The sequence below is a fragment of the Spea bombifrons genome, chromosome 1 (genome assembly GCF_027358695.1).
Source record: "Spea bombifrons isolate aSpeBom1 chromosome 1, aSpeBom1.2.pri, whole genome shotgun sequence".
NCBI classification, from domain to species: Eukaryota; Metazoa; Chordata; class Amphibia; order Anura; family Pelobatidae; genus Spea; species Spea bombifrons.
In genome coordinates, this window is record NC_071087.1 from 127622677 (window position 1) to 127688932 (window position 66256).

A 66256-nucleotide genomic window follows, 5' to 3' on the forward strand; every position below is an offset into this window, starting at 1 on the left:
CGTTGCTGGTTTGTACAGAGGTAAAGAGGTTCAGAAATAAAATCATCTATGCAAACAGGGAAAAGAAAAAATGTTGGTGCGCTAAGCTAGTCACAGGCTCAAATAATACAAATGTATAATACGAGGCCTACCAAACTCCACCTGCTTGTACTGCGGACAAAGGAAAGAAGGTGGTATATATTTTTTATAAAATCATCTATGTTTGTTTTTTTGTCAGTACAAGAAATGCGTATTTTAACCTAGCCTCAAGAGCAAAACTCTTTTAATCCTTGAAGACTGGTAAGATTCTTATTGTGTTCATAACAATTTAGTGTTTACACCTTATTCCAGGGTAGTTCTTCTAGAAGAAAGTCGTGCTCAACATGCTGAAGGAAATAATTGCTTATTTTGAAAAAAAAAATGGTGAATTTCTTTCTGTATCTTTTTATGTAATACAGTGGCATCTTGTGGATTTAGTCAGCATCACATCCCGGCATAAAATACATTCATTAGATAAGTAGGTTTAAAATGCAAACAAGACAACTAAGGTCCGTTCTTCAGGCATGTTACAAAATTAATGCTAAAGTGTGTCTTAAATATATTTACACAATTATATTACTTGAACAGTGAGACCGATGACATCAGATCATTAAAGTCCAGTCTTTTGATCAAATATTAGTGTTATGTACAAACAGCCCAGTTGATGTCAAAGATCAATGTAGGACTCTATATTTACCTTTGGGGTTGCCCTAGGCCTAAGCTAGAGCAACACTCCCAGTTCCATCCTCCTCCATGGTCAGTGACTGGGTGCCTTTAAGAAACAGAGAGCAGGGGTATGACCTCATATCCAAGCACGATGTATCTTAAAGGTGCGCAGCGCCTTTTATTGAATTCTATGGAGGCTGCTTTGAGCTGGCACATAGTACATAGCATAAACAGACTGCTTGGGTAGATCAAAGATCTCCCTTGTAGCCACCCCCTGGACCTGCCACCCAAGATACGCCGGGATAAGTCGCTGCCTCCAGTATTGACACGGGTATGTATGCAAGAACAAGTAGTCATGGTGCCTGTATCTACCAGGCATGACATATTCAGGTGGTATCTGATGCTGCTCTGTATCCAGAAGGCTGCATCTCTGACATGCATAGGCAAGAGACACTGTGTATGACCCAAAGACTATCTTAGAGCAAAAACTGAGACATCCATTCTCCAACATTTCGTGCCTTCCTGAATTCCGTTCCTGCATTCTTCTGTATTGAATCCCTCGTCTCTGCATGAACTTGACTATCCCTTTCTGCAGCCTGCCCTGACTTTGCTTTTCTTTTATCTTTTGAAATTGACCTTGTTTGGCTTTGTTTTTGGAGTGTTTAATTCTGATACCTAGACTGTCTTTTGGGTCTTGTTCTGGTGTGATTAGGATCAGGAGTGGCTTGACAATGGAGCAAAGGTGATGACAAAAAACCCTGGACCTAGGCCAGAATAGGTCACTGGTTGACAATGCAATGTTATCCATTTTGGGAAAGGAAATAAATGTGGAAAGTATACCTTAAGAGGGATTGTGTTAGTGATATCATTGAATGAAAAGAGCTTATGAATAATTGTACACAATAAACATAGCAACAGTGTTCAATGTCACTCAGCTGCTGCAATGGTCTGTAAGGTGCTGTCATGTACAAAAAGGGGTATTGACTTATGAAAATATAATTATAGTATTAACAAACCCAATCTGTTTTTATCTAATGTCATAAAAACATTTCTAGTCCATGTTGAACACATTATTCAAACATTCACCCTTGTGAACCACTAGACTAATCACTTCAACAAAAGCTAATTGGATTTAGGACTTAGCAAACTGGAAGTCCAAACCATGAAACATGATTGTAGGTGTGTTTTAGAGCTTTTTTTACATAAACAAAACACGCAAACATTTTGCTATTCTTAAGAAGCATCTGCTGATGTGAACCATAATAATAATTTTTTTCTACAATCAAGAATAGATGATTTAGATAAAGCTGGAAAGGATTACAGAGTAATCTTGTTTATGTAGAGAGACAATTTAGTATTGTGGCTACTCTACCTAGAAGTGGGTGCCCAGCCAAGATGACCACAAGGGCACAATGTGGAATGTTCAATGAGGTAAGAAAGGAACCCTAGAGTAACAGCTAAAGGAGGTTCAACTAGTTATTAAATCTTACCACTGTAGGTGTTTTCTTGAACAGTATTTGCTGGGTATACTTTTGCCCATAGATTGTGTGTATATATATATATATATACACACACACACACACAAAACATTCTACTAGATTGTAAGCCCATTTGATGAGGAATTTTGTGGAGCCCTAAAGTTGTTGCATGTATGATATGTGTGCATGCCTGTAGTTATTGTCTCTGTGTTATTGGTGCTGGTATTTCCCTAAAATGAGACTAGTGCCTCCTGTTGGCAACATGGGTAAGTACAAAACCTCCCACACCTAAGATCACTGGTTTGAATCCTGGGGTCCCTAGAATGTATTCTCAAGGGGACATAGTCCAAAACTAGGGGGTATAGTGTATACTTTATAACAAGAGTATACAGTATATAATGCTAGGCTTGTAGTAACAGCATTAAATGCATATAAACAATGGCTGCAAATAAATGTGATGCTATAATGTTTATGTAGCATATATGTGTGATCCGAACAGAACTAAGCACATATAATCAGCATTTCCCATGCCTGCACTAAACAATCACTATAGTGGAACTGAGAACATATCACTGCCATCGGGTTATTTCAGTACAAGGAAAAAAGGTAGTTTAATAATCTTGTCTTGGGAAATTGCCTTCATCACCCCAAGGTATAGTCTTAGGCATGACAAGTGTAGCATTATTGATTTTAATAGGCTAGAGAAATATTTCCTTTTTTGGTTGTATTTATAGTTGGAAGTACAAGCTACAATAACCTTTAAAAATACCAGACGATAATATCTCTCCAGAACAAAACACTGTCTTTTTTATTACTATTTATTTACAGCTAATTTGTTAAATCTTTAAAGATTAATAAATGTGAGTGTATTAGTTTAATTCTATTAAAAATATTTTATTTATAATTTACATTTTAAAAAAATTGTAAAAATACGGGGTGGCCATTAGATGGCAGTGTTAATGTTTTTAATTCTATAATATTAAAAATTAAAATAAACATGAGGAGCGAAACATAACCTAGTGAGTATTAAAGGGGATCCACCAAATAAAAAATAAAAAAAATGTCAAAAAATACTGTGCTGTTTTCTTTTTTACAACAGTTTAGTATTTAGAAAGCATAATGTTTTCAGACAGCTGTATATTAGCGGTTTGCATGGATTCTAGCTCTGTTACCTTAGCCAAATGCCATAGAGCCACAGTGGAGACTAAATCGTTCTATTTTGGGATTGTACGCCTACATATGGTAGATATGCAGCCTCTTCCTTCCCTGCCTGAAGAAAGCCAAAGGACTAAAGAATTTTCAGTGTGTGCAAACAAGTGCGCACAAATATATTTTAGAAAAACAAAAAGTGCAATGAAGTGTACCAGCATCTATCTATTTATTATCAATCAAATTATACAAATTGTTCATTAAAAAATGTGTGGATTCTAAATGTTAAGCATATTCATATACACAAAGTACACAAAGTCTTGTGTTGAAGTAAATATATATATATATATATATATATATATATATATAATTTTTCTTAGACATATTATCCAATCTTGTGTTAAGGTGGAATCCCTAGGTCCCACAAAATCACTTTCCCCGGAGTGCACGTTAGCGTAACTAAGTGTTCCAGACCATGCTGATATATGCATGAGGTGTGCGCATTGAAGGCAAAGCTGTGTGCAAGCTGATGGAGTCAGTTGACAGAACAATGTTTTCGTTTCTTTCAGATTTATGCCTTTTCGGTTCCTTTGTGGGCTTTTTTCCAGACCACAAGATGATTGAAATACAAAACCTCAGAGTGTATACAGAACAAACCACAATGAAATGAACATGCACTTAATTGCATTGTTAATTAAGTTAGATAAAATACTCTCTACAGTACTTGCTACAGTGCAATAAAGAAATATGATAAATGGGCCATATGCATTGTCAAATAATTGTAAATACATTGTAAAATTGTACTAATAGTGAAACTTCAATATAATAAGTCAGTTATACCTAAATCAAAGCTAAAATATGGATTAAGCGAAGGAACATCTCAATAAAAGTTAAAAGCCTCAATAACAAGAGAAGTGAAAAGAGAAGTATCTACTTGTCTTGTTTGGTGGCAAAAACGACACACATGCAGGCTGTTTAGGGCAAAGATGGCACATGCAGGCTGTTTGGGGGACAAGATGGAACAGGCAGGGTTATTTGGTGGCACTGATAAACTTTATGGTGGCAAAGACAGCACTGACAAGCTGTTTGAGGACAAAGGTGGCACAAACAGGCTGTTTGGGGGCACTGGTGAACTGTTTGGGGACAAAGATGGCACAGGCAAGTAGTTTGGGGCACTGACAAGCAGTTTGTGACAACAATGGCACAGACAAGCTGTTTGTGGGCACAGATAAGCTGTTTGTGGACAAACACAGAGCAGGCAAGCTGTTCTGCGGTACATGCAAACTGTTTGTCGACAATGATGGTACAGGCAAGTTGTTTGGGGGCACAGACAAGCTGTTTGCGGGCAAAGGTGACACAGACAAGCCTAATGTTTCTGAACAAATGTTCTTCAAATACTGGATTGTAGTACCATAGGCTATGTAATATTTAATAATATTTAAATATAAAGGTTTCAAGTTGTAGCAAAGTGTCTGACATTGTTCATGTTTGACTATTAACAGCAGGGAATTGAAAATGTGTTGCTTTGAAAGGGTCATACTTTTGTAAAAACTAATGTTGAAAGAACTGTGAATAACACAGATTCTTTTTTAAAAGAGTTAAACTTTCAATTGTTTTGTAACAAGTAATGTCAGGATGAGGACACATGGGGGCAGGTTTGAGTTTGGGAGGGGGTCATGATGGATTCATGGGGAGGCTCCTGCCCGGCCTGCCCTCTCCCCTCTTATGTCTAAGTCACTCTGTGCTCAGTGGGGAGCATATGATGACCTGAAAACCCAGTCTGGTCTCCCCTAATCAGACGTTCGTGGTCTAGTCGGCTATGGGGGTTCTACATGGCTGGAAACGCTCCATGCACCTGACTGGGAACTATGTGGGACTAGGAACCGCGGCGCTGCCCGGAGACATTTGGAACTGAGTTGCTACGGACGTCTGTTGTCTAACCACATCCCTCTTTTGGGTTTATGGTGGACCATAATCCGAGGATAAGAAGCTAGTTATTACTTATCCTTAGAACTGGGGTTTATCCAGCCATGGCTCTGGAACTTTGGCCCGGCCATCGTATGGACTATTCCCAGAGACGTTCCCTGCGCTGACGCTCGGGGTCCTGAGTATAATTACTTTCTGGCCCATTTCTTCTTTCCTTGCCATCAACATGGTTTCCTGAATAACATATTTTTGGGTGTAGCTTGCAGCAGTATCGCCACTGTGTACGAACGCAGGATATCAGATATAGTAAAAAAAAACTTGCCTTACAAAGGTTAGCACGACACACCAGCTACTTTTACACTTCACTTGATACCTGCAGTACTGTATGTGGGATGTATCAACTAACAAAGGAATCCACAGAATAATGATTTAAGGGATGGATATAATGGCCAGTGTGGCCACCCCAATCTAAGGTTGTTGAAAAGTGACAGAAAATCTAAAATATTCTTTAGCCCAATTACCTATGTAAAATTCTTTATGTTTAAACAATTTCTGGAAACTTCAGTCAATTTGCTTTCTGTATATACAGGTGAGAACCCCATTTGGAAGAGGCAACGAAAGAATTGACAATTACTTAACATAATTAACCAGAACAGCCGGGATGCTTCAGAGTTGTATTACTCTGTTATCATTAAACTGTATAACAAATCCACCAGCAGCACAAATATATAGTCATTCTTGTAATGAATATAATGTAAAATGGCTACTACATTTTAATATGAATCATAATCTAATTTTAATGGAGGCCAACATGTTAGCCTGTCTAATATCAGGGATCATCAGATGGATTGCAGATGGACATTCTTTAAGATGACATGCTCATCTTCTTCCATCTGTCTGATGGCCCAAGAGCGCCAAAGGCACTGCCAAGTTAGCATAACAGAACATTATCATTATCCGGGGAAGATTGCATTAAAAGCGGTGACAAGCAGGCATTGGAAAATGCAAGGAGGATGAACCTGAAAATCTGTCCCTGTCATTAATCAACGTACTGAAATGTGGCAATGAAAGGACAGGAAGAGTGAAGCTATTGTGTTAAATAGAAGAGTAATCAGCCTTTAAGAGGAGGGAGATCTAAGTTATTGCACCATGTGTGCACATTTAACAGAAAAAATGATCAAACCACTTGAAATGCCATCAATTTAGGGATCTCATTATGTACTCTGAATGCTCAGGAGACGCTTAATGAATTTAACAATGATTTAATTGATGCAATTCTCATAGTGTCATTACTGCTGTAATAAGAAAATTCTGGAAATGTGTGCTAGTATGTATTCAGACTACTTTTATTAGATCTTTCCACCAACAGAGCCATTATTACAAGCCCCATTGCTTAAAAGAAAGCAGTTCTCAACTGACAATGCCTGTTGGTGTCAAGTAAACAAGGGGAACCCATAGAGCGGTAGGTGCCAAAGCACAGTTCTCAATTATGGGGCTTTCATTTATATATAACTTTCCTGCAAAAGTTTACATACACCACGGCTAAAGACATTCAAACTCAAGTTTTCAAAACTCCACACATTTGTTTTGGTGTGTCAATTAGGGCATCTATTCTGTTCACATCAGGTGATAGTATAAACAATAAATTACATATTATTTTAATTTGAATTCACTATATGAAAATTCTAGTGGGCCAAAGACTGGCATAAAAATCGAGAATGACGTTTGCAGGTGATCACAGGACAAATTTTGAGGAGTGTTCTTTGATCAGATGAAACAAAAATTGAACTGTTTGGCCAGGATGGATTTGATTTAAATCACTGGTCAGTAAAATTTAAATGTGAAAACTCATTATTGCTGGTAGTTATAATATTTAATATTTCCAACCCAGATGAAGATCTCATTTTTAGAATAACCTGTCAGATTAGCACAACAGCTATATCAGAACTGATTTTAGTTTAATAGGTTAATCACTCATATTTGACTAAATTCACTGAAATTTGACTAAAAAACTAAAACAATATATATAGCATTTCTAGCATATAGCAATACATAACATGTATGATATAGAGCACATACAGCATACATATTCTTGCATTTGCCTAAACGTCAATGTTTATTAACTGAAGTGGTTAAACAAAATGTCTTAAAAGAAATTTCAGCCGGGTCCACATGAAAACTTAATACACCATCTTCTGCAGCTTTCTCATCTTCATCCTCTTGTTGGTTCATAATCAGGATGCTTTCTCATCTTGGATAACTTAGATTAATTGATTTTGTTTACCAAAAAATGTAAATGTTGCATGAACATATAGCCTTATACTACATAACTAAGCTCTTTTTTATGCTGAAATAGAAAACATATTTACATATAAATCCAATTTTTATTTATTTTTTAATCATCAATTTTAATCCACTGTGTGTTTAGCCATAATTGTAAGCATACATGGAGCATTAAGCCTTTTTAGCCAGAAAAACACTTCGCAACTGTAAAGCATGACAGTGACACTATCATGATGCGGGGGTTTTGCTGGAAAAAGGTGCACTTCAGAAAATGGATGTCTTCATCACAGTTATCTATACATACTGAAGTAACACCTTAAGACATCAGCTAGAAAGTTTAAACTTTATCCACAAATGGGTATTCCAGCAGGACAACGATCCTAAGCATACCCCCAAAATTGTAACACAATGGCTTATAGACAACAATGTGGAATTACTAGAGCGGCCATCAGAAAGCCTCGATGAATCCCATAGAAAATGTGTGGACTGGGCTGAAAAGGCATGTCTGACCAAAGAGGCCCACAAATCTGACCAAATTACACTAGTTCTTCCCAGGAGGAATGGGCAAAAATTGTGAGAAGTTTGTGGAGGACAACCCCTCAAGTGTTTGAGTCAAGTTAAGCAATTAAAAGGCAATGGCACCAAATAACAACAACGTGTGTGGGAACTTTTGGAATCCTGATATAGTGAATTAAAGCAAAAAAAATTAAATCCTGCCTGTAATCAAGTTTTTTTTAAATCACATCTGTTGTAAATAAAGTAGATGCCTTAATGAACTCTCCAAAACAACATAGAGTAACATGAAATGTGTGGAGTTGCGAAAACTTGTGTTTGCTTGTCTTTAGCCGAGGTGTGTGTAAACTTTAAGCCTCAACTGTAATTCATTTGAATATGAATTTTGAAAAAGCAATACTAGGTGCAATATTAGGATACCATCATATATGATTTGTTTTATTTACAAAACCTGAAGCAAGGCAAAAAATAAGACCTTGAGTCCTCAATCACTACTACAATGAAGCTTGCAAGTAGGGCCTGATGTTTCAATAAGACAAGAACGTTTCATTTCACAAATTAAGTATTACGCATGTCCCCACTGTAAGACACCAGTTTAGGTTCTGAAGAAAAACATCTGCAGTAGAACACTACTGCATGCTTTATTACGTAATCACAGTGACAACGTGACAAAGGACCATCACTTACTGGAGTTACCAGTGACTATGCAGTCTATGCAAGAAAAAACACAACACATGGTAAATTCCCTTCCTTCTTATGTGTTCTATTAAAACACACCAAAAGTGGTAACATTCTTAGACAAAAATGGGCTCTTGGCTCAGTTTTGTTGTGACACTGGCTTTCAATGCCCTAGTATAATTTATCTTTGTCATCTTTGAATTTGTAATCCATATAACCCTTTATAGTATCTATATTTCTGTCTGAATCTGTTTTAATTTTAGACATTATTAAGGAACATCTTATGTTTAATAAATACATTTGTGACACAGCAAATAAATGACAGATGAAGCCTACAAAAAAAAACATTTGATCACAAAAAATTCATTTTAAAATATTTACAAAATAAACTACAGTAACCCTGCTCATTAGTGGAATTTCATTAGGAACGCCATAACCGTACACATGTTGTATGTGGTATCTAATGGAAAATATATACTCTGCGTCTAGATATCAAATAGTACAGCATGTCTTTATCATAAAAGTTCACTTATCAGATTATCACAGCTCTGCACCTAATAGTGTCTTCTGAGCCATAAGATTGGAGTGTTCTTTTATGAAATGTCCATTGAAAGCACTAAAAATGCACCCCATGGCAGCAGCAAAACGTGCGTAAATTATTTGAATCCTATGATAAACCTCACAGCTGTGTTTAATATAAAATATACTATCTGCGTCATGTTGCCAGTCAGTGGAACATTTCTTTTAAGAGTAAAGTTCCAATGACTTATGATAAAGTTTACCATCATTAGGCTTCTGTTGATTGCCATATCGGCTACATACAACTTAAACCAGCTTAAACACGATGCTGAAAGCACCAGATACAGGAACTGATGTCTGAACACTACTCCAACATTTCCATTTTCCTTAGCAGCTCAAATCGGAAGAAGTTCAGGCGGGCTTTCTCCATAACAGTACTTGGCAACAGGATTTCGGTAGGTGTTCTCATGTTGCACACTCTGTACATTGACAAGAAAATCACATGTTATCTTTGCAATGTTTTTCAGATTTGAAATGCAATATAATGTTATGGAGATGAATCATTCTTTTGGCTGTCCTGTGAATATTTCCTGCTAGGGAATCCAGTGTTTGCAGGCAGAAAATGGGTTAATAATACCAGAAACGATATAGTTGAATATTTTCTGCTCGGAAATCCAGTGTTTGCAGGCAGAAAATGGGTTAATAATATCATAAACAATATAGTTTGTAAAAAAAAAAAAATGTGAAATTGCCTCTAATCATGCTATCAAATAAGAAACACATTATCTTAGATTTAATTGAGGGCTGCTTCCACTAATTGTAAGCATTTGGCAAGAAATGTGTGAACAGAATAAATCATGTCATAGTACGAAGAGCTTTTATTCCATCACCATCTGTGTGCCTAAAAATGTGAACAATGGGTATCGGTCCATGTTTACCAAGCGGTACTGTCCACAAACACTTCATTGCCTACACTTGGCGTACTTTAATGGAAGTTTTCACGTAGTTATAAGTGCCCTGTAATACAGCCACTATACCTATGGATAATTTAAAAACAAACATTCCAACTACAGAATCACCCAAATTTAACCCCTTCGGGACAAAGGCTGATTTTACTTTTTGTACCCTTCGTGACATTTCTGCGCTGCTCGTGTTTAGCTGTAATTTTCTTCTTTCCCGTTTACTGAACCCACACACATTAGATATTGTTTTTTTTAGATGACATTGTTTTGATTGTATCATATTATTTACTATTAAAAAAAGTATAAAATATGGTGAAAAATTTAGAAAAAAATTACTTTCTAACATTTAGTTGAAAAATCTTTTACTCATTTATAAAAGGTAATGAAAAAACCTGCTAAATAGATTCTACTATTTGTCCTGAGTTTAGAAATACCCAAGGTTTTTATGCTTTTTTGCTTTTTTTTTTCTACACATTACAGGTAGCGTTTTGCTATTTCAAAGCCATTTTTTCCAAATCTGGTAATTCTTCCCCCCATGTGCCATTTCGGGTATATTTGAAGCCGGCCAATGCAATTTACCCCATCAAGTCATATATTTTTGAAAACTAGACAGCCCAGGGTATTCCAAATGCTAGTATTTTAACCCTTTCCAAGCACTAATTCTACCATCAGCCTTTGTCAAACTTTATGGTAGTATTTTTTTTTGCATTTGTTTTTTCACACACATTTTACTTCAGGTATGAATAAACAGGTTCTGGTATATGTCACTATCATAAAACACCCCAATATGTGTTTAGCAACATCTCCCGAGTACAGCGATACCTCACATGAATGATTTTGCCTGGCTGTTTGGGGGCAAAAGGGCCACATTTGGGGCATGCACATTTTTCAATGTTGAACTTTGGCATTTGGGGATCCGCTGCCCATGCCCTATTTGGTACATCTTTGAGCCGGGCCATTTCAGTGTGCCCAACAAAACCATATATTTTTGAAAACTACACACCACAGTGTATTTTAAATGCTGGTATTTTAACTCTTTGCATGCACACATTTTACCACCAGCATTGTTTCAAAGTTTGCAGTAGTATTTTTGTGTGTGTATTTTTCCCACACACACACCTACTTTATGTATGAATTTTCAGCTCCTGGTATATGCCACTGTCACACGACACCCCAATATGTGTTCAGCAACATCTCCTGAGTACAGTGATACCCCACATGCATGGGTTTGTCATTTTCTGGGGGAACTAGAAGGCCACATTTGGTACGTGTGCATTTTTGTAATTGGAAATTAGATGTGTGGCCATCCTTCCCCCCGTGTTAATTGGGACATTGTTGAACCCGGCCAATTCAATTTACCCCATCAAATCATACATTTTTTAAAAGTAGACACCCCATGGGCATTTAACATGCCAGTATTTTAACTCTTTCCATGCGAGAATTGTTTTAAGCTAATGTGCTAATTTTAGGACTTGCTCACAAAAATATATTTTTTATATATATATTTTATTTTTTTGCCTTTTTTACATTTTTTTTTCAACTTGAAGGTTCCCCTGATAGTGACATCAGTGGGAAATTATTTTTACATTTTACTGTTTTTTTTTTACCATTCTTTTCTAATTATTATTAATTTTATTTTTTAATTTATTTTTACTAATCACACTGTGATTAGAAAGCTGGGCTCCACTGACTTGCTCTCCGGAGCGGTCACAGTCCATCCAGGGGTAAGTGTTTGGTGTCGCTGGATGCCTCCTGATCGAGGCATTCCAGCGACACCATTTAAGTTTAGGAGGTGATCGCTGATCGCCTCCTAAACACTTTTAAAACGGGCGTCCGCCGCCATACAATGTATGGCGGATGTTGACGCCCCGGGGAGGGGCCAGACATGGCCCCTGGTTCCTCTGATGATGGGTGACTGTTTACCCCCTGTAAATTCTACAACCTGTTGAGATTAGGCAATACGCAACTAAACACCACAATATTTTGCACGGTATTGTGAATATTGTAAGTGTATATCTGCCATATGATCTCTCATTAATCATGTTAACCAACACATAGAGACAATGTTTATTTGGCTAAGCAAGCCCTTTTTTCATTTTAATGAATGTTACTTCCTTTCGCTAGAAATTAGAGTGTTTCAATCTGTCTTAAGTACACACACATATATATATATATATATATATATATATATATATATATATATATATATATATATTCATATATATATTCATATATATATATATATATATATTCATATATATATATATATATATATATATATATATATATATATATATATTGAATTATTATATAAATTGTATTACATTTTATTAATATATATTGCATTATTTATATAATTATATAATATTATAATATGAGTATATGTTATAATAATATCCTAAAATCAGATTTTAACAGATTTCACATCCTTGATCACCTCGACTCCTTAATCTTCCGCATCAGAAAGGAGAATATTGCCTGATTAACCCTAGAGAGAATTGAGTCTCCTGAAGAAGAGACTTCGGCTGTCTTGAAAGTTTAAATAATCAGATATTTTTCTACGTTTGCCGAATAAGACTTTACCTGATGAAGACCCCATTGTTTTCCTGAGCGAACTAACTTGTTCCTGCTTCTGTGGAGCTTTAACACAGACATCGCTGGAGAGATGTTTAGCACTTAAACCCTGGATTTCTATTATTCATCGTATACTAAGCCACACATTATGTTACGACCAGGAGGGCATGCTTATCTTGAAACAGAATATTACTAAAGAATTTTTTTTAAAAAAATGTATTTTTCTGTGAACCGGTATTTGCTGTCTCTGGGTTACAGGAGGAGGTGGCTCTCCTTATCGGAGCAAATCATAAAGCAGATCAGTCTGAGTCCACAGGTCTTCTTGCTCTATCAGCTGAATGACGGGCTGCAGCAGGAGGCCTTCCTGTAACGGTTCCTGTACCAGCGGGATGCCAGGGTACAGCGGTTAGTCTTGTACCAGTGAGATGCCAGGGTACAGCGGTTTGTCTTGTACCGGCAGGATGCCAGGGTACAGCGGTTTGTCTTGTACCGGCAGGATGCCAGGGTACAGCGATTAGTCTTGTACCGGTGCAATGCCAGGGTACAGCAGTTAGTCTTGTACCGCCGCGATGCCAGGGTACAGCGGTTAGTCTTGTACCGGCGCGAAGCCAGGGTACAGCGGTTAGTCTTGTACCGGCGCGATGCCAGGGTACAGCGGTTAGTCTTGTACCGGCGCGATGCCAGGGTACAGCGGTTAGTCTTGTACCGGCGCGATGCCAGGGTACAGCGGTTAGTCTTGTACCGGCGCGATGCCAGGGTACAGCGGTTAGTCTTGTACCGGCGCGATGCCGGGGTACAGCGGTTAGTCTTGTACCGGCGCGATGCCAGGATACAGCGGTTAGTCTTGTACCGGCGCGATGCCGGGGTACAGCGGTTAGTCTTGTACCGGCGCGATGCCAGGGTACAGCAGGAGCTGCAGCAGGAGGCCTTCCTGTAACGGTTCCTGTACCAGCGGGATGCCAGGGTACAGCGGTTAGTCTTGTACCAGTGAGATGCCAGGGTACAGCGGTTTGTCTTGTACCGGCAGGATGCCAGGGTACAGCGGTTTGTCTTGTACCGGCAGGATGCCAGGGTACAGCGATTAGTCTTGTACCGGTGCAATGCCAGGGTACAGCAGTTAGTCTTGTACCGCCGCGATGCCAGGGTACAGCGGTTTGTCTTGTACCGGCAGGATGCCAGGGTACAGCGATTAGTCTTGTACCGGTGCAATGCCAGGGTACAGCAGTTAGTCTTGTACCGCCGCGATGCCAGGGTACAGCGGTTAGTCTTGTACCGGCGCGAAGCCAGGGTACAGCGGTTAGTCTTGTACCGGCGCGATGCCAGGGTACAGCGGTTAGTCTTGTACCGGCGCGATGCCAGGGTACAGCGGTTAGTCTTGTACCGGCGCGATGCCAGGGTACAGCGGTTAGTCTTGTACCGGCGCGATGCCAGGGTACAGCGGTTAGTCTTGTACCGGCGCGATGCCGGGGTACAGCGGTTAGTCTTGTACCGGCGCGATGCCAGGATACAGCGGTTAGTCTTGTACCGGCGCGATGCCGGGGTACAGCGGTTAGTCTTGTACCGGCGCGATGCCAGGGTACAGCGGTTAGTCTTGTACCGGCACGATGCCGGGGTACAGCGGTTAGTCTTGTACTGGCGCGATGCCGGGGTACAGCGGTTAGTCTTGTACTGGCGCGATGCCGGGGTACAGTGGTTAGTCTTGTACCGGCGCGATGCCAGGGTACAGCGGTTAGTCTTGTACCGGGGCGATGCCGGGGTACAGCGTTTAGTCTTATACCGGGGCGATGCCGGGGTACATCGGTTAGTCTTGTACCGGCGCGATGCCAGGGTACAGCGGTAAGTCTTGTACCGGCGCGATGCCGGGGATGGAAGTGGATGATGGCAGCTTCTTTCAGTCTCTTGAAGAGTTTTTGCACAGCATCTTCTCTATGAGGTCTTTGGTCTCAGGGCTTAGATGGTCAGGGTACAGCGGTGTGTCCTTGATGACCGATCTGGCCACCTCTTTAATGTCTGTCCCGCAGTAGAATGGTATGTCTCCCATGGCCATCTCATACAGTATAACCCCGTAGGCCCACCAGTCTATAGAGGCATTATACCTCTTACCTTGGTGCATTTCCGGGGCTATGTATCCCAGGATTCACAGCACACTGACACTATACTTTAATAAATAAATACAGAATTAATCTCCACTGCCCCCAGGATTTAGATTCTCCTTAAGGTGCAGTTAGAGGTAAAGGGGGCAAACTAAGTTAACCTTATTAAACTAATTAAATTAACTCTCGGTCCTTAGCATTAAATTAACCCTAAACACCCCATCAACCATAACTGCCTCTAAATTAACCCTAACGACCCCATCAACCATAACTTCCCCTAAATTAACCCTAACGACCCCATCAACCATAACTGCCCCTGAGTTAACCCTAACGACCCCATCATCCATAACTGCCCCTGAGTTAACCCTAACGACCCCATCAACCATAACTGCCCCTAAATTAACCCTGAAGACCCCCAATAACCATAACTGCCCCTAAATTAACCCTAAACACCCCATCAACCATAACTGCCCCTAAATTAACCCGAGCTCCCCTTTCAGCAGCCCAAATATTCATTTTATACTCACAGTTAGATGAATTGCTGAGCAGTGTGGATGCTATGAGGAAATGGGCGGAGCCAATCATCAGTGTGACTGCAGGGAGGGACTGGGAGGGGGAAATGGGCAGAGCCAATCATCAGTGTGACTGCAGGGAGGGACTGGGAGGGGAAAGGGGCGGGGCCAATCATCAGAATGACTGCAGGGAGGGACTGGTAAGTAGTAACTGCTGTGACTCACACTGAATGAAACTGATTATAAAATGAGGGGTATTTTAGGGAGCATTTGCTCGGAAAAAACCCTCATTTTAAAATCGATAAAAATGTATTCAACTAATCGATAATGAAATTCGTTGGCAACGATTAGTCGTTGCAGCCCTCGTCTTAACACATTTTGAACAAACCTCTATTGAGTGAAATGTCAAAATAACTAGTAGCATCAATAACAAAGTTGCGGGGTTAAGATTCACGTATGAGATCTTTAGTGATTTTGTGGAGCAGAGATATAAATAATAGCCTATTCATAAAATATTGATTGAAATTGCTCCATATATAAGACATGCATCATGAAGACACACAAAGCTTCTTACTTGTGAAGATGTTCTGCATTTGGCCAAACAGAGTTCAAAATGATCTTCCACAGCCAAAAATAAGTTCTGAAAAGCCTTGGCTGCTCGGTTTAAGAAGCGTTCCAACAGAAGTTGCTGTGCATAAAAAAACAACAAAAATACACAATATAATTCAAGCTTAATAACGGCTTGAAGATGCTTTAGGTATATTTAAAAAAAATCATGTGCATAATTCTCAGCAGTTTTTAAATAATCTGATTTTGCTCTACAAAGGGACAATAATATGCCTCATAGCATAGTCACATAGTTAACGTACCACCTCAATATAACATCTCAAACAGAATATTACTAGATATGCAGATATGCTTAAAAGTCAATCGTAAACAGACCTTATTAGGTTGCAGGCAGCATGATACACAGAATTCATATACACTGCAGCAGCCATTGGCAAGGCAGCTGTCACAGCTATACCGTCTTGTGCTGGCAATATTGATATTACAACAGCCATTAGCCAGAAGCTCTTTGCGTTCACACACATAACCTTTTAAAGGGAAACAAACAAAAGAATTAAAGTATTAACAAAAATACAAATTACATCTAACACCACAATTTAAAACAAAACTCAAATTTATTATATGGCTGAAATACAATAAACTATTGCACTAAAGTGTTGCAAAGCACATAGTTACAAATGTACGCTACATATTTAAGTCTATGTAAGCTGGAGATTGGAAAGAGCAGTTTATCCCAGTCACTAATGGGTTAACTGCTGGTCCTATTAACATAGGAGACGACTTTTGGGAATCCGTTTAACGTATATTCTGTTTTATTTTATACTGGAAATCAGCTTAGCTGGCCGGTTCTTTTTTAGTCAGGGAAGACTACTGTTTAGCAAGCCTCCTAAATAGCAGTAGGTTTTTCTTTGTGTGTTTGTTCGATCTCCTACTGTCCCTGCTGCTCTAGAAGTGTCCTAAGAGGTACCTTACCACAATATAAAAAAATAACTGCACTTTTATTAAAAGTAACATACCAAAATTGGACAAAACAAAAATACATTAACAATATATATATATATATATATATATATATATATATATATGATTGTTAACAGCAATCACACTCCTATCATGCCCAGACATACCCAGATTCCAGCATGTACTGGCTGATTTAGCATGATAGGAGTGTGATTGCTGTTAGCAATCATATGTATATTACTACTTTTAATAAAAGTGTGGTTAACACACCAAAATTGGACAAAAATATCAATAACAATATTTTATATACTTATATATATGTATAATTGCTAACAGCAATCACACTCCTATCATGCCTAGGCAGCTAGTACATGCTAGAACCTGGGCATGATAGGAGTGTGATTACAGCCTCCCTATTCCATGCCCCACACACACACACACTCCATATACTCATTCATTTCCTTAATCACGCATACCTGCTCATACAACCTCCCCCACCCCCTTACCTGAACTGCGGATTTCTCACTCGCAGACTTCTGCAGGGGCCCTGCTGTACGAATAACTTATATTGCCCCCAGGGGAAGAAGGAACGGAGCAGAGTCATGTGACGTGCACCTAGATTGTAAGTTCCTGTGGGAACAGGACCCCTCATTCCTCTTGTATCTGTATGTCAATTGTTGTATTGTGCCTGTCATTATCTGTAACCTTTTCACCTTGTACAGCGCTGCGGAATCTGTCGGCGCTTTAGAAATAAAGAATAATAATAATAATAATAATTCACGTGACTCCGCTGGGTTCCTGCTTTTCCTGGCCGGTACAAGAGCAACGCACAGGTAAGCAGCCTGGGCCCTGAGGACGATTATTTTCGGGCATTTCTTTTTACTTCGGCATTTTGCCGATAATGCCCTTTTCGGCCGATATATTTTGGCCACCGATATATCGGTGCATCCCTAATATATATATATATATATATGTATATATATAGTCCTTGTTTGTGTGCATCTGTGTTAGTAGATTGAACTTGTTTACCAAGATCATCTGTGATGAGCATCTTCCCTTGCACAGAGTTGCGACATTGATCATTGATCCTGCTGCTGTTCCCCAAGTTAAAATGAACTTTCCACCGGATGTCTTGGTCCTGATCTTGTGTCTGAAGAAGGGTGCGGTCTCTGACTGTTCGTTCTTCCTATTACAGGTAGTCATATACAAATATTTCACAATATAGCAAAATATCTAACTGTATATACATATATTTACATTGTTGGATACATCATATTGTCCTAGTTGAAAGCTACATTCCCAGTCCAATTAAGATACAGTTTACTGATCTTAATTGGACCAACTATAACCAGAAAATAAATTTGGGCAGTAGGTAATGCAGATGTCTTCTACCACTACAGCAGTCCAACCAAAACCGAAACCTGTGTTTTTAGTCATTTTTGCACTAAATATGTACCCATATAATACTGTGTTGGATTGTATAACATACTGTAAAACATTTTGAAATGTATACAAAAGTATAGTGGTTGGGTAATTGGGTAGTTCAACTTATTTTATTACATAGCTTGGTATAACGTGCTAATTTGGTGGTCTAAATGAAAAAAAAAATAAGTACTGGATTTGTAATAATACTATTTTATTGGACAGACACTCAGTTAAAGAGGTTCCTTTTAGAACGTAAAAAAGCATACAAACTTGCTATTAAATAAAGTAATTATGTTAAAATTGATGACGTATGTAATGGCGCTATAACATTATGCTACGGTATATTTATTGCGTACCAGCATATTCCGTAATGCTAGGGGAGAGTACAAAATACACCACAGTATTATCAACATTAACCTGCATTACAATCTATAGCATTTACATGTATATTTCTTATTACAGCAAACAAAAAAATAATATTAAAATAAAAATGCCCGTCAGTCTATACATACCTGCTTGAAGGTGCTTGTGAGGAAATAAATAAGGGACAGCCCAAAAACAATACCTAGCACCCATCTCTTGCGCAGGATTTTCCTCCACACCATAGACAGCAGATTGACCATCCCAAATATTCCAGAACCTATATGCCTGTGGTATGGATTCAATATGTGTGTGTACTGGACTAGTGGGTACTTGCCACTAGCTTATTACACAGGGCAATTAGAATGACCTCCATAGATCAAGCTTCTTATTAACTAGTGAAATGCTTTACGTTTCACTATGTTCTGTATATATATATATATGCATGCATATAAAGCAGCAATGAGAAAAATATATACTAAAAAGGTTTTACCCGAGTACTTTATTTATAAACACTACACTATAAACTGACACTCATAGTAACACAACCTATGGATATCCGCCATGCTTATATCTTCTCTATCACTGTACATTTAGAGAGCAGTCCATTGTTTGGAACCTAATTAGCTCGGTATAAAGCTTGACCTGCCTGTCACTATAGCGACGCTACGAAATCTGCCTGCAGTTTACGGCATTCGGCGCTCTGATAAGGTGACCCGGTACAGGAAGTAAAAACACAGGCAACAGAGTATTAAACTCTAGAGACTACATGGCTCAGTTGACTGTTCTTCTGGGAGAACCGAGAAATACGGAAGCGGCCATATTTCCGGATCCTCCCCTCATTGTCTCAGCTTATTGGCTCGGATAAAAAAAAGACATGGAGGTAAAACCGTTAGGATAAAGCTAAACCTTCGGCTAAGTAACGGCCTCAAATAGAAAGCAAGCGTGTGACGTCACTGAGTGTGCGACGGTCTTGACGAGACAAGATGTGGAAGGAGGATAGAGGATGCAGGATGCTCAGCTGACGTACATCTTATGGTCCTTCAGGCACATATTCATTTATGTACAGTTATACACGTATATGTCACATTGTTATACAATATCTATAGTTATAGATAGATAGATGTGCGGTTTAAAATAGTATTTACAATTTCTCCTTAGACAATGGTTTTAATCGATTTCTGTGTAATATGGTTCTTGAGTGTTATGTATATGCCAATAAAAAATGTTTATGTACTTTTTGTGTAGTATCCCAAACTGAATAACATGTGCTATGCATTTAAAATAATTCTTTAGATTACATTTATTGAGTGAATGATTCACTTAGTATTATTTCATAACGCCTTGTATTTCTTTACAGTGTATGCAGCTGCCAGGTTGAAGTCCAGCTGATTTGGAGGGACCCAAATGTTGGGTTCAGTAATCCTTCACTTGAATCATATGTATCCGGGTGAAAATTCATGCATTCGGGAGCCTGCGTTCTGGAACACTACGCTGTACCCATATTAAATGTATTGTTTTAAGGTCTTGAAGACAATGCAGAGACGACATAGTAGCCTCACAGACAATCCTCCTCCAGAGAGGTAGGTTGAATGATTTAGTCAATGTATCCTTGTAACGCTTGTATTATAATTTTTATTATTATTGCTTTTGTGTTGGCTGTTATTGGGTAAAGCAAGGACACATTGATTCCCCTACATGACATCTCTTTAGAGAGATGTTCTCTGATTATATTTTCTTTAGCTTTAATACATATACATTAAAATATTTTGCTGTTGGGTTTGTAAGAGTAATAAATGTGCCACACAGCAAGGAACCTATCATGTTATAATAGAGCAGAGAAAATGTAGTTTTTATGTTTTAATTTAACTGAATTACAACTTTGATGTTGAGAGCAGGCATCAATCACATAACAAAAACTCCCTTTAGTGTTTAGTGTTAGGAATAAATGTCCTTCTATACTTTTTTTTGTTTGTATTGACGTAATATAAAATATATATGTTTTAAACATATAGAGTTGTACCGCTTTAGCCTTATAAAGAAAAAAAGCAAATTTGGTAAAGATGATTTATTGGCTAACTGACATATAATGGCTTGCAAGCTTTTGAGACAATCTAGGTCTCTCTTCAGCCATAATATAAAGTGGAGTGTTCCCATTTGACATTTGTCAAATGACGTAGCACATATGTGCATTCAGTACATGTTATAGAATCCTTTGCATTCTGAGAGATACACGCATTTTATACAACCATATATTGCCTCTGATTTTTTTTCAGGACCCGGAGCCAAAATTTGAGCTCTGATACCAGCATGGATGACGGAGTCTTTAATGGAATGAAGCAAGAGACCCCATCCTCCCAGCATCTCTTCTCAAGTCTTACAGGTCTACAGCCAGGCCCTATTACTGTTCAATCTGGTTTAGTCCTGGGCTCCTCTGCTGGAATTGGTGAAGTGTTCATACAGATGCCTCCTCCTCTTAGGGAAGAGACAGGAGGTCATTCAGAGTCAAGTCCATTTATGAACCACCACCACCACCATCATCATCCTCACCACCGGCAGCAGCCACAGCCTCCTGCACATCACCAGCAGCATCATTTCCAGCACCCTCATTCCCGGCCCTCCCTGCTGCACACGGCTGCTGGGGAACGGCACAGAGAGGAGAACAGTGATGAACCTGGTACTCCAGCGCCAGCTCTTCCTGAGCTGAGGGCCATCATTTCCTGGTTACAGAAGGGACTCCCATTCATTCTAATACTACTGGCCAAAGTCTGCTTTGAGCACAAGCTTGGTAAGTGAGTGGTACATTGAGGTTTAGTTCAACTTATTGTGCATCTGTCTTTGTAGACTTGTGCTCCATAAATACCAGTAAACGTGAACCTTTCTGTGGAACAGAGAGTTTTCAATCGACCCAATTTATTCTAGACATGTTGACCAAAATGACTACCTCTGAACATCTTGTGAAAATATTTTAACTAGACTTAAACAGATTACTAGACTTCAGATTTGTATGAATTTTCATATGAAATTTGCAGATTTCGTTAATTTGTACAAATGTCTGAAAACGAGGAGGGAGCCCTACAAAACAAACAAAAATAAAGCTAGGAGCTGTGAATTTTAATTTCTTTGTTTTTTTCACTCACGGCCCCTCTCACTCATTCTCACTACACACTCTCTCATGCTTTCTTGCTTTCTCTCACACGCTCTGTCATACTCTCTGCTTCTTGTTATGCCTTTTCTCGTTCTTTGCTTCTTCTGTATTCCTTCTTCATTCTTGGTATGCTGTATTATCCATGCCTCCTTTAGTGCTTCCACACAAAGGCGTAGCAATGAGTGGTGAGGCTGTTACCAGTACTCCAGGTAACCAAACCAATGCAGACAGATCCACAAAGAATGCTTCTCTTGCGAATCCATCTGCATTATTCTGGCCTGGCATAGTAGTACCTCAATAGCATGGAGCCTCAGTGCACACCTTCTCCCCCAATTGGAGGAATGGGGAAGAGGCTCTGCCCTGTTGAGGAACTACTATACCAGAATAATGCAGAAGCGTTCTTGGTGGATTTGTCTGCATTGTTCTGGTGGCATACCCCCTATAACAGAACAATTCTACCATTATTATTTACAACTGAAACACAATTATCTTGGCAAGCATGTTGCTTAGTTATGTTCTGGAGTCCTTAGTTAAGTTAAGGATTCCTTATTACAATCTACAGATCAGCTTACGTGTTTGATTACCAAGCTGTCCTCCCTTCACACTTCCAGGTATCGCTGTGTGCATCGGAATGGCCAGTACCTTTGCTTATGCTAATTCCTCTGTGAAACACCAGGTGTCTCTGAAGGTAAGGCATGGAATACCTGGAGCTATATTTCAAAGATATATTACCTCACTTAATGAGAATCATTCTCCCGTCCCGTCCCTTCCTTAAAATAAATAAATACTTACAAATCGAACGAATGAGAAATTTGTTGTCTTGTAGAGCAGTGATTCATCACGGACCATGATGCACTAAAAGATTGTGCGAAAATTTGTGTACATTGTTCGTGTTTGTTTTTTTCTTTGTTTGTGCAGTTTTTTTGTAGAAGGGGTTAATACGTACGCACTACGCAGCAGCTTTGGTGCCAGGATTTTAAAGGTCGCCGGCAGGTGCCTCCTCGCCCATTAACCAATGAAGTGCACCTGCACTTCATTGGTTGATGGCAGACGAGCCCCCTGCTGGCGACCAATAGAGTCGCTTGTCCAGACTTTTCAAATGCTGTCTTGAAACTCGGCTGGGGTAGACCACTGGTCTCCCCGCTCTAAGAGTTAAAGGTCTGTACGGATGACCAATTGAGTCACTCGTGGTATCGAGGCCATGGTATCCCCAGGCCAAATTCCGCCGTCAGATCTTAAAGGTCTCCTGACGGTGAACCTATAGATTTCCGCTCCTGTTATCTACGCAGCATCGCTGGGGTTAACGGGAGCGGAAATCCGTAGGTTCGCCGTCAGGACTTAAAGGTCCATGCGAGTGACTCTATTGGTCGCCTGCAGGGGCCTCCTCTGGCGTCAACCAATTGATGGGGAAGGGACTAGGGAGGTTAGTCAACGAAGACAAACATGAAGGTCCTTTGTGTTGTGTGTCTTCGTATACCTTTTGCCGCCACCCTGTTTGTTTCTTCAGTATTCGAGCTGAATAACGAAAACGCGCCCTTCGTTGTTTTCATGTTCACCTGAATATGAATGCGCAAGTCTATGATTATTATTATTATGTGAATGATTTCCTTACCCAGCAATCAGCCTAGACGTAAGCTTGTATTGATGGCATATATCATTGTTTCCATGTATACAGTGATGATCCATGTCCCAACGTTAAGTTAGTGACCGTTTGCTTTTTTTATATTTCTCTGATTAGGAGAAGCGCTCTGTCTTGGTAGTGTTTTGGATTGTGGTATTCCTGATGGGTAATACAATGTATCTTCTCTACACTTTCAGATCTCAGCAGCTGTACTATAGGTGAGTGTATATAACTTTATAGCAGGTTTTTGTTAATGAAGAGTTAATAGTCGACTCACTGGTTACACCTAATGTTTCATAACTGCCATCAAGCAGCAATGTATTCTAGGCTAGGGTCGCAGGTCCAGGTAGACAACAGTGCCCCTGTCGCAAAGCTAGGGTCAGATTGGCCCCTTGGACAGTCCTCCCCTGCTTTGCTGCTCCAGTTTGTTAACTAGGTAATTATAGTACCTATACTATCACTTGTGGCACCTCAACTTTTTTAGTATTCTGTAGGGGTTCAGACTCTGCTTTGGTTATTCTAAAGACAAAACTTGCATGGGGTAGGCATATATCCTGAATACAAGACCAAGGCCAGATAAAATTTGGGGTTGTTACAGTGAGGTAAAATGTCAGACTACCATATTTGCTTGAATATAAGATGAGGGTTTTTTTCAGAGCAAAAGGTTATCTTAAGCCTCAAATAGAGGTCTAACTATAAGACTAAGATCCAGATCCCCCACAGTGCTGCATGGGACCTGGATCCTCCTTTTTGGCAGCCTGTGAACGTCTGTGCGATGCAACTCGACACTTCTGACAGGGCTTCTATGACTGAGCACTGGAAGGTCATGTTACGGAGCGCCGGTGTGACATGACCTTCCGGTGCTCCACCATAGAAGCCCCAGCGGCTGCCAGAGAGGAGGATCTTATATTCAGGCTTTTTCTATTTTTTTTTCTAAATTAATATTCATATTTTGGGGGGTGTCTTATGAGGGTCGTCTTATAATCGAGTAATACGGTATATAGGCCAAGTGTTTTTTATCTGCACTTGCATTCTATGTTGATAGGATAGTATTTTTTCACAAATACCAGGTTTTAACACAAGGTCGGCATGCACATATTTGAAATGATTAAAACAAAACAAAAGGTGTATATATTTCTGGGTTTTTTTGTTTGTTTGTTTTTTAATTCATGGCCATATTTATGTTTTATTTGTATGCATTCAACTGCTATACAAACCGATATACCTTTCCCTCCATTTTTAGTTTGATTTGCTTTCTTAAATTATTTGCTTTTGCATTTTAGGTTTTCATTTTGTCCACTGTGGTGTGAGTATCTTCCATTCACTTTCTCATTGTTTTGGTTTGGTTTTGTTTTTCTTTGCTAGATTTTACTTTCAACTATATTTGCTGATGGTTACATTCTGACATCAGTTTGGGGATATTAATCAAGAATAAGCTCAGAGTAGGACACAGCGACAGAGTGTCACTGGTGTATAAAGATTGTTTTTCAGTGAAAGGTCAGAAGAGAGTTATTAAGAACATGGCATTGAACGTCCTTGAGTCTTTGCTCTTTAGTAACTGGTACACTATGTCATATAGCCATGTCTTGGGAGCTTGCATGGTTTGTTAATCTCAGAATCAATGACAGATATTTGGTTTAGAAATGGTAACACGGGCCAATAAGCAGCAAATTAAAATTGCATTGTATGTATGTGTGTGTGGGTGTATGTGTATATATATATATATATATATATATATGTATGTATATGTATAATATTTTACGTTGACCAGTGATGGTCCGTTTTAAGGAAGTAAAGCCCAATTGTACAATGTTCTTTTACTGCTGCTCTAAATCTTTATGCATTTTTTATTATTTTTCAGTCTTATTTTTCTCAAGCCCAACCTTGAGGGCCTGGACTTCTTTGAACTCATTTGGATTGTGGGCATATCAGACTTCGTTCTGAAGTACATCACAGTATCTCTGAAATGTCTGATCCTCAGCCTCCCGAGAATTGTCCTAGCTGTTAAATCAAAGGTAAATCATTGTTATTTTAATAGATGAGTTTTATATACTTTTATGTATGTCTGTTTTTCTTTTTATAGCAACTATATAGTTTCATTTTAGAAATATATTTTTTTTTAAATAATACCTGTTTAAAGAGATACATTATGTATTTAAAAAGCCTGGTTTCTGAAAACCTAGAGATGATGCATGATGTCACTGTTTATGCAGTACAAGGAGTCAAGACTACACAGTCCGCATCTTGTAACAAAAGGCAATATACCATAATTAAGGAGGTTATTTAGAATGGGCCTTATTTATAAAGAGTAGTTCAAAAGATAATTATTGTGTTTCATGTACTATGTTGCATATTCCAGGTATTTACTACTTCAGTGGCCTGTTAAGGGATTGATTTTGTGTCTTGTTCTATACTGCCCAGACTAGCTTTTGATCCTGTGGGAGATTTATCTCTTTTGTCAGTTTAAGCAGGGGAGTGCTCCACATTTTTCAGGTTCACCAAATATTAGTAAATGTCTGTAAACAAGCTAAGAAAGATCCTGATTTGGATTTGGGGTTTCGTCTTTCAGAATGTTGGAAATGTGTTCATTTTAATAGAAACATTACTTATGAAGTAAACTAATCATGCCCCAGTAAAGTTCAAGGAGTTCTGTTCTGATCTGCAATTCCCATCTTATCAATGGCAGACAAGTGCCACAGGCAGATCAATTAACTTCTGCCATTGCAGGAATGCAGCCAGGCATCTCTTCATTTGTCCCTGGCCCTTCTCCAAGATGAACCACCCTCCTTCTCTTTTTCTTCTGCGTTTATTTTTTTTTCTTTTAGTTTTTGGAGGGAATTAGTATGCTGAAGCTGAAGAGACAGGAATGATCTCTCCTGAGATAAATTGCTTCATCGCAAAAGGTTCAGAGTCGCTCCGCAGCCCCCCCGCCTGCCAACAAATGGGAGCAGTCATTAATCCTTGTCATCATGCTAGGAGATGATAGGGAGGGAAGGCACCCCAGTTTCCCACTGCGGCTTTGTCTCATATGAAGGATTCCGCTTTTTAAGATTAAATCGGCCCAGGATTAAAGCTCCAGTGATGGGCGTTTTTATTAACTCTCAACTGTGCGCCACATCAGATAACTAAGCATTGTGTCATTGCACATAGTAATAATGACTTGATATGAGAGTTTCTTCATCATTCCCCTCCTCCTCGTGAAAGGGAAGCTGTCACATTTCAGCCCCTTCCAGTCAGCAATAATAGAGTTAAGCCTGAGAGAAAACTAATGAGGGAAATGCTATGTAGGAGAGAAAGTTGCAAATAGGTTGATGGGGCAAGGGTTTTTTGTTTTCTCAAAACCTGAGGAACCGAAACCGTGTGCTTCCTATAGTTATGTGGCGAAAACAACATAAAAATGATGTATTGGGTTGTCTATAGCTGGATTCAGTTTGCTTCCTGGCCCAGCATGAGTACACAAGTCAGGGGCGTACCTAGAGTATTTGGCACCCGGGGCGGATCCTGTAAGTGGCACCCCCCCCCCAAATGTAAAGACATCTACAAAATTATGTTGGCAAGAATATTTATTGCACCAATTTGTAAACTGTATGTCAACTGTAAACAACAAGAAATCTGAAAAAATAAATTAATAACTTATAAGTAAAATAAATATGTTTAAATAACATTTACTGAACATATAATAGTGCTTTCTTTAATAACCCCCCAAAAAACAACAAACACAACAAGTTTCTAAGAAGACCTAACAAATGAGTGACAAACATTACAAATTAAGTACTGGCTAAGCAGCTGAAGACACTATAAACTAAAAACAATTCTGATATTATAATCAGGAGTCACCATAACATTGTTCTCTTTTCATTTAAGCATTTGCATATATAGTGGTGTTGCCATGTCGACTCATGATTATATATACACCATATGAACCAGACACTGACTGTGGTATAGCATGACACGTATCACTATATACTGAGCCAGGCAGTGACGGTGGTGCAGCTTAAGTAATTTCATTATATATTGAGGCAAACATTACAGTGAAACAGCATAACTCCTATCACTATACACTGAGCCAGATACTACAGTGGAACAGCATAACACCTATCACTATAACTGAGCCAGATATTGATGGTGGTACAGCATAACCGCTATCTTTATATACTGAGCTAGACACTTATAGTAGTACAACATAACTCTCATTATACACTGAGGCAGACATTGACAGTTGTGCAGCACAACTGCTATCATTATATACTGAGACACGCGCTGACAGTAGTACAACATAGCTGTTTCCATTATATACTGAGGCACAGGCTGACGGTGGTACAACATAACTGTTATTATATACTGAGGCCCACATTGCCGGCGATACAGGATAACACCTATCACTTTATACTGAGCACACATTGACGGTGGGGCAGCGTAATCCATATCACTATACATTGAGCCTGACATTTACAATAATGCAGCATAACCCATATCACTATATACAAAGCCATTGATGTGGTGTAGGCCTACCACTTCAGTGTCTGGCTTAGTATATAGTGGTAGGGGTTATGCTGCATTATTGTAAATGTCTAGATCGATGTATAGTGATAGGGTTTATGCTGTACTGCCCTCAACTGCAGATCAGGGGAAGACTGTGAGAGTCAGTACAGCCTTCCCTTCTTCTGACTGCACCGTGACATTGGGAGGTCCTCTCCCCGTAATCATCCCCAAAGTCCATTTGTCCCCTACGTCACTAAACCACAACTCTCTTTTAATTACTCCCTGTAGTTCAGGTATAGATCAAATAAACAACACGTGCAACTGAATAAGACATAAATATCCTGTATTTACAGGTATACATAAATAATGTATGGAAACATAGCATTGCAGGTATAAATCAACAGAACACACAAACCCAGCATTGCAGGTATAGATCAACTGGAAATCACTCAGCACTGAAGGTATAGATCAAATAAACAACACATGGAAACAGCACCCCAGGTATTGATCAACTGAATAAGACATACAAATCCTGTATTTGCTGGTAAACATAAATAATGTATAGAAACATAGCATAGCAGATACAGACCAACACATTAACACACAAACCCAGCTTTGCAGGTATTGATCAATTGGAATTCACATAAAAAACTCAGCATTAAAGTTATAGATAAAACACCCTAAATTACAGGCATAGATTGCACACCCCAAAGCCAGCGTCCACATTGCCCACATAGAACCTGACCAGCACCCTGCGGTGGGGGTGCAAGGCCTCTGTCTCCCAGCTCTGCCACTGTATGGAACAGCATAGAGTGATGGGAGTTATGATGTACTTTAGAGCATAATTATAATGAAAAAGACATTGGAAATGGTACAGCATAACACCCATCACTCTCACACATTTACCAATCAACAGATTCCACACATACCAATCCACAGATTCCACACATACCTCACATACCAATCCACAGATTCCACACATATACCAATCCACACATATACCAATCCACAGATTCCACACATACCAATCCACACATACCAATCCACACATTCCACACATATACCAATCCACACATTCCACACATATACCAATCCACAGATTCCACACATTCCACACATATACCAATCCACACATATACCAATCCACAGATTCCACACATACCAATCCACTCTCACTCTCACTGTCACTGTCACTGTCACTCAGTCTTAATGAATGATTTCCTACCTTCTTTTCTACCTCTTTTCTTCTTACAGCAGTCTTTTCTTTTTACAGCAGTCTTCCTCTTCGCTCCTCTTCTTCTGTCTTCTTCCGGGTCAGAGGGCACTGTGGGCGCGGCTTCAGTGCCGCCGGGGTTTGTTGTCAGATCCCGGCGGCACTGAAGCCGCGCCCACAGTGCCCTCTGCACAGCACAATTGCCGCGCGGATCGCAAGGGAGCAGTATCGGAGGTCTTTAACAGACCTCCGGCTCCCTTGAGTGATTTTAAGCCGGTTCAAGGGAACCGGCTTAAAATCACTCAAGGGAGCCGGAGGTCTGTTAAAGACCTCCGATACCGCTCTCTTGCGAGCCTGCTCCTCCAGCGGCGGACATTACTGTCCGTCTCTGGAGGGGTGCCGGGTGCCGGCAAGTTGGCACCCCCCTGATGAGCGGCACCCGGTGCGGACCGCCCCCCGCTAGGTACGCTACTGACACAAGTGGACCAAACCAGGGGGCTCTTGGAGAACCTCGAGCTTCTCAACCTACTAGACCTTAAAGCCAGAAGACAAACCTGTTGTGCTCTGTGCTTTAACCTCTTAACACCCCTTTGTGCCAAGATGCCCCTTAAGATCTGCCTGTGTTTGCAGTAGCAGGATTCTCTCCTGTCGGCAGGAGCATTCCATTTCTGGCAGGTTTCAATGCTTGCACTCACCCGAAGATCATTTGAGGAGAAGAGAGCCATGCTTAATGATCAGTGTGACCAGTACAGGGAGATCAGAGGGAAGAGAATGGAAAACTAAGTTTCTCCCACTTCCAACAAATAGAAAAGGTCTAGTTCTTTAGAACATAAATATGTACAGTATCTCACAAAAGTGAGTACACCCCTCAAATGTTTGTAAATATGTTATTGTATCTTTCCATGTGACAACACTGAAGAATTGACACTCTGCTACAATGTAAAGTAGTGAGTGTACAGCCTGTATAACAGTGTAAATTTGCTGTCCCCTCAAAATAACTCAACACTTTTGTGCATTGATGGTCTCATGATAGGTTTGTAGACTTTCTCTTTATGTGATATATATGGACTAGTTACTACCCTGTTTGTTTCAGTTACTGCAAAAATACTTTGATTTGGAACCTCTATTTAATTAGTATTTTTAATACCTATACATTGTAATCAGAATTCAAATCTGTGAATGTACAAATGTCTTTGTTTTTAATATATTTACAAATGTAATATAGTGTCTATGTTCGCCTTGTTGCTTCTGTTTTTTTTTTTTTATTGTATACTTATGACTTATTTTTAAGCTCTACCGGTTTTTACATAATTCACTCCATATCTTTTACACGTTTTTGTGTAGTCCATGTTTTTAACAAACATACTGTAATTTAGATTGGTCTTCTTGAACCTCTGTTTCAAACTGATATTGTAATTCAGCTTGTCATTCCTTTGGGAGAGACCGTTGAAAGGAAACCTTATCTACACCTGTTGACCCACATGCGGACACAGAGACTTTTAGCTGGCTATGGGCTGCTGGGGTTGGAAGTCTCAATTTATTGGAACTCAGAGGGTATATTCACACCAGGAGGAGATGGCTCATTGAATTACTAGTCAGTCGATTTAGTAGGGAAATAATAGGGGTACATTCATTTTAGCCACACAAACACATCTGGTCGGCACTTGAGCACAATACTAGTTTATTGGGTGCCACTAGCTGAGAGCCCAGTACAGTCACAGATGCTCTTTGATGATTAAATACGGAAAGCTTCCAGGTTTCTGCATGGTGGTTTTGGTATTCCTTTAGCCAACGTTTTGATTAATAAGTAGTCTTCAGCAGAACTGCCAGCTGACGGTGTTTTGTTTGCACAGCAATTGTTTCCACTGGTACATCTTCATTTGCACTGATGGAAACGATGATGATGATGATGATCACTTAGTGTTTGGCTGCAAATCTGCTGTGAGATTTTGCATATAGAAAAATGACTTGTAATTTTACATACCGCACCTTTTTTATGCCTATTCACTAAACCTTCATCTCAAAATCAAACTTGATCAAAGAACTCTGATACAAACCTACTTAGAATAAAAACATGTACAATGCTTCCTGCCTCCTTGGCATAAAATACGGTAATACAGCTGACTGATTATACATTGACCTCAGTACCAGAAATTTGGCCAACAAAGGTAGGGGATTTTGAAACTGAGATTGGTGTGTGGTTGAGATGTGTAATGTATGTGTTTGGATTGCGTTCTTTCTGAGGACACTGCCTGCATCCGTCTGATTAGTTTGAGAGTTGTATGTGTGTATGAATGTAAGCAAGTGTGGCTGAGAGAAGTCAGTATTAATTTGTGTCAGTCTAACTCAAAGTAGCCTGTGTGTTTAGTTAATGTTAGTTGCGCTTAGGGTGGTCAGTAGTTTTTTACAGTTTGTCTGAGGGAGGCTGGTCAATGTGTTTGACTTTATGTCTGTTTGGTTAAGTGTGCATCAATCTTCGCATAAATATCCCCTCCATTTGTAAACCCGTGGGGATAAATATCCCCTGTGAAAGGCCCTGTGGTCAGCTCAGCCCTTCATATGTATTCTTCATTGGTGTCGGTGCATGATTCACGCCAGTGTCCTTTTAATCTCTTTTGAGATTTTCCTTCATTTTTATTTTTTAAGAGGGCATAAAAGTGTTTACATTTACTTGCATAGTAAATCAGAGGAACAGCCCATTTATCGATTCTTTACAGCAGTACTGTCCATCATTTTATTGAGAAGGCTGTGTGTTTCTGTAAACCAGGGGTCTCCAAACTGTGGCCATCCAGCTGTTGCAGGGCTACTTCTCCCAGACTGCTCTTTCAGCTATAATTCTAGTAGAGTATTATGGGAAATGTAGTCCTGCAACAGCTGGAGGGCTGTAGTTTAGAGACCCCTGCTCTAAATCATAACCAAGCCAGTTCTTGTGGCAAATGTTGAGGCTGCTAGTACTTTGTATGCAATCTTGAAAAACTTTAGCTACAGCTTTCCTCCTTCATGCTCTGATGATTCTTGCCACTGATTGGCTGCTTGAGGGCGGAGCTTGCCCTGCAGCAGCCAGCACCAATAGAGAGACAGGGGAGGGACTATCTTGCCATCTACCATCTCTCTCATCCTTTTTAGCCGCTCCCCCGAGTGTCTCTGTCTTGACACGCCCCTTCCTTTCCTCTCCTGGCCTGCTTCCGCTGGTCTGGCCCACCCCGTTGTGCATCTTCTGGAGTTTCTAGCTCTGCTCAAGGTAAGAAGAAGGAGGAGGAAGAAAGAAGCTGTCTGGGAATGAGGTGTAATGTGTAATAGCTGGGTATGATGGGTCTGATATGTGATGCCTGGGTGTCATAGGAGTGTGTTATGTTGTGTGGTGGCTGGGTGTGATATTAGTGAGTTGTGATGTGTGGTGGCTGGGTGTGATAGGAGTGAGTTGGGATGTGTGATAGGAGTGAGTTGTAATGTGTGGTGGTTGGGTGTAATTGGCATTAGATGTGCTGGCTTGGGGTCGTAGGAGTGGTGTGTGATTGGAATGAGGTATGATTAGAGTGAGGTGTGATAAGAGTAATTAAAGTGAGTTGTGATAGGTATGCTGGAAGTGAGGTTTGGCAGGTCAATGTACAAGAGAGAACTTTACTAGGGCTGCAACTAACGATTATTTTCATAATCAATTAGTTGGCCGGTTATATTTTTTCCGATTAATCAGATTAAAAATATGCAATATTTTTGTTTATTTAAAATAATGTAATGAATAAATTGGGTGAAAAACATAGAGCAGAATAAAAAACTTTGATAAAAATTTATAACGTGCGGCCCGCCGGACTTCAATGTGCGGCCCGCATGAACAAGGCCGGACTGGTGCAGCATGGTGTGTGCAAGCCGGCCGCCTAATAAAGTTAAAGAGGCCGGCGTGCACACACGGCGGTCTTACCACCCACCGGGTGGGCTGGCAGACCAACGTTCACGTGGTGCGGCCGCAACGTGAGGTGGTAAGACCGCCGTGTGCATGCTGGCCACTTTCATTTCTTTAGGCTCCCGGTTTGCACACACCGTGCAGCTGAGTGGCAGTGCCTCAGTGAGGCTCTTTGTCCCGCCCATTTCAAGACGTGACGCTCAAGGGGGCGGGGCCCACAGAAGAGTTCCTTATGACGGGGAGAGGATCGTCACGTTGGAGGAGAGCGGGGAAAAAAGAAAAGCGAAAATGTAAGTATTTAAAGAAAATAGGGGTTCGAGGAAAGTGGACCTATATTTAAGAGAGAGGGGGGAATTCCCTTCGGACATCATTCATTTTTGTCGTTGAAAATAAAACTTTGCTACTTAAAAAAAAAAATCCTGGCTCCTAACTTTTTTAGCTGGCTCCTAGATTCAAAACAAATTTGTCAAGCCCTGGTCTAAATAGACTCTAGTTCCCAGCGTTCACCAGGCCAGTGCTAAAGTTTAAGTATAAATAGCTGGGAGACAGGAAATGGGGAAAATGCATATGGAGGATTCTGCAGAATCGTCCATTCATTTGTAGGGGGGACATTATGTAACAAGAAGTATTATTAAAAAGGTAATTTTCTTTTATAATCTGGCCATGATCAAGGTTTGCTTTGGCAATTGTATATTTTTCTTTGGGTGCTGCCCTAGACCTAAGGTTGCCAACTTTGCGTATATGCGTTACATTTTGATATGTTTTTTTGTTGTTGTTTCCTCTTTTACGTATGCATGCAATCCTATACTACTGTATAGTGAGCATCTGTATTAAGCTACAGTGTTGTTTTCCTCATACACAATAGGATGATATATTGAGATGTACAGGGGGAAAAGTCAGAATGATCACGTTAAATCCAACAGAGGGAGCCAGAGAGTCAGGAGATAACTAGCTAAATACAATAAGCTATCTAATGGTGCCTAATTATGATGGTAACCAAAGTGCTCAGTGAATTGGTGCTGATTTAAGCCCTTCAGCTCTAGGTGTGAGTATGATTTATGTGAGCTGGGATTTATCCAGCTCCATAGTGGTGGTATCCCAAGACATTACACTCCTTAATGCATTTACATTAACTTCAGCTATTTCGGTGTGTTTGCCCTCATTTAACCCGCAATCTATCATTAATTCCATTGAATTAAGGATTCCTTCGCTGGGCGGTTGCTTTCATGGATCTTCTGCTTACATTGCGTTTCTGCAGTATATCTGTACAGTAATATCATGCTGTTCCCCAATAACCGTACGTTTTAAGTCGTACCTTTCCTTAAACCTAAAATAACTGTTCAAGTATGGTGCTATCAGCCAACTGCACCCTTTAACTAAATCACCTACTTTACACAAAGAGATTCAATTGGTGGCTTCCCTGCATATTTTGCATGTTTTATTGTATATTTAGTATTGCCTTTCACTTGGCACCAGTAAGTGTTTACAGTGCTTTGCAATAGGTTTACTGATAGCCCTGTTCACAAAAGCTCACAATCTAAGTGTGCTCATTCTCAGATATGTCTAGTAAACAGAGGGCTGGGCAAATTATACACCTAGATACATACATTATATATTTTTTTAAATGCCATTAAAGAAGGCATTTTAGAAGAATCATTATAAATAGCAAAATAATTTAGTAGTCATTTATTTAAAAAAAATTTATATTTTTATTTTTTGCTGTTCTAGCCAACCTTTAATAATCTAAGTTGCTCAAAAAATGACAACACAGACACCTAGTCCTTGTACTCGATCTAATTTTTAATGTTTCCTGTATAAGTAAATGTGTTTATCCGCGATCTGTGTTTTTTTTCTTTTTTTCTTTTTAATTAGTTTCACACCCATAGAGTACAGAGGAGAAAATCAAAACAAAACGAAGTGCTTTAAGCAGATGAGAATGTGAACTCATTCACAGCCCACTGGAGGGCTATGAGATCATGAAAATGCCAAAGCTCTGAGCAATGCGACTTATTCCTAGCAGCGGGATTGTAAAACACAAGACATGCAGCATGATCTCACCTTCTTCCCTCCCCCTAGCCTCTAAACACTGGCGCAAACACACAACACACAATCCTCGTCTTGCATTGTCCTTGGGGTATTAAACGGTCTAAGAAGGCTCTAATCTATTTCTGAGCCCTTAATCAGTGTAACACACGCTATGGTCTTTTCATCTGTAGCCCAGCAGTATATGCAGTACTGTACTCTGTGCGATAGCATTTTTTTGGACATTGCGATTTTATTTATTTATTTTTTTTTCCTTGTACCAATCCAGTGGGTTTATTCTTTCAGGAGAGATTTGTCAAGCACAAACAGTAGTCATTGATTACCATGATACAATATGCAATAACAGTCCATAGCTATTACATATAATCAGAATGCGGTAATGTTTTATATACCGACAAAAATCCAGAAGAGCGCATTGGACTCTTGGACTTGGACTCAAAGTAGTGGTAGAGGGAATGCCAAATTTTAAAAGTGTTAAACACTAGGGGCATTTTTTTTTTCTTTCTTCCGGAAATTGTTTTAATCTATTAAAAATCCGTTTAATAGTTTTTTTTTTTCTTCCTCCATTTGGCTTACAGAAAATCTGACATTTGTGCCTTAACTAAAAAGTTAATTACTTAACAGCTCCCTTAGCAACAAGCATTAATAACGGCATGGCTGTGTATTCTCTAGAGTGCCGGCCTCTCCGGGAGTTAGAAATATTTCACCCAAGAGCATAAAACCTTGCAAAATTCCAAATGCTAAAGACCTGTATTTTAACCATTCGGTTTATGTTTCAAGGCACTCCTACAATGGAAAATTTGGGGGATGATCATCTATGTTTGTAAACCTGGTATGTTACAAAGTGCTGTGTATCTGTGTTTGCATAGCTTGCATTAAAATACTTTTTTATAGAGAGCACATTTTATTTATCCTTTTTAGATATAGATCTTTAAACATTTGTGGAATATATAAGTGACTGATAAAAAAAACAAAAAACAACTGAAGAGCTATATTTCCCATCTATATTTCAAATGGTTGTAGTGGGATCCTTTATCCATCTCATCCCTGTAACCCAATGTTACTGACTTACAGGGGTTCTGTAACATGTAAAATAAAACCGTAACTGAATCTGGCGCTGCACACCATCTATCACTTGTGTTATTGTAATGTTTTGTTGTTTTATTGACTATTCCATTTTTATGTTATTCATATTTATATTTTTTTCAGCTGTAATATCCACCAAAGGTGTAGTCAGGACATTTCGTGAAATTCGCCTTTTTTTTTCCCCGGATACCTCTGTCTGAATTACGTTAGAATCCTATTACAGTAGGAACTTGTAACACGGTTTCTGGGTTCCACCAGTTTTGTACATGAGCCTCCATCCCTAGAGATTGTTTAGCACTATGCACTACTCTGTAAAGCTATCATCGCTAATATCTTACAGTTTAAAATGGGGTGTTATTACTTTAATAGCACATGTTTATATCTCAAGTATTGGTGTAAGAATTATAATCAGGCATCATATAGAATGTGTCAGCGCCTCTAGACGTGTTTCTCAGCTACTGTAGTAACTTGATAAATGCTGCCTTAACTCTTTTCCCTTTCAACTTAATCTTGTTTTTCTCTTTTTTTCTTACCCCCTAAATTAGCTACTTTTTTCCTCTGCTGACCCCCCCCCCCCAATCCTGTTTTACGGTCGAAATCTGCTTTCTCCCCAGGGTCACTTTTTTGTCCCCTCCCATGTTTTTGTTTTTTTTACATATACTTTTTATAAAATTTGGAGCCCTACTCCTGATTGCCTACCTTTGCTTTGTTAGAGAGTGCTCCATCCTGGCAACACTGTGAGTATCCTTAGTGTACTGTGTCACGTTAGCCAGTACAGACCCTCAGTGAGTGCCCGTTAGTACAACACTTGTCTATGTAACCTCTTGGCTATCACTAAGACACTGTATATGATGGTTAAACGTGATCATTTCAGCCCTGTCGCAATTTTCTGCCTGCAATTTGTATATGTAATGCCGTATACCCCTACCAGTTTATCCCAAATAATGTAGTGGTTTCCTACCAAATACCTTTAATTTCTAGAATATGTTGGTTTGGAGAAACTGATGTTACTCGCTATTGTTGGAAAGAGGATGAAAAACATTTGTATGGCATAACTAAGCTTTCAGATGCTTTACTTAGGAACCCATAGCACTGTTGCTTCTTATTGCAAATTCTGAATATATTGTTAACAGCAAATAAGGTAATGAAAGCCTATATTTTAACTTGTGTACATCTCTCGGGTATTAACTGTAACTGTCTCCACAGGGCAAGTTTTACCTGTTAATTGAAGAGCTCAGCCAGCTGATCCGCTCCTTGGTGCCCATCCAGCTGTGGTATAAATACATTATGGGGGATGATCCATCAAGCTCCTACTTTTTAGGTGGTGTCCTTATCATTGTATACAGTCTGTGTAAGGTGAGCTTGTTTAGCATGTTAGAAGATTACAAAAAGCCAGGTCCTGGAAGAAGTGTGAAAAAATCTTTCTCAAGAAATAATAAGTTTGCTGTAATTGCTTCAGATATATTCACTTTCACATTATCCAAGAGTTAGAATGTAATGTCGTTCTTAACTTTTTGTGATGTCATGTATGCTATTTTAGAGATTTATGCAGTCAGATTTGTTTAAATGTAATGAAATTTGCGTATTTTGTCAATTCGTACAGAAAGTTTGTGGGCTCGTTCACTCACACTCTCATTCTTCATTTACTCTCTTTCTCTGAATGTGTCACTACCTTCTCTGCTGACCGTTTCTACTCTAGCATCGTCTTCATCTTTTTTGTTCTTCTCACTTCTGCCTTCTTTCCCCCAGTTTCTGCCAGTTTTCTCTCTCACTTTCTGCCTTTTCTCTGCAAAAATTGCAGTGCTTTCAGTGACTTCCTCTCCCCCATCGTAGGATCAGGAGAGGGGTGTGCTGGAAGCTCTGCCATTTTGCTTACGTGAACGTTTCTAAAAATGGCAAAACTTCCGGTGACATCACCTCTGACAATTGTAGGATGTCATGGAAACTCTACCATTTTTGGAAAAGTTCACCGGGAGGTCGTGTCCGTGGAAATAAAGACAGAAGAGAGAAGAACAAGAATATTATGAGGGTACTAGAGAAGTATTAGAGCTGGGAGACACAGAAACGTTCGGTGGAGATAGTAGAGAGATATTCAGAGAGTGTGACAGAGCAAGTGCGGGCTTTGGACAACAGGTTTTGTTTACGGATTTAAAATGCCCTGATTTTTGTCAGAACAAATGGGCAGGGAACAGAATTAGTTGCCCGAAAAGGAATGGGCCAAAAATGAAATTTGTCAATCATTTTTGGCTCTTTTGCATATGTCTACTATTTCAGGCTTAGTTTTTCTTTGAAGATACAATTTTGCATGGCTTTTCCATGCACTACAATGTATGTTTCATGCTATCAGTGATTGGCTACTTCTGGTTTCATTGCTAAACCCAGCCTGTAGGGAGAAATGCATCTCAAGCATTCAAATGCTTGCCCTTAATACCTGTATTAATTACTTGGATTTTTCACTGAATTGACATCAGGTAGCATCAATCTTGTTAGTGTCATTTGCTTCACTGGTCCCTCAAAAGAAATTGGGAGACATTGGCTATTTAGAATTGTATTCACCCTTCCTCTTTGACTGTAAGAAAGGAACCAACTGTGAAACTAATCAATATATGGTTTCTGTAGATGTAGAAAAACTAACCAAATAAGTTTAGTTATTGAGAATATGAAGGGGTTAATTACATTAGCTGAAAGTATTTTTACTAATTTTCTAGAGCCTTGAGAAGGAATGTTTTGATATAAAAAGGCAATATTAATTATACTTGTTTTGTAAAAGATACTATGTGTTTGAATATGTTTTTGAATCAAGTTTTATCAAGTTTTATCTCTTTTCCCAGTCCTTTGATATCTGTGGTCGCATAGGAGGCTTAAGAAAGGCGTTGAGGATTCTCTGCCGCCCTCAGGTAAATATCCAGTAACATGCATGCTATGTATGAAAATGTCCATGCTATAGTCTTTTTTTTCTTTAAATTTAAACAAATTATATAAAGTGTGATGATCTGAACTTTTCACAATGTCATTTGCATTACATTGCACTATGCAATAGAGGTAGAGGGAAAACAAATAATATTAAAACTGGCCACGTACAAAATTGACAATAACATTAACACACATTAAAACGTACTGTTAGAGACCTCTGCTCTTGTGAGCGTACAATCTGTTTGGTTGATGAGACTGAAACGGAAGGTGGAGGGACTGCTTGTGTGGGAGAGAGTCATGGGGAGAGATCCATGGCACCAAGATCGCAAAAGGTGGGGAGAAATTATGGTTTGTTTTCAAAATGCAGGTTGGCAGTGTTAAGAGGATAGATTGTGCGCTCCTTTGAACAGGTGGGTTTTTAGTGAGAGTTTAAAATTAAAGTTTGTGGTTACTGGTTCCCTTTGTAGAGGCTATTTCTGTAGCTTAGGGGATGACCAAAGAATTGGAAGAAGGGCCATATCCGTATATGAAGCAATAAAAAAGTAGAGTAGTTGCTTGTGATTTTAAAGAATGAGACAAAGATAAATCATGTCAGAACTTTTTCCACCTTTAATGTGACCTATAATGTGAACAATTCAATTGCAAAACAAGCTGAAATCTTTGAGGGGGGAGACTAAAAAAAAAAAAAATAAACTTACAATGACCTGGTTGCATAAGTGTGCACACCCTTAAACTAATACTTTGGTGAAGCACCTTTTGATTTTATTACAGCAATCAGTCTTTTTGGGTAGGAGTCTAATAGCATGGCACATCGTGACGTGGCAATATATGCCCACTCTTCTTTGTAAAAACGCTCCAAATCTGCCCTCTTCAGATCACCCCACAGATGTTTAATTGGATTCAGGTCTGGGCTCTGGCTGGGTCATTCCAAAACGTTAATCCTCTTCTGGTGAAGCCATGCTTTTGTGGATTTGGATGTGTGCTTTTGGTCGTGCTGAAGGTGAACTTCGTCTTCATCTTCCTAACGGACGCCTGAAGGTTTTGTGCCAAAATTGCCTGGTGTTGGGAGCATAATTCCCTCCACCCTGACTGAGGCCCCAGTTCCAGCTGAAGAAAAACAGCCCCAAAGCATGATGCTCCCACCACCACGCTTCACTGTGGGTATGGTGATGTGCAGTGTTGTTTTTCTGCCAAACACACCTTTTGGAATTAAGGCCAAAATATTCAACCTTGGTTTCATCAGACCATAACACATTTTCCCATTTGCTTTTTCAAACTTCAGCCAGGCTTGGATGTTTTTCTTTGTTGAAAAGGCTTCCGTCTTGCCACTCTACCCCATAGCCCATTCATATGAACAATACGGGAGATTGTTGTCACATGTAGCACACAGCCAGTACTTGCCAGACATTCTTGCAGTTCCTTTCATGTTGCAGTAGGCCTCTTGTAAGCCTCCCTGACCAGTTTTCTTCTTGTCTTTTCATCAATTTTGGAGGGACGTCCAGTTCTTGGTAATGTCTCTGTTGTGCCATATTTTCTCCACTTGATGATGACTTCACTGTGTTCCATGGTATATCTAATGCTTTGGAAATTCTTTTGTACACTTCTTCTGACTGACATGGAGGCAGAATGACTAGATGTCAAAATTCCTCCCAAATCTGGCCCTTTAGCCCCCAAACAACCTGGCAAACCTATGCAGGGGTGATATCACTGGCTTCGAAGATGTCCCAAATAGGACATGGGGCAGAATGACCAGTTATGAAAAAAAATATTTTGAAATGGCAATATGCTACTTGCTTTATAACTTTCAAACAAAAAAAACATAAAACCGTTAGATATTTCTAAACTCAGGACAAATAGTAGAATCTGTGTAGCAGGTTTTGCATTAGCTTGTTTAAGGATTTTCAAATAAAAGTCAAAGTGTTTTGGGGTATTTTTTTCCCTATTTCTCACTGTATTTTATATATATTCTTATAGTAAATTAGAGGATATGATCAAAATAATGGTTACCAAACAAAAGTAATTCGTGTTCTAAATATATATATATATATATATATATATATATATATATATATATATATATATATAATTTATGTTGGTACACTAAATGAGAGAGAAGAAAATTACAGCTAAACACGAGCACAGCAGAAATGTTAAACCCGCTATTATCACTAAGGATACAAAAATAAAAAAACAACTGTCCTTAAGGGGTTAAGGCCAGCAGCAGCTTGATGACGTAAATGTTGCCAATGGCTTGATGTTTGCGTCTACATGCTATGTATTTATGTTCAGTAAAAGTGTGGCTGGGCATATCCAGCCACTGGCTGCATGCTGCTGCACCTGACCTGCATATCGGGTGAGGATGTGGCTCTGTTGTCCCAGGCATTTGCAATTTTGTTGCAAGAGCTAGAAAGCAGCACAATATTTTAATAATGTAATATATATTTAGTAATAACTTATTTTAAATATGATATTAGTGATAACAAGTGTGGTGAAAGTCCTCCTATAAGATGACAATAGGTTTCCAGTATATATCTCAGATCTAGGATCTTATACCATCTTAGGATCTTAAACCATTTATCTATAATGTGAATGTTTTTCTATTATGTAATTAGATCATATGCTGTTTACCATTACAGTGATAATGGAATAAGTGTTAAATTATGTCACAACCGTTTTATGCTGCATAATGCCTTTTTCTGATGATAAGGCTCATGTCTAAAGATACTGTATTGATTTAACCTTTTGACTTTATCTGAGTGCTCAAACATGTTTTCACGTGTTTTCCATACCTTAATGCCCTGAACTATACTCTGTGTAATGGGGCTATATAAATAAATAATGAAGGGGGTTTGTTTTGTGTCTTTTTGTTTTTTGGGTTTTTTTTAACCATATCGTCTGTGTACAGAAGTATGGGGTCCGTGCCACTAACCAGCAGTGCAGTGAAGCAGGCGATATTTGTGCTATTTGCCAAGCAGATTTCAAAGATCCGTTGATACTTATTTGTCAGGTAGGTTGTGATCAATGTATTGTGTTTCTTTAAAGAAAACCTAAACTAAGTCCCTGAGCTTAGACAATGGGGTGCCTGGGATTGTATAGTTGCCTGGTGCAGTGGGTCATAGTGTGGCCCCTGTGTCTTCCTGGAAATGCAACCCTTTATATATAAAAGATATACATATGGTTAAACATATATTCCTGAATAGGCATATTTATTAGTGGAGCTGCATACAGTGCTCTTCTCAAAATATAGGGTTTCAGTAGAATCATGGCAGGTAGAACCTATCACAACAATACCATACTGTCCTCATTCCCATAAGTGAGTGCCTGCAGATTAAACGATTAATAACGGAATGATCGTTATTAAGTACGTTGACATGGAATAAATATGAATGAGAGCTGAAAACTAACAATATGCTGAACTTTAAATACAAAAATATAAACTGTGTGTTTTAGTTTACAGGGCCACTTTAGGTCGCTGATTGACCATGTGAAGGAAGTCTCAATTATACATACATGCACATCACTGTTTCGAACATTTTAGAGAGGTAGAATCATTACATTCCTTAGGAAGCAAGTCCAAGTTGATTTTGAGGGATGTTGTAGCAAATGTATCCATCCGGGTCAATGTCCACATTTTTGGTGGCCTCTTATTCAATGGAGAAATACTGCACCAAACTTAATCTCAGACAAAAACATTCTGGCAGCAGTACAAGTATTTGTGTGGCATTATTTCACTGAGAAACACAGCCTACCTGTTTGTGAACAGTAGGAGTTTTCATAACAATCATTAGAAACCAGTACTGAGAATTTCCTGCAGTAACAGATCTGACAAAAATGTGCTCATTAACATCTACGACTTATTGTAATAACAATAATTGTTTTTCCTTGTTGGTATAAGCTTCACAATGGTCAAAATGATTAATGCTGTTTGCAGAATTACTGACCACGTATCCTTTTTTTTTTCTTTCAATCAGCATGTTTTCTGCGAGGAGTGCTTGTGTCTTTGGTTCGACAGAGAGAGAACATGTCCCCTCTGTCGTTCTGTTGCCGTGGAAGTGCTCCGTTTGTGGAAAGATGGCTCCACTTCTGCCCATTTCCAGGTGTACTGAGCTGAAGTGGCTGGCGCTATACATATACACCGATCAGTTGTAACATTATAACCACCTGCCTAATATTGTGTTGTGTCCCCCTTTTGCCGCCAAAACAGCCCTGACCCGTCGAGGCATGGACTCTACTAGACCTCTGAAGGTGTGCTGTGGTATCTGGCACCAATATGTTGGCAGCAGATCCTTTAAGTCCAGTAAGTTGCTAGGTGGGGCATCCATGTATGCATCCTGGTGCCATGTGTTCTTCAGGTAAGAGACGCGCACGCACCCGGCCATCGACGTGATGTAAAAGAAAATGTGATTCATCAGACCAGGCCACCTTCTCCCATTGCTCAGTGGTCCAGTTCTCATTGTAGGCACTTTCTTCAGTGGACAGGGTTTTTGTTTTCCGCAATTTGAGCTACAGAAGCTCGTCTGTTGGATTTGACCACATGGGCCAGCCTTTGCCACCCATGACTCTGTTGCTGGTTCACCGCTTTTCATTCCTTGGACCACTACAGACCAGGAACATACCCCACAAGAGCTGCAGTTTTGGAGATTCTCTGACCCAGTCGTCTAGCCATCACAATTTAGCCCTTGTCAAAGTCACTCACTCAGATCCTTATGCTTCTAACAACTTTGAGGATTAAATATTCACTTGCTGCCTAATATAACCCATCCACTGACAGGTGCTGTGATAACAAGATTATCAGTGTTATTCACTTCACCTGTCAGTGGCCATGAGGTTGTGGTTAATCGGTGTGTGTGTGTATATATTTACAAAAGGGTTGGATTATCATCATTGTTCTACTCTGAGAATGTTCTGGGATTCTTTATTCAAGATTTCTGAAGAACTTTCAACAGAAGCTCTATTTTCTCTTTATATAAGGTGGCCTTTAGACCCACCTACTTTTCTTCCACATGTCACTGTCCAGAACTGTCTAAAATGCTGTTCCTGTGGTCTTAATTCAGTCACAATAAAAAAAGAAAAAAAAAGCTTGATCAAAAATTGATCAAAGTCAACCTCAAGTATGTATTTCATGTTTTTTTTCATTGTCGGTCTATATTACATTCCCTATATTAACTCTGTCTAGGTAAAAAGGCTCTGAAACAACAAATCACCAAAATTAATTACAATAGTTAATAATTTGATCAGCATAAACATTTTAGGGAGATGACCCTGACCAATGGGCACAGGGCATTGCATGTGATTCTGTAGTGATATGTTTGGCAAAGTGTAATATTATTAGTCACATAGTCTGGTATATTTCACACAGGCTCCTATCTGCAGGTGTTATTTTTCTTGTTAAAAAAAATTCTCACACTTGCTTACAAATAAAAACAGTGCTCTTTACCCTCAACACATCACCTCTGTTCGGATCTCTGTTTTATAGGCTTTCTCTATACTTTCAAATCTTAAAATTCAAAGTGCAATGCTTTTAATTTGCTGCAGTTGACTGTTAGTTGAACACACATTGGGCTGAGATATAGCAACCCCTATAGACTGCAATCTTAAAAATATTTATTTTGGAACTGATTCATTAACAGATAAAATGTATTGCTGTTTGTCTCATTTTTCCATTTGCAGTCTAGAAGGTTTGGGGGGGGTTTTGTGTGCCTCATGCTTCTTATTTGTTAGTGAATAACCGGGAACAAGGTGCTCTAGAGCATAAGACCACAGTGGTTACCAGGTCCTCAATTCTTCGTCTTTTGGAGCCTGCAGTCCCATCCTTTCCTCTCACACTGAAGTCTTAGCAGAGCTGAAGCCAGCGAAAACTTCAAGTGGAGATGGTGGTCAAAAGGCTCAGCCTACCACCCCAAAGAAAATCTTAAATGACTTGTTTCTACTGTGTCATTTTGCAGTGACCGAAAATCAGTGTCCAAATGAACTTAAAAGTACACATGCACAAAAACATGCTAAGTGAAAACATGTTTTGGGGCAGCCCATTGACGGTGTCATACAAATTCTCTTCAACCCACCAGCCATAGACTATGGCACTTTAAGTGGAGAATGCATATAAAATAAAAGTGCATCAAAGGGTCCTAAGTGTTGTACAGTTCTCATACTGGCATAGCATAGGGTGACAGTGCCCGCCGAACCCCAGCACCCCTGTGCCAACACCCTGGCAGACCAATCCTGGAGGCTCTGTAGGCACTTTGTGCTTCAAAAAAGCTTTCCCTCTATCACAGGTACTCCTTTACCAAAAGTGCATGTGAAGCAGTCTCCCTTTGTCATTTGAGAAGCAGACACCGTTCATAACCACTGCACACTAGTACAGCTCCCTCTTAATCAACAACTCAATTTAATATTTTTTGGGCTTATTGCATCACATATTCTTGTTAGGTACAAAATATCACTGGGAAATTCTAAAAAAAATTTTTTATTATTGTTTCCTTTTTATCAATACTAAATAATACATTGTATATATATATATATATATGTGTGTGTGTATGTATATATATATATATATATATATATATATGTATATATATATATATATATATATATATATATATATATATATATATATATATATTTACATGTGTGCATTTGGTGTATAATAAGAAATTGTGTTAGAAAATGGCAGTGCTTTTGGCAGTCCCCTTGTCGCATCTCTTCCAAAGTTATACTTTTTCACCCTTTTTTCCCCACTTTAGTTTCCTTGTGATTCTACGTACCAAATTAAACAAAGGATTGTGCTTACATTCTTTATTTTCATTGTTGGATGATACGTTTCTTTTCCCCCAGTGTTATGATTTCAGTATTAGATGTTAAGTTAATATAATTGTTTAATACATTTTAAAGCATCATAGCACATTGCATTATTTTATTATTGAATGCTGGATTTAAGATGTATTTGGTTTAACAGCTGACAAATGATGTAATCATTCCACAAATAACCATGGTAAAATTGTCAATAATTTGCTGCAATACCTCACTGACTGATTCAGTAGCTTGCAACATTGGATATCTATATCTTTAGTCAGAATTAAGACGCAAGAGTGATTACATGTTCTTTTAATGCAGCTAAGTGGGGTTTTTTTGCTGACGGGACATAGCTGACGTATCTCTGCAAGGCACCTCTAAACAACAGTTTAGTTTTTGTAAGCAGCTTTGTAATTAAGCTGCATTTTGGTTCTGTTGTTAAAGAAAATGGTTAATCAATAAGGATTGTAAGGTGCCTATTTGCTATTATTGTCTCCATGGCCATAGTGGAAATCTCCCTTTAAGTCTCCCACGACCACCATTGTTTGATTGAGTTTTCAGTAGCATGTGATCTGAATAGCAGATTTTAAAAGTATAAGGAATGCGGTAGGTGAGTTTTAAGAAAGCTTCTCTTATACGTTTTCCATAAATGCAAAACTCTCAATTTCTTAAAGTGGAAACATAATTATATGTGATTTTACAGTACTTAAATCCTGCCTTTATTAATTAAAAATATCACTTAATAGATTTACAAGGTAGCAGGATTTTCTTGGAAGGTAGTTATGTGATGGGGCTTAGACCAGAAGTCTTACACTGGTTTTGATTACCTTAGGGGCTGATGGCAGCTATGCCTTGGGTTGCCGTTGTTGTACACGTGCAACAAAGGGTGGAATCACAGATGGTTACAGAGCCACCAGGTGCTCATCTGTCTGGTGGGGGTCCAGAGTGGTCGTTCTAGCTATTTCGCTTCGCTATTTATTGTGAAGGGTCAGCACTAGCACGTTTCTCGAAAGAATGGCTGAACTGAAAAACTCATTATAAAGCACTAGCCAAGATCTTCCTGCAGCAGTAGCTCACTGTGGATGGCCATTCTAAGTGTATAGTGAAGTCAGGGTTGAAATCACAACTCTCCCTTTGGTGTAGACCACTCTCTCCCAAGGATAATGCATGGTGGAAAATGAATCCTTGGATTTAATAACCAGTTGATCCTCCTTTGGAAGAAATAACCTCAACCAACCATTTCCTGTATTTATGGATAAGACCTGTTCAACGACCGGGAGGAATTTAGGACCATTCCTTTTTTCAAAACTTTCAGTTCAGCAATACTCTTGGAATTTCTGGAGGGCATGCCACGGCATCTTAATGGAGCAGAGGTCAGGATTTTGACCAAGCCACCCAGAAATCATGTTTTTCTGTTTTTGTCTTACTCCTGTGCTTTGGGTCACTGTCCTGTTTCACTACCCCACTTTTATTCAGCTTTAGTTGATGGACAGATTACCTTATATTCTTCTGGACAGCAAGCTGTCCAGGCCCTGTGGCAGCGAAGCTGCTCCAAACCATGATGCCCCCTCCACCATACTTTACTGTTGGGATAATGTTTTGATGGTGGTATGCTGTGCCTTTTTTTTCTCCACACATTCTTCTGGTGTTTGGTTTCATATGTCCACAGAAAATCACGCCAGTAACACTGTGCAACGGCTTTTTTTTGTGAGCTTTGGATGTTTTTTTGTTTTTTGGAAGGCAGTGCATTCCTCCATTGTGTCCTTCTGTGAACATCGTTCTTGTTCACTTTTACATATGGTAGACTTGTCAACAGGGGTGTTTGCATATTCCAAAGATTTCTGTAAGTCTGTAGCTGACACTCTAGGATTCTTCTTCACCTGAGCCTTTTGCCCTGTGCTCTTGCAGTCATCTTTTCAGGATTATATAATGAACTACCCAGTCAGGGGTGAGGAGCACGAGGGAGCCACTTGCAGGAGAGTCACAGTCATGCACTTACCCACTGAGAGGTGGTCCAAGGTAAAATACCACTCATAGCAGTCAAAGCAGAGTATGGAGTATGGGCGTAAACGCCAACCAGATGTCCGGTGCGTTTGGTCACTTTCCACGCAGGGCACAAAGCAACCACCCCCAGAACTTAAAAAACGGACCTCAAAAAAAAAAATAGGACTGCGATATACACGCAATCCTCTAACTGTAATGTGATATATAGCAAAGGCTATCTCTAGGCTGAATTCAATATTCAATTAGAGAACAAAGACAGAACTGATTAAAAATATTTAATCTGAGTAAACAAAAGGTCACAGCGCTGTTTACACAGGAATGCATATAAAAAGAGACAGACATAAATGATACAGACACATAAACAGTGTAAAATAAAAGAGCCAAAGTATCATACCATTTTCTGTCACCTGAGCAAGGAGATGGGAGTAGGAGGTTCAGCAGATTAACATCTTTATAATTATGACACCATCTCCACACCCCTATGAGGCGGCAAAAAGACAACTTCTGTTTTGGTCATGCCTGCGTGGCTTGACTGCTCTCCCTGAAACCAGCACATCGCAGGAATAGTGGTGTAATGTATGGTGGGCCCCAAAGTTATGCAACCATCATATTTTAGACAATAATTCTACCTTGTGTCCATTGATACTCTGTCTCCCCCCCTCACCTAGGGAAATGTAGCCAGGATGTCTGGCCCTTCACCCTTCCACAGGTAACATCTTCCTGTCGGAGGTGACAATACCCAGCATGTGTCATCGAGATTTATATTGAGCTCTGGCTCCAAAGGAAAAGGTGTGTACAACTGGTAATAAACTGAGCCGGGCATCCGAAGAGAAATCTCTAGCTGCCACGGGATGAGCTCTTCTTCCTGAGGACGAATAGCTGCCGGGGTGAATGTGCGGTGGGACTTCTGACACAGGCAGCCGAGGTAGGAGACGGCTATATATAGAGAGAGTCAAATGATGTGGGGCTATGTGTGCCAGGGGGCTTTGCCAGCAAGGCACCGGAGGCGAGGCATGGATTGCCTAGGGAGCTTGTAACTCCAGAGACAGCCCCGATGCATAGACATGTTGTAATAGATGGATTTAAAGATCTTTTTTCTCACCCTGAGCAACTAAGCCTAACTCATTTGATGGATTTGACTTTATTTCTCGTATCTGCTATACATTACCAAGAAAAATATGATTAGAGAAATGCTGAGCTTTTATATATGTAATAGAATTAGGTCTTACATGAACCTCGTTTAGTAAGATGTCATCTTGTGAACACATTTTCAGCAATGCAAGCCTTCCAAAGTGTTCTCACTTAATCAAAGTGTTCTCACATTTATAAATAAATAGAACAGGGCAGTAGTGAAAACTTAATTCCACAAGATACCCCCTCCGCTGCTGCGCTTACGCTGTAACACACAGTAACAAAGGACACGAGAAATATTACAGATGTTTTATTTCAATATTTTAATAATAAAAGTATATATTTTATGAAGGCTTAAGCGAAGCAAAAAGGGGACGTTTTTGAACAGATCAAAATTATGTATTTTATTTAGAGCAGCCTGTCGGCACAATGCAGGGACAATGTTTTATCTTTTATTGTTGTAGAACATAAATCCTAAGGCAAAGCTGCATCCATCACAACCTACCTGGAGCACAGGAACGATCATTTGGACATACGCACATGTTTATTACATGACAATAAGCGTTTGGTTTCATGCTGTGTCTGATGGTCTTGAATACTAAAATAATTATTATTTTGTAAGTATCCCCACAAAAATACAGTACTGCAGGGCTATCTGCGATTACATGAAGAGAGAGAAGCGACTGAGGCTGCCTAAATGCACGGGAGGACTATGGTTGGTTCTTCAAGATATTTGGAACAACGTACCTGCTGAGTTCCTTAAAAAGCTGCCTTCAAAACAGCATCAATTCTGGGTACACATTGCAGGCAAAGGCTGGTCACACCAAATATTGATTCGATTTTTCTTTTGTTCACTTTGCATTTTGTTAAATGATAAAAATAAACTATTAACATGTTTGCTATCCATGAGTGGTGATCTGGCTACTGCACCTCTTACCCCAATTACCTTCAAGGGATCCATGTATAAAGTGGATATAGAGGCAAAAGGTTATTATTGTTGACCTTATTTGCATGTGCCTACCCAGAATCCCTTGTGGTTGTGGCAGCACTATGAGATTTCTGAGGGAAAAAAACAGGCCTCCTGGCATGTCTGGTGTCTGTAGATGAGTGTTTAATAATACTTCTTCTACCCCCTTAATTTTAAGTGGAAGGGTTTCCATCACCTTTACCCACCATAACTTTTGTAATGGTATTTCTCATGTCTACTTTTGAAAGCATTCTTACTTTAGGAAATGTAAATTTCTGCACAGTACTGTGTGATAAATATATGAAATTTTTTTTGTCCACAAAACATAGCAAGGTATACACCATTTGTTATTGTGTGTGGATTTAGAATATTTTACTGACTCCAGCACTACGGAATCTGCTGGCCCTAAATAAATACATGTAATGTAAATGTGTTATACTTTACGTATGGACTTCAAACTTTTGCTGTCAGTGCACCAGATTTTTTTTTTATACAGCCTGATATTAAACAAACCACTTCTACGATGAAGCTGTTAATTTGTATAGGTATGTGGCCTGATTTCTGTGCCCATTGATGGAGTGAGAATTTATCATAATATTCTTGATGTATTAAAACCCAAGGAGGATAGTTATTGGAACAACTGAACATTCTACTTTTAGAATTTGGAAGAAGTGGCTAAATCGCTCCCACTAATATACACTCTTTTGATCAGTTGGTACCCACAGCACTTACTACACAGTCTTTATGAATACATATGCTCAGCTTGTTACTATTTGTCCCTTTGGTTTAATATTGAGAAAAAATAACTAGACACCATTTGATATATTTGTTTTTATTTCCCAATTATCAATGCCCGTCAATAATTTCACATCTCTTATTTTGTTGCAGTGCTTTAACAATTCATTTCCAGTTACAATCGACACATACAGGAAATAAAGAAAGTTTGCGTGAACAGATGCAGTGGCTGAATTAACCCCTTGCTGTCACTTTATAATAGCTTCATACTTCCAAGGAAATGTGATTGCTATGCTATTTCTCACAATCTTTAAAGTAGAGTTGCCACATTTTCCAAACTAATATATTTCAGTTTAATACACTAAATAAACAAGTATTCATTTATAGATTAAAATATGTAATTATAATTAGTATTAGAAGCCCCACCAGTGGTAGGAGTCATGTAACTTTTACATAAAGATGTCTTCTCCCAGTATAAACATAAAGTGGGTTTTTAATTGCTTGTGGCAGTTTCCCTTTAAATGGAATCACAATGCGGCGGTGTCTTAGGATCTGATTTTGGCAATCAATCGCACTTGAATGTCAATTATAATTATGGTAAGTCCAAAATTTCTAAAGGTTCAGTCAATACAATGGCAGAACATTATTATATACTTGCTTTTTGCTAAATGAATTCCTCTCAGTTTTGATACAGTTTAACTTTTTGTATAAAAGTCAGGGCTCAAAGGGGCCCTCGTTGAGTTCAAATAAAAGAAATCATAGAAAGCAGGATATCTTCGAAACACGCACAGAATCTGTTTAAAAAGCGCAGAAATCCTTAAATCTGGATTTAGTGCAATGCTTTTTGAAATGCAGTATTGACCTGGCCTTGCTTTACATTTTCATATAATGCTATAACGAGACCTACATCATCGTTGCTTTTAATAACTTTTCTATGTGGCACTTCCGCTCACAGATCCAACTTGTTCTTAATCAAAGTACAAATGGATCGACAAGACCAGGTTACAGGTGCTCCATCACCAAATAAAGAAACGGTCAGAAAAACACATTATTGAGTTATTTGTAAGTAGCTAAAAAATGCACCGTCCTTGAAAAGTGAATGTGATGACTGCATCATTTTTTTAGTACATCGTACAATGTGTAATATATTTAAACATCTATATCAGCGAAAGTCTGTATTCTGTTCTATTCTATAAAATACTTGCAGCCTTGGTCTTGCCTGCCGACATTCATTGTTTTGACTGAGACATTCCAAGCATGTCCTCTTAAGACAAAAAAGGGTCTTTATTTTTATTATTTTAACCCATAGAAATGCATTGCCATTCCTAAATTTGTTTTTCAGCACCAAATCAGATTTTTTTTCATAACCCATACCCCCAGCCCTTAAACCTGTTTAGACAATTTAGCACCACATTCAGAGAAATTAGCACCAGGCCAACCATAGCATAGCACCCAAGATCCAGTCTAACGGACAGCCTCCAGCACCAGCCTAATTTTATAAGGCAGCACAGTAGATCCTTAGTACATTGCAAAGGAAATACACATTCGGTTAATATCGTATACATGTTAACAGATCATTGAGATCAAACAAGCTGCTTTCCAAGTAACTTATGTCAGTGGGACACCATTAACAAGTCAGAACTTTAAGACACAATGCAGGTAGAAAGAAAAATGCATTGTGCTGTCTTTTAAACAAACCTGAGGGTATTTTCCTTTCTTTGGGGTATTAGAAACCGGGAGAACTGGTTCTGAAATCAATAAAACATGAACGGACACAAAATGCTAAGATTTTACAAATACTTCAACCCTGCCTAAACGTACAGGTGTATCAAATGAAACAAACGTTTGTAGAGGACTTATGTCTTTGATGATACTAGATTTTACAATGTTCCTAATTCAGTACTCATGTGCCTTGTGTCTTCTTATAAAGTGAGGATATACCATGCATTGTCTGTAGGCTTGCAGTGACACCTAGTTTTTAACTGTGAAGGCAATATAATTAAGACCATTTATCTGAGACGAAAAGCCTATACTTAATATAATTATTACATGAGTGGTTCAGTAGGTGTCACTAAAACTGTTCTTATTGTCGGCCATACCCCTACGACTTAAATCCACAAGTCTTGGTATCGGACAATATTAGAGAAGAGGCCAGATGAGTTCAAAGGCATGACCACTACCTATCTGACATGTAGAGCAGCGTCAACTACCTCACTTTTATTGGATTCCAACACATTCTAAATTTAGTTTAGGATGATGGGGACTGTAGTACCAATAACAGCTGAAATTATAGGAAAGCCCTTTTCCATTCCTACAGTACGTTCTGAGAGGTGTCACCTATAGGCTCCCAGTAATGACTAAACGTTCATGGTTTTCAAGAAAAGTGCCTGTTTGATCTGTTATTTACATATCAATTGCTTAATCACATAAGAAAAAATATGAAGAATCGAACATATTCTTCCAAGTACTTATTATTATTAAAAAAAAAATATTCACATTTTAAAAAAGTGTTCCTAAAAAATCAGTAAACAAGCTGATATGAATATTGTAAACTTGCACTGATTCACAGAAATAAACATTATATGTAAAAATTAGATCCTGTTTCTTACTGAAAACGCATAGCCAGACTCCAAACTCAACCCGTATACACCTTTCTCTTAAAATATAATAAAATTCATATTTATAGAAATTTGCTGGATAAATCACTTCTAACAACAACCCTATTAGTGCATCTGAACCGTAGCACATAAATCTGAATTATTTATAGTAATTAATAGCATGTGCTAATTTTTTTTTTTTTTAAGTAAAATTATTTGATGACATACAATTTGCAAATCTTTCTGTTCTGTATTCGATAAAGTTGTCAGATAAAAATCTAAAAAATGCCGTTGTCAATAATAATGATCAGATATTGTTTACTGGAAGAAAAGTTTTTCTGTACAATAAATAGACTGGAATATGTACATCTATGATTTATACGCGTATAGCGTGTATTAGAGAAAACCCCATAAAATCCAACAAGAGGACACACTTGCAAACAAACTTGTCAGACTGGAAGCAGTTATAACCCCCCATAGTGCTTTAACTATAAGAAGGGGGTTTAACGCAAAAGCCCTATTCAAGAGCTTCAACCCTGCCCATTGCACATACCCCCAGACACTGCTGGTTGGTGGCAGCTGCTAAATGCTCCCCCTCCCCACTCGTAGTGGATGCAGTAAGCTAGATTGTTAATAGCATGCATTGTGGTACTGAGGTCAACTGTGCTCCTCAGAATGTTCCTCATAACTGCTCCACGCTAGACACTCAGCAAAGGAATTTCTCCTTCATCTTCAGGCACCTTTGGCTTCAAACATTCCTCTTCACAGAGGACTCCGGACGTCACACCCTGCAAAGGAAAAAATAAAAACACAGATGAGTTCCATGTAACCTATAAAGTATCTCTGTCCCTTATTCTTAGACATCTTCTGCATGATCCTTCCTTTCTTTACATCACCACTTACCCAATAGCTCTTACTTTAAAGAAGACTGAGTTAAACATTCAAAATGCATAGTAATGCAATCAGTTAGGATATTTGATCTCACCTTCTTGCCTGACTTCATTAAGGATCAAAGTTTTTAACATTACTCACTGAGAGCATGGCACCAAATCTCAGGAACTGGATCTTCTTACTTTGCCGTTACCATCTACTGGTAATACAGGGCGCATAACACCTGTCCTCGAGGGCTGCAGACGTTTGGGTATCTCGCTTTGAGCACAGGCATCTGAATGAAAGATTCATTAAACTACTTGTTTTCAGGCTATGATGGAGCCTGTTTGTGGCCTTTGAGGACTGGAATTATGTACCCATGAACAACTGTTTTCATGAAAACAATAACAATGGGATCTTTCTGAGTTAAGTGTTAAGAGCAGAGGAACAACAATCCTATTCACTTTCTCTCTCTTTCATACATATATAAGCCGATCAGCCATAACATTATGACCACTGACAGGTAAAGTGAATAACGCTGATATCATGATTATCATGGCACCTGTCAGTGGGTGGGATATATTATGCAGCAAGTGATTTCATCTTCAAATTTGATGTTAGAAGCAGGAAAAATGGGCAAAAGTAAGGATCTGAGCGACTGACAAGGGCCAAATTGTGATGGCTAGACGACTGGGTCAGAGCTTCCCCAAAACTGAAGCTCTTGTGAGGGCTGCAGTGGTCAGTACCTATCAAAAGTGGTACAAGGAAGGAAAAGCGGTGAACCAGTGACAGGGTCATAGGCAGCCAAGGCTCATTGATGCATGTGGTTGGTGAAGGCTGGCCCATGTGGTCAAATCCAAACAGACAAGCTACTGTAGCTCGCATTGCTGAAAAGGTTCATGCTGGTTCTAATAGAAAGGTGTCAGAACACACAGTGCATCACAGTTTGTTGCGTGTGAGGCTGTGTAGCAGTCAGGTGCCCATGCCGACCCCTGTCCTCTGCTGAAAGCGCCTACAATGGGCATGTGAGCATTAGAACTGGACCATGGAACGATGGAAGAAGGTGGCCTGGTCTGATAAATCACGTTTTCTTTTACATCACGTGGATGGCCAGGTATGCTTCGCTTACCTGGCACCAGGATGCATTCATGGAGGCCCCACCTCACAACTTACAGGACTTAAAGGATCTGCTGCTAACGTCTTGTGCCAGATACCACAGCACACCTTCAGAGATCTAGTGGAGTCCATACCTCGAAGGATCAGGGCTGTTTTGGTGGCAAAAAAGAGACCTACGCAATATTAGCCAGGTAGTCATAATGTTATGGCTGATCAGTGTATATATATACATACAGGTTGGTAACGATGTGGAAGAGTGAAGGGACAAGGGAAGAGAGTAAAAGAAAAAAAAAAAAAGGGAAAAATACTTTTTTCAAATTATAATCATCATGTATTAATATTTAATGTCATATCATAGTAGCACATAAATATATTTAATTTATGTAAATATATGCATGTATGTATGTATGAATGTGTATATATATATATATTAATACAAATTCTGTTAAAAGGAATTATTGCTGTTGCTATAGTTCAGAGGGCAGTATGTTGTGGAGGTTATTGGCACGCAAAAACCACAGGAGGATATTTCACATGAGATTTATGCAACTTGAAAATTTTCATCCTGGGGAATAGTTTTGTTTGTTTTTCAAAGCCAATGGCATGTATGGGAAAATGAAAATCATATTTACATGCCTAAAAACACTATCTCTCAACTCACAGAGCAGGGTTTTGGATATTTTATGCCTTAAGGATATCTGGAAACAAAAGGTTTCCAGGACTGGTAGTAAAGATTACCTATCATAGTTGGGAAGTCACTAGTGGTCTATAAAAGGGTTAATGTTCCTATATAGGAATCGGTCTAGGTAACCAAGGTGAATGTAAGGAATGAGTAGGAATAAGTTGTGATATTGGGAACTATGCATGTAATTGTGAATCCTTATAAACAATCCAGCCCTTCTTGAAGGAGGGTACAGCCAGGCATTTACATTTCCATCTCATGACAACCCACTGTTTAGTAAATAATTCCCATGATGAGTAATAAAGGATCCAATCCCTGCTACAATTAAAGCCTCTTGATAGCTTTATTGAGATGTGAAAGGACTAGGGCAAAATGAATGAAAAACTACTATTGGAAGATCATCTTTATATTTTTCTTACTAGTTAGAATTTATTTTATTGTGCTTCTGCACACATATAATAATAAAATGTTATTTTACAGGTCATATCTTAATATTTCTTTTAATGGGAGAGTGCTGGTGTTATTCTTTTTAATTTAAAATACCTATAGCTCCATTAATCAATCAAGCAAGCAATACATTATTTAACCAGAGGAATGAGTAATGTGTATATGTATATTTATGCATGTTATTAGTTAATAAGCCTTCACAGATATACTTAACATTATATAGTTTACAGAATAATAAAGGGCGAGGTACAAAAAGCATCAGCTAAAAATTACAGTGGTCTACAGACTTTTTGATCAGGGTATGGAAGGTGTGAAAGGAGGTCCTTCCTTACCCCGTAGGGCTTACAGTCTAAGTAGTTGTAGGGATTATTGGTCTGCCATATAGGTACTATTAAGGGGAGGTGGTAAGTGCAATTTACAGGAGTTCTGAAAGCATGTCTGGTCACGGTTTGTTATTTACTGAAGTGATACAATTAAAAGATGCTGACGGAGAAAGTTGAAGTCCGGTGTATGTCCAGTGGTAAGGGGTTCCACAGATATGGAGAAGCGAGAAAGAAAGCCTTGAAGCAAGAGAGAGCAGTAGCTGTTAAAGGAGCAGAGACATAGCCGCTGTGGCTGGAGTGTGTACGGATTGTAGGTATATGGTGGGATATCAGAGACGAAATATAGGATGGAGAACGTTTCAAAGAACAGTTCAGCTCCTTGATATCACGATACATTAAGAAGGGCAAACAATAATGGCCAGGGTCGTAACTAGAAACCACGGGCCCTGATGGGAAAATTCACCCCAGGCGCCCCAACTTCAACAGATAGTCTGTGCCTTCTTTGGCCCTTGCCCCACTCACACACACACACATTATGCAGGCAGCCTCTGTTTCACCGCAGAGTCACGTGACCCTGATACGCCAGTTCAAAATAGTTTAGAAAGGGCCCTTCCGACCAAAATGCGCAGCTTAACCAAAGAGGGGAGTTTTCAGAAATCACACACATTGCATCATGCTGGTCCAACAAAGCCTTTCTCGCAGAAGCTCACTAGGGTTTGCCTTGATAATATATGGGGATATGATAATGTTGTTTAAAGTTATTTAAAGTTCTGTAAGTCATGGATAAAGTAAAGCCAACCAGGCTCAGCTTTACAAGAACACAATTCAACTCCTTTTCATGGGAGAGGATCAGGGTAGTCAATGATAATTTATTATTATTATTATTATTTTATTCCTTTATGAAACAGATACTTGAGTTAACTATGCAGTAATGCAAAAAATATGATACTAACACAATATAGGGATTTAGAAAAAGGCATTTGGATGAAACACTGAATATTAAAAATACGACCACACAATTAGGATATTTGTAGAGATGTGAAATGCCGAACTACATGTGCTATGTGTCTACGATGGGACTCCCAAGATCAGCAAGGCAGCTGTGTATATGTGGAAGCAGCATTTATGCAGCCTCTATAAGTGTGGGTCTGAAAGTCTCATAAAAACATAGAATTTGAAGGCAGATATAAACCACTTGGCATCGCTGTGTTTGCACATGGAAACGTTAAAGACCTTGTGTTATCGCTGTTGCGTCTGTGCCCTGATATTTCTACTTTTCTTTATAGAGTTGCTGTGATTTTGTCCATCTTACATTTGAAGTATCACTAGGGAAGAATATTACTTTGAATAAGCCGGATTTAAATTATTAAATGGAACAGTAATGCTATGTTATAGTTACTATATGGGGGCACTTTCTGATATTGCTTAGAAACTGCAAAATACTTTAGTATAGTAAGAGACAGGACATTGCATTGACTGCGAAGAGCTAACCCAAGAGCGTTTCTGCACTAAGCTGGCCAACAACATAAATTCACCCACAAATAACTATTACTGTCCCAATAAGAGAAAAGATTTCAGCAAGGACAAAAGTTGTGAAAGGACCCCATATCGCTAACTTTAAATGTGTGTAACAACACATATACTGTGCTGTTCTATGAAAGGACCTCTAATACCACATCGAGGAACTGGAGAGAACCGAAATCTAAATTCATTTGTTATCTCTACAACTCAATGAATTTTACCTTTCTTTACAATTTATGAAGAACATAATCGATTTTCTCACCGGACTGACTTTTTTCCCCATGATTAAATCTAAAGCACATATGTTTGTTATTCTCATCAAAGGAACACCAGGGATTTCAAATATGAGCTTTGTGTTTTATAAATATATATATATATATATATATATATATATATATACACAAAAGAAATTTGAAATAAATAATAAATAAAAATATTTGACAAAAATAAAATAATAAAAGACTTAAAAAGTCCAACAGAGTTTGCTCTCTCTGTCCTGCTTCTTGGCGCTCACACAGTGAATTCAATGTATAATTGTGGCAGGTTGTATTTATTTGTGTCTACGCATAACGTCATCATTCACGCTATTCAAGAGTTAATTGTATGTGTCATTCAAGAAGGTTGTATATGTATAAATGTAACTTTCACTAATGTTCTGAAATACATTTATAATGAATTCTTTTTCACCCTTCGGAAAACGTTCTGAATATTTTTTCAGCTCTTCCTACTACACGTACAAAATGTAAACATCTCAAGTCGAATTCTTATACAAAAGGGGGGTTAAGTCATCGCTCGGCAAATTAAACTATAACAAAAATACAGCTGCCTCAGAGACTAGTGTATCTAAAAATTGGCCTGTTAATTCAGCCTACAAGGAATTCATACACAGCCGTACAATACAGCGAAATTACAGAGATGGAGTACAAGATATCTTTTGGGATTTGAAATCACGCTTATTCCTAGAAGGGCCGAAGCTCCCGGGACGCTTTGTGCCCAGAATATTCTGTGTGTGGTCTGTGGAGAGATATTTGTTTATAGGTTGGGGAAACAGTGAGAGAAATAACTCAAGGTTTAAGGTATATGTAAAGCAATGTCACTAAAACCTCCCCTGCTAGTCAATAAGAAAGTATTTTCATTTTTAGGCAAAATACAGCCGTTTAGGTCATTTTATAAAATTCATAGATTGTCGTTACTTAATACATTGGTTCTTCTCACAATAAAATTATTTTCGAGTGTTTTATTGTGTATTATGTGAATATACCTTCTCTGTAGCCTTCAGACTGTAGGTGATACAACAAGGTATGACATCAGTCAACTTAAACATGCTATAGTCTATACATTACTAAACTCATGTTTCATTTAAATGGTTCGAGGAGCACCCATGAGTGAAGTAGGTGGAATTCATATCTCAGTACCCATATGCCTTGGCCACCTAATCTTGATTTAGCACCCATAATTAACATGGTCTATCAGTTTAGCCCATATTAGAATGCCTTTGACTACAAATGAAATTCAAATTCGTATTGGAATATGAATGTCTGCCAGGATTGTTAAAGGTTCTAGTTTAATGGAATTGAGTTGAACACCTTTAATAGAAGAGTCGGAACGCTTTCCAAGACAAAAAAAAAGGAGTTATCTGATGCAACTGGACAAAAACCACGCAATGACAAGAAATCAAACTCAACCCTCGACAAACACACACGATCCATATTGCTTTCTTAGCCTCTACTATAAATATAATATTTGGTCAACCATAGCAACAAGTCTCAGAGGTTTCAAATTACTATAAATTACATCACATGGGAAAGCAAGTATATGATGGCGTTTATAGTTTACTACAAATAAAGGGCTGTTAAATGTTTGACGGAATAAACAAACCTAAAAATCTGTGCAGGCTCAGTTTAAGCAAATCTGGGGTTTCTTGGTTGAACATGAAAACTGACAAATCCTATCAATTTGAAACTAAGCCTGTATGGGTTTGCAAGAGATTTAATGTTGAATGTTTAATATGTCTACTCCAGAATGTCGCCAAGTTTTGGTTAGTAATCTTATATTTTTTGGTCAATCATAAACTCAAAACCAACTTGTGAAGCTTATGAAACGACAGTAGAGTTAACTTGGTAGGATGCAAGGATTATCTACATGTTTAGTAGGCTTTAAAACATTAATATTTAGGAGCCATGGAAGTGGTAAGCCCATAGTATTTTAAGCATAAATCTCCAAACAGGTTAAGTACTGGGTACTTTTCTAGGACTTCTAGGACTACTGTGATTTTACATTCTAAGGTAGAACCTTTGAGGCACATTAGGCATTATCACAGGTTGCAGAAGACAGTATGAAAAGTTGTCTGTTGCTTCTATAGCAATTGTAAAAACCTGTTATACTTCCCTAAGCAACACTAAGCGAATTTTGCAAAGTTTTAACATGAATACTTTGAAAGGAGGTGAAGTCGGGTGAAGTCATAAAGTCTATTAGGGACAAAATCATAGGGATCAGTGCTTCCTATAAACCCAACTGGATAGCCATCATACTGAGGTGGCCCTGATCGTTCTTATAGAATGTATAATGTGTATGGAATGTTTGGTGCTTGAATGGTGTTTTGGGGAGGTATATATAGGAATTATGCGGTGTACATAGGGTGCGCGTTAGTCCTCATATCTCCAATGCCTCTAGCAATGACCCTATCATCATTCCAAACACAAATATTGTTTTCAAAATACCCTTGTATTCTTAATCCCTTAATGACAAAGCCCGTACATGTACGTGCTCAAAATGCATTGTTTTCAATGGGTTTTGGGACCGCCCATTGTCCTTAAGGGGTTAATAGCCTTTGTATTATTTAGTATACATTGTACATCTCTAAGGTTATTGTTATATATTAATTAAGGAGCAAAACAATTCAGCTGAGCTTTACCAACACAAACAGTCAGGTTTTCACCTAAAACAGCGAAAGTAATACTCTTCACATACACCTGGACCCTACTCCCATTCAAGGCATAAAATAATACTAATAAAGCAAATTACACACAAAAAATAATAATAAATAATAGATATTCCAGAAATCTGTTCAGTGAGATCACCACTAACTAATGAATACCTAAAAGTGCCCCACACCAGTAAAGTGGTCTTTCTGTTGGGGGGGGGAGATGAATTTAGGGTCCCCAACATTCTTATTTTTTTTTTTTATTTTTTTTTACCTTTGCTACATGACATATTTTAGAATGTGTTCTCAGAATTCCAAAACTACAGCACATGGTTTGGTAAAATAAGGACGGCGGTTTTGGATATGTAGAGGTCACTTGGGGTGCCACCTAGAGCAGTGAAGACTCCTCGCCCGGAGACTCACCTGTTGCTGGTGCTGAAATGGACAGCTCCATGTTGCCCCGGGTCCTACAGATTCCTCCTGCCCTGCATAAGTAGTGCGAGCGCTGCCAGGTGGGTGGCGGTGTACAGCAGGTAGAAGCAGGTGCACAGCCTCTTCCTGCTCAGCCTTGTTTTCCTCCGGACCGTCAGCTCGTGCAGCTCGTCCCCGACCATCCTGAGCCGGGCAGCCGTCACTTGGACCCGGGAACACAGCTCTCCCGGCCGCTCAGAGCTGCAAGCGCACACATCTGGTAGACTGGCGTGGAAAGGCAGCGGACACATGGCTCTTCCTAGTATTTTCCAGCTGAGATCAAAGCTCCAGACATCAGGGGGAACGTGTGCCGAGCTGTTATTGTGCTAACAGCTCCATTATTAATTCAAGTGTCACATGGTGGATTTTAGGGGAGGTGAGCTGGAGGAGAAGGGAGGGGAATCTAAAGAGTTTACATCATTTTCCCCCAATGGAACTTTAAGATGAGAGCTGGGAGGTGAGTTTAACCCCTGGGTGTCTGCTGATATGCTGATCACCGAGAAAGCTGAGTCTTCTCCAGGCTCATCAGATGTGTCCAATAAAAAAAAACTGCCTAGCAACAGGAACCTATTGAGCCATGAATACTACATGCCAGCACCACTGCAGCTACACCTGAGCTGCAGATGTTTCAGTGTGTGTGTGTGTGTGTGTGTGTTTACATGTTACATCCTTCTTAAATGGCTTCCTACACTTGGCAGGACACTAAAAACACGTTTGACTTCATTAGAATAAATAAAACCCGAATTCTTGGAAAGCAAACACAAATAGAGCTTCTTCCGTCCATTTGCTATAAAAGCAATACAAGATAGTAGGCAGTAATATTCTGCTTCAAAAATTCTCTATTTACCAAGAATTTGACCCTATACATTATTATTGATTGATTTATATGGCACCATCATATTCTGCGTCCTTGCGCCGTGGGTAAGCACAACATAAGTACTTACAGAAACAAAAGGGCTTACGATTTAGACGTATGGACACACACTGCTCCTTTAACTCCAGACCATTCTTCTTGTTCCCACCATGCATTTGGCGTGGTCGCACCTGGCAGCAGAGGCATATTTACCTTTGGCACTGCCAAGACCTGACCCAGGGCAGCTCCCACAGCGGCCCCCTCCGTCGCTTCAATCCTCAATATGGAGCAGCACCTTTTAATTTAGGGAGGCTATGTCAGGTGGCACAGTTGTCCCATATGTTAATGAGCCATTAAGCAGAGACACACTGAGGGCCTGATCACCAAAGAGGACAATCTGCCACCTGGTTTTGTGACATCGGGGGCTGTCTCCCTCCTGGACCTGAGAGGAGAGGACAAAACACATCACTGGCAGCACAGAATCTAGTAAAATGTTTCTTTTACTATCTATTATTTTATGCACCAAGCCATGAGAATAGTTCTACTTTCTACTATTAACCTTGTTAGCACTGTGCATAATCAGGTAGGAAACATTGACTTTTTTATAATGTGCATCCCATATCAACCATTATCAAGGAATTATTTGGAGTAGGTCTAATAACATATACTATTTACACATTCTTCCTTTTTAATTATTTAATTACCACACCTAGCAACTATTCAAAGGTATTACTTATGTAATGAACCCTACTCCTAAAGGTATGTCTGCCAAAGTACCACTTGACAACCCTATTATATATCCTCAAGCTCTTGTCAGGGTGGCGAATTTCCATGGAGCACTCAGTGTTCACTACAATAGTGCATTCTACTGCACTACACAAAGTAGGTGTACTTGAGGTCTGGTTCACCATATCACATGGCTTAGCGCTCATTCCCTGTATGGTCTCAGTTCACTCACACATAATGCCTTCACTGTCATCAGATTGCTCTGAAGTGATCATATAAAATGTAGAAGGGTGGCCACACAAGAAGTCAGTATACTATTCTCTTGATATTCAGACCTTGAGGGTCATTGACAGGACACACTGGACTATAGATGGGCACATGTATGTGTTCCTTTGTAGTCTGACAGGGCCACCATCAGAAGTTTTGGAGCCCCTTGCAACATAAATGGTCTGAGCCCCGCTCCCCAGATGACTCTCCATCCACATCAACAAGATTTTCTCTTCTACTCATGTTTTCTAGTGGCAAAGATGGGGCAGACAACCCATTTGGGAGCACTGACAAGCCATTTGGGCATAAAGATGACGCAGACAGGCTGTTTGATAGCACATACAAGCAGCGCTGCAGGGGACTTGGATCCTCCTCTCTGGCTGGTGGATGTCTGCGCGATGCGCGTTGACAACCTCTGCTGCCGGCACTTCCGCCGGGGCTTCTATAACGGAGCACCGGCGTGACATAACCTTCTGGTGCTCCACCACAGAAGTGCCGGCTGCGGAGGTTGTCTACGTGCATCGCGCATTAGGTAAAACACGGTTTTACCGTTCCGCTATTGTGTATTTTATCTTGTGCACATTACTATACCATTCTGCTAATACACAGATCATCCAGATGTAGAATACACGCTCTTCCTAGAACACACCTGTTAAAAAAAACAGAAGAGTGCAAAAAAGAAAAAAATGAGAAAGAAAATCTCACACTGTGATTGTATCCTAAGGCTCAGAAGGTAGTAGACCATGGCTTCTAGATCTTGCAGAAGTTCTCCATCTTGTCATGTAATCTGGCTGTAATTTATTTAATAATAACGCTATTCCAAGTATTGGTGCAGATTTTGTTGGTATGGTACACTTCCAGTGTTTTGCAATTGCTTGTGTTGTTGCCCCACAAATTTCATGTAGGAGACATTGTTGTGGTTTAGCGAGAGATGAACCTGGCGCATCCTGGAGTTATCTGTAGTGAGTTCAATTTTTATTGCTTGTTAGAATAAGCTTCCAAATTGGTGTTAGCATCCAACAGTTTCACCATGCGTGAAGATAGTTTGTTCGTTGTAGCCTTAAAGACACAGACCCCTTGATGTTGGGAAAACTTTCCGGGATCTATATACCATTGAGACGATATTTTAAATGCTCCTACTTTGATTAGGGGCATGTCTTTAAGGGGTGAATATGCTCCTTAACTGTATAGCTATGTCTGATTATTTCATTCTGCAAAACCTGGGGGTGACTATAGATTGACAGTCAATGGTATGGTTATAAAGTTGTGTCATCAATTGGGATCTTCTTTCCTTAGCAATGATTTTTTCCCCAAATCCACCATCCAGATCCGCCATGTCTACAAACTGTTCAATCTGTAAGTATCAAAAAGTTTCAGATGACGGGATCTGGTATGATTCTTAGAGTTGGTTGAATAAGCATATTTTATTGTGGAAAAGTAGCAAGTCTATTTAAATTGCTGAAGAGTATTTGGGGATTCCTTATTAAATAGAATAGGAGTTAGTCTCGACCCTTTTTTTGTAAGAGATAGGTCATTTTTATAAAGGTTCCAAAGTCTTCATGTTGACAGTCACTAAAGAAAATAAAATTGTTCTGTATGTGCCTATAGTCAATCCAATTAACCCTACTATCTGAAGATTACATAACTCAGGAATGGTCTGGTGGATATGGTGGGTAAAAACAGTCTTTATTAGAACATTGTTCATTCCTGCAGTAAGCAGGGGTGGTCTTCATTCCTCTGTTGTTTGTTGGGACCCTAGTTGGATCTTGCAGCCGTCGTGTTGCTCTGGTATCTATTCTTTGTCCAGTCTGACATCGCTGATGGTCCTGGCATGAGTCTTCTTCTCAGCTGTTTCTCCATCCTCAGAGGGTGTAAATTCAGGTTTGTTAGAAGTTCTGCGGCAGCTTCGAAAGATCCCGCTGTTCCTCATCTCGTCTCCCCTCACAGCTTGTAGGCCAAAAAGGAACCACAATCTATACGATGCTATATGTTTACACAGATGTGCTTTTAAGGGTTTAAGGTCCCTTCTACGCTGCAGAGTGAGTGATAAAAAGTCAGTGAAAATCTGTGCCTTGATGTTTTCATCAGATGGAGTTTTGTCTCTGGCGGACTGCAATAGTTTTTGTTTATAGCATAATCTCCCATTTTCACCACTATTTCCCCATGGTCTTTCTTTTGGTTTTGGTTTAGGCCTCTGAACTTTGTATATCCTTTACATCTTGCACTGCTCCATTGTGATATCTGGATTTAGTTGACAAAAAATGTGCGTTAGAAAGGATACACGGTCTGTCACCATCTCTGGAAAAGCGTAGATTTTATGTCCTAGATCTGTCTTCTAGATCTTCCTGTGCAACATGTGGTGTTTGATAATCTTGTCGCCTTTTGCCGCCTTTTTGGGTTTTTCCAAGGCATCCGTCTGAATTCTGCTAGACTCTGCTGGATGCTGTTTTAAGGGTCTGTTTTTACAGAAAAGACAAGCTGTTTTATCTCAGCTATGTTTTGTTATGTGCAGGTACTCATGTCGTCTGAGGGAACCATGTTGGCACTTTGTCCTCCAGTCAGTGAATATCTCCGGGAGGATTTTTTCCTGCTGCTGTTTGAAATATCTTGCAGTCAGCTTCAGTTTATATGTGAGTATGATGTTTTATGTCCGCATTCATAAGGGAATGTTCAGGTCCTGGTGCGCAGCTCCCTAAAATTGGGAAAAAATCATGCACATACACAGAGACTGCAGATAATTCATG

At 39.2% G+C, this 66256-nt stretch overlaps 2 protein-coding genes across 2 annotated transcripts; one reads left to right on the top strand and one right to left on the bottom strand.

Moving 5' to 3' along the window:
• Positions 1 to 8444: 8444 nt before the first annotated feature.
• SPRING1 (SREBF pathway regulator in golgi 1) lies at positions 8445 to 19098 on the bottom strand. Its single transcript, XM_053473293.1, has 5 exons — positions 18836 to 19098; positions 17928 to 18084; positions 16314 to 16465; positions 15946 to 16059; positions 8445 to 9709 (listed from the first exon to the last, which is right to left on the bottom strand). Exons 1-5 carry the CDS (start codon positions 18944 to 18946, stop codon positions 9626 to 9628), a joined length of 618 nt encoding a protein of 205 aa, XP_053329268.1. The 5' UTR covers positions 18947 to 19098; the 3' UTR covers positions 8445 to 9625.
• A 557-nt stretch (positions 19099 to 19655) lies between these two features.
• Positions 19656 to 43538, top strand: RNFT2 (ring finger protein, transmembrane 2). The gene is made up of 10 exons (XM_053473282.1): positions 19656 to 19746; positions 20044 to 20266; positions 20960 to 21471; positions 22443 to 22519; positions 23570 to 23670; positions 25314 to 25467; positions 37384 to 37533; positions 39009 to 39074; positions 41996 to 42097; positions 43062 to 43538. Exons 2-10 carry the CDS (start codon positions 20193 to 20195, stop codon positions 43194 to 43196), a joined length of 1371 nt encoding a protein of 456 aa, XP_053329257.1. The 5' UTR covers positions 19656 to 19746; positions 20044 to 20192; the 3' UTR covers positions 43197 to 43538.
• The last annotated feature ends 22718 nt before the right edge of the window (positions 43539 to 66256 follow it).

What these genes read in the sequence shown, in the direction of transcription:
- SPRING1 (XM_053473293.1), bottom strand. Translation starts at nt 18,946, where the DNA reads ATGGTCAATCTGCTGTCTATGGTGTGGAGGAAAATCCTGCGCAAGAGA. An exon ending in TCACAAGCACCTTCAAGCAG is followed by an intron (nt 18,085 to 18,835) that starts GTATGTATAGAC and finishes TACCTGTAATAG; the next exon opens with GAAGAACGAACAGTCAGAGA. An exon ending in GCTGCCTGCAACCTAATAAG is followed by an intron (nt 16,060 to 16,313) that starts GTCTGTTTACGA and finishes TTTTATGCACAG; the next exon opens with CAACTTCTGTTGGAACGCTT.
- RNFT2 (XM_053473282.1), top strand. Translation starts at nt 20,193, where the DNA reads ATGTATTGTTTTAAGGTCTTGAAGACAATGCAGAGACGACATAGTAGC. An exon ending in GGATTCTCTGCCGCCCTCAG is followed by an intron (nt 39,075 to 41,995) that starts GTAAATATCCAG and finishes GTCTGTGTACAG; the next exon opens with AAGTATGGGGTCCGTGCCAC. An exon ending in CGTTGATACTTATTTGTCAG is followed by an intron (nt 42,098 to 43,061) that starts GTAGGTTGTGAT and finishes TCTTTCAATCAG; the next exon opens with CATGTTTTCTGCGAGGAGTG.